The 72,089-nt window shown below is 41.4% G+C and overlaps 1 long non-coding RNA gene across 2 annotated transcripts; it reads left to right on the top strand.

The window, feature by feature from the left end:
- Nucleotides 1-45,820: 45,820 nt before the first annotated feature.
- Nucleotides 45,821-63,822, top strand: LOC111756553 (uncharacterized). Of its 2 annotated transcripts, XR_010040681.1 has the most exons (4): nt 45,821-46,439; nt 48,233-53,252; nt 53,614-53,729; nt 55,896-63,822. It is a non-coding gene; the product is annotated as an uncharacterized LOC111756553 (long non-coding RNA). The 2 variants fall into 2 exon arrangements; XR_002790986.2 differs by having other exon boundaries at nt 45,821-53,252.
- The last annotated feature ends 8,267 nt before the right edge of the window (nt 63,823-72,089 follow it).

Genomic DNA, 72,089 nt, shown 5'->3' with positions numbered 1-72,089 from the left:
CATACTCCAGAATGACAACTGCCTAGGGAATTTGTTCCAGAGGAATCAGCTCACCATACTCAACCATCCAGGCATTCTAAGATCTGTGCAAACACCAACAAAATGCAAAAGGGCCAGGATATTGTCCCAGTTGGCAGCAGACCTTGGCATCTGCCATGTGGTGCTTATTTTACAATTGGGGAGAAAGCAAACAGCAAACAGTTGTGGGGTCAGGAAGGCTTCCACCCAGATTTCAGAAGGCCTGGGAGACCAGGCCCTGTGACCCCGCGAGAGCAGTGAGTGAAGCTGTGAGAGTGAAACTGAAAGTTCAGTGGAGACTCAAGGATGCTGGAAAAGCCAAGAATGTGGACCATCTGAACAAAATCAATCCAAAAGAGACGACATGAAATGTTCAGCCACCATTGCAAGAAATGCCTAAGGGTGAGAGTCACGGAAGCCCTTTGGAGGTCACATTTTGCCACAGATTTCCCTAGGCGCTGGACATGGATCAGTGGGATTTAATGTTTCCTTGATAGATTTCTGCTGTGAGAATGCAAGTTGAAGCTTTGCCTAGATAACTTGACAATTTAGTAAGATCCTGTCTCAAAATAGAAACTAAAAGATGGGCTTGAGATGTAGGTCAATGTAAAGGCCCTGGATTCAGTCTCTGGACTCTCTCTATATACAATACTGTATATATATATTTTTTTCATACATAAATATATATACTTCATATATAAATATATATATTCTCTATATATACCTCCATATATAATGCCTATATATAAAAGCATATATAATACTCAATATTATCTATGCATATATAATATTGATTTAAAATCACAAAGTAAATCTAAGATTTGGTAACACTCAAAACAATAATCACTGCCTTGTGAATCAGTGCCATACATAGGCTACTGGGAGAAAAACTATACACCAACATTTTTCCATGAGTCAGTGCCATTCACAGACTACAGGGGAGGAGAACAAAAAGTCACCAAGAAGCAAACTCTCCCTGAAAATTGGCACCATGCATGGGCCATGGGGAGAGCCAGATCCAGCCCCTTCCAGCACACTGACTGGAAAATAAGAAGAGCCAACTCCCCTCACCTTAAGCAACCAGCTGATCCCGAGAAATACAAGCTGCAATGATGGCTATTGAGTTGGAAAACAATTTAATGCTTGTAGTGTTCAGTGTTTCACTGACTTTTCAGGTCTAAGTCCAGTGGTCTGATCATCTACTCTGAGGATGGTAATATGCATTGTAACATCTTTGGGGGATCTCCTTCTGAAGATGGTGGCCATTGTTGATTCCCTATTGTCTTGTTTTGAAGTCCTGTATCATTTTCATTGTTTTGTTGGGTTGAGCTTTGTTCTCTGTTTTTTGTTTGATTTTATTGTATCTGATAGCATGGGAAGCTATTTCAAAGATAACAAGATATAATTATTATCTTAGCCACCGTAGATTTACTATTATCTTGTCTTGAAGTCTTGTATCACATTCAGTGTTTTGTTTTTATTGCTTCTATGCTGTTCTGTTTTGTTTTTTACTATGTCTGAAGGTATCTGCAGCTATTTTGAAGAGACTAGGAGGCACTCTGGTAACCATTGTTGATTTCCTATTGTTTTGAAGTCTTGTGTCACTTACACTGGTTTGTTTTGATTGGCATTGCTGTTTTGTTTTGCTTGGTTTTATTTGCTTTAAAATAAAAATTAAAAAATTTTAAAAACAATAATTACTGAGCACTTCTTATGTTTCAAGAACTATTATAAGGACAAGGGATTCAATGGTGAGAAAAATTAAGTCCCTGTCTCATTAAATTTACACTGTTATGGAGCATAAATACATGGTAGGAATTCAGTGCACTGAAACTTGTGATCCTCTTGCATCCTTTCTTGTGTAGCTGGAATTAGAGGCATGTGCTACCATACCTAGGAAATTGTTGTTTTAACAAAGCGTAACCTCTGTCCCATTGGACTTACTACTACTCTGGAACTCGCATTTTTCTGAGATTTTAGAAATCCTAATATAAATGAGGGAAGACAGCCATGAGTTCGGGGTGCTAAAATAAGAATCTTGAGTCAGACAAAGGAAGGTGAGAAAGGTTTCCAGAGATGACTTTTTAATTTAAAAAAAAACCTTTATTTTGCAGCACACATGAATACAAACTGACCAACTTATCACAAGAATTTAACAGAGTGCTAGGGGCACATCTCAGTGGCTCAGTGTAAGCTTAGCTTACACAAGGCCCTGGAGTCTATCTCCAGAGTCAGAAAAAGTTTAATTTTAGAACAAATGACAACGGCAGATCCAATAATTTGTAGGCACAGTTTGAGGCTAGTTAATATAGGGACAGCAACTCACAGTAGCACCATTAGCCTAGCAAAATTATAGAATTTCAGAGTGGCATATTCAACAGATCTTTCCTGTACTCCTATTGTACGCTAGTCACTGCACTGGGAACATGGGATATAAACCTGTGCAAGGGTAGAATATAGCTATCAATAAGAATATATAAAAATACATATCTTGATTTCTGGCTGTCTACTCTCTCCTTAACACATGATTTTTCAAAAGCCCATTCAACTGACTTTTCTTCCAAGAAACCTTTTCTATATCTCAAGTTAAATCACTATAGTATGCTCTCAAAGAACCCAGCATATATTTGTATTAAGGCATTTCTCTTGAAAGATGAAATTATCTTTTGATTATCTGCCTTTGCCTTCAGACAGGGCACTCCCTGAAATGCAAGTCATCCTTGTAAGTGCAAACAGAAGGGACAAATGCTCTCCTAAGTGAATAATGAGTTGAAGGAGTAAGTCACTCTGTGCTTCCCGCCGCTGCACCACTGGCTTCCTTCTACCCCCAGAGGAAAATCCTACCTGTGCAAGACTTCAGAATCAATGCTTGTAATGTTTTATTGTCATGTGTGCATCAGTGGGGCTACACCCAGGGCCTTTACACTGAGCTACATGTCCAGCATCCCCTATCCCTTTTTCATTATGAGACAGGGTCTCACTAAGATGTTAAATTGCCCAAACTGGGCTTGAACTTCTGATCCCCCTGTCTCAGCCTCCCAGGGTACTGGAATTGCAGGCAGTCTTTGCTTTTTTGCAAAAGGGCCCTTAGCATGTACTGAAGAGCTTAAGTGTGATCTATAATCCTACATTAGTGTAATGCAAGGGGAACTTTGACCTCCACTCCCTTGTGAAGTCTTATAATCATTCCTAAACTCCACCTGCTGATTTATCTGATGTTATTTATTGTCATAATTTCTGTGCAGCTGCCATGAGTAACTAACTTGGCACAGACCAGGTGATGAGGCAGAGGGGCTCTCCTGCATTTCCTTCTTTCATCTATGTTTTCTGGAAAAAAAGCATATTTTGGTTTTATAATGGAAACACAGTTCACCTTATATACAAAACATGAATCCCCAGGCTATGCCAGTTTTTATTCCCTTTACACAATTTTTGCTACAAAATGACTAAAAAGCTGCGATATAGCCCAGTGGCACAGCACCTTCCTGGTAAGTGTGAGGCTCTGAGTTCAATTCCCAGTAACAACAACAACAAAAAAGAAAATACTAAAAAGCTCCATTCATTTTATATTAAGTATATATCTAAAATGACAGAGAATGATATTGTGATGGCAAGCAAAAACACTGAAACTAAACCCAGGATTTGGGGGCAGATTTATTTATGTTGACAGACTAATTGGGATCATTCCCAGAATATCAGGCTCTAATCTCTGGTGGTCTAGGGCTTACGTGGGATAAGCAAGCAGGAAGTAGAGAAACAGAATGACTTGTGAATCAGGAACTGGTTTATACAATGTGTGTCACAGTGACCAGCTGTTTCTAAGAGACAGAAGCAACCAAATCTGGAGCAGGAACTATATTACCTGGGCAACTAACAAACCGAAATATACTGACTGAGAGGAGGGATGGCATTTCCTGCTACTTCCTCCCTATTTTAGTTTCCCCAGAAAATCTTTGCTGGGCATATTACGTGTTTTGTTTTTATGTGATCTTCTGAGACAAGGCCCAACTAAAATTTAAACGTGTCCTGTCAAGATAGTGAGGGAGATAATCTGATCTAGGAGAGTATTCAATGGATCTTGGATGCTCATCAAAGCTTAGTGAAGTGTTCAATTCATTGTTCTCTTGAGGCAACTGTCCATAGAGAAACAGCTAACAGAGGAGCAGGGAAGCAAGGACTGGGATAAGCAGCCTGAAAAGACACCAAAATCAGGGGGAACAGGTATGGCGCAATCCTGTGAACAGTGTTCTCAAACTTCAGTTATGCGTGTGTTGTCTCTTCAGAGTGAGCATCAAGGAGCTATCAGCAGAACTAAGGTTGGATTTCTGAGATTTGTAGAAGTACTTAATATGTGCCTGAGTTTTATGTGTGTGCAGGAATGTCAACATATATAGCTGGTCTTTTAACTGGTTACAAACTATATGTAGTTTTTATTTAATCTAGTTTTTGAGACCCATTGTCACTGCCAGTGATCAAGGAAAGGCCTTATTTAGGGGTGATTTCTTTACAACAGGACCCTACAGACTTTCATTGTTGGTGCTAGGTTTATAAACATCAGTTTTCTGTGTAGATCATCCTTTCAGGAGAGTTTTAGCCAAAATAGTTTTGTCCAAGGTGACCATAGTATATCTAGCCTGTCAGACTTTATTTCTAATAGAGCTACTTCCATCCATAAACAAGCATCTGTCAAGGGATTCATTTTTTAGAACAGTGCATCGCAGAACAGCATGTGGATGTGGCACCTGGACAGTTAGGTCTTATTCTAAGTTGAGACAATCCTTAGAGATCTAAGCCAAGTATTTGCACAGGCAGGCCATGCGCTGACAGTCTGAGTACGCATTAGTATTTTTGTGGACTCAGATTTTATAGATGCCAACAGTTCTAAGAAATTTGTGGGTTTTTTTGTAATCACTTTCTTCCAAATAATGTAGCAGGAATTTTGTGCCTTTTTAGCAGGCAGCTTAGAAGTGTCATTAATCGGAAATGCTTATTTCTTTCTTTCTTTGAAATTTACATTGAATGTTTATTTTTTAAAATTTTTAAAATTTTATTTTAAAGAGAATTAAAAACTCAGTAAGGTAAAACAAAACAACAGTGAGAACAATATTGAACTTCAAAAATAAGACAGAAAGAAATCTCCCATAGTTGCTATATCAAATATTGTTATCCTCTAAATAGAGTCTCAGAATAGAAGCTTTAGGCCTACAATGTCAATCAAACAACGCAAGTATTAAGTTGGTTTTCTTTTCTTTCTAACTTCAGTTGCTATCATCTCAGTCTGTATTCCTCTGAGTCGGTTGTTTACTGGGAGTGAGAGTATGGGGGAGCACTGGTCTTATCTCCTGGCCCACACACTGACTGGCTCATGAGAGGCTTAGCTTCTTGATTCTCCTGGCCTGCATGGATGCCTTTGACTCATGGAACAGAATTGCTTTTTAAAGGGAACAAGTTTTGAATCTCTGGGAGATTAAGTCCAGATCAGTTGTGAAGAGGAGCTGGCTGACAGGAACCAGTTGGAGGCAAAAGAAGCATTCTTGTGTCCAAGGAGGTGTTATAGAAGGCTATAGGTGGCAGGAGACTGGGGTAGCATATACAGAGGGCAATCATGGTGGTATTGACAGCTTGGAGATCTTGGCCTGAATTTATGGGCAGGAGAGGAGTACTGTTTGATGCAAGTGGGGGTTGTCTTGGGACAGAGCTCAGTCCCCAAAAGGGCATAATTGATAGCAAGCTTTGAGAATGAAAATGAGTCTCTCAAAATTAAAATGTTATGATTATTGGGCATTTCATGCTTATGTTGACCCTATCCTTCTTCCTGGGGTACAATCAGATTCAATATCAAGTTTAAGACTGTGGACCCAAGGGTGAGGGAGACTGGTTATGTCCCAGGAGAGGTACATGGCACCCAAGCATGTACAGAAATTTGTATTTGTTAAAGGGCCCATCATCTCACAGGATCTGTTTTGGTAGAATTTCTTTTCAGTAGGGGTTCCAGTGGGTAATTTCAGTAACTTTAGACTGGTTTATTTACTTCATGCCTCCCTCTTTGAGGTCTGCTGGAAGAATAATGTGGCACTGACTTAAGGCTTCATGGCTCTCTGTTGTTATTACAGCCCAAGTTTGGATGCACTCAGAGGAAGACTATGTTCACTCAAGCCTCAGGATCAGTCACAGTTATGGGAACTTTTGACTTTAACCAGACTTGGACCCCATCTAAAATGTGACATTCTTCAGTATTAAACAGTCTGAAGAAGTGGGTACACAGGTGTGGAGCCAAGGTGGGAAAGTTCATTCCTTATGACAATTGAGTCCAAGTGAGCTGGCTTTTTACCTCAGGATTTTCCCAGTTAAAGGGATTTAAAGGACCAACTTACAAGCAGAGGAAGACTTCTTTTCTGCATTATTGACAGCGCAGAGATGTTGCCCAAGGTGATTAACATTCTATCAAGCTAATGTGTGGCTGGATGCCTATTTGTGCTTCCTGTAGCATCTGACAGCAACAGAGGTAGTGGTGAGATGGTATGGTTAATGTGCAGGCCCAGAGGTGAATCTTTAGTCTATACCTTTGGGTAGAGAGATTTTAGAACTTTAGGATTGCAGTTGTCTGTCTCAGGCTAAGGCAGGCATCATTTTCATCTCAGGGGACAGTCAAAGTTGAACATGCAGGGTTAAAAAAGAGCAAGACTGTCTAGCTCCATGCAAAGGAGATGTCAAATTCTGTAAATATGTACCTGAAAGAAGGGGTGAGAGGCAAGAGATCAAGTTGCCTTAATGACTGTAATTTTTTGACAAAGGGAACATTTGAAGGCAGAGAGTTCTGTGACTACCAGGAAAGTCACAGGTTTGTCTTCAATTTTGGCAATGACCATGGGATCCCAGGAGCTCAGTTTGATACAGCTCAATCTGTCCTATCTATTCAGGCCTGAGAAGGTGCAATTCATTTTTCAAGTATGATGGCCCAATTTTCTTCAGTCAAAATGTGAAACTCAGAAGGAATTGCTGACAGTCATCTATCTGGCCAGGATAGATATGTCTCCTGGGGGCTTCTGTGGCTTAACGAAAGTAATGTACTGGAACTGGTACAGCTGGAAGTAGACAAACTGGGAGTGGGGAGTGAAACTATAGGTATTAGCAACAACTTTGGCAGCTGATGAGGGTACTGAAGCAGAATTCTCAGGAAGATTGTGTCTCTTTTTATTTTTCCTTTGGGATGTATGGAGTGGTTTGGTTTCATTTATAACTCTGTAAAAACTTTTTCCTGCAGTCAAGGACTGTGAGTTTTTATATCCCTGTGGTATACATTGTGTACCCTTAAATGATGGCACAACAGACAAAGGATGGGTGCCCCTCAGAGAGAGACCATTTAGATGCCTGCCTGGCTGTGCCCCTCTCATGGGGACTTAGGCATGTCTTAACTAAGGAGGATGTGAGGCCTCTGTTGTGCCATATATCATCACCATGGAACTGCAGTTGAGGGCACATTCAGTCACCACAAGCAGTGCTTCCAACCCTTGGTGCACAGATGAAGCAGCCTATTATTTACACTGTCTATTTCACTCAATCCACATTCATTCAATAGGCATTCAGTGGTTAAATATTCCAACCCACCTTCCCTTGAAGGTGGCCTCAACTAATAAGAGTTGTTCAAGCTCTTTTTCTGCTTAAACTTGGGCAGGGATGACAGACTGACTAACTAGGTGCCCCAGGGGTCTTATTGAAATCAGGCAGGTAAGCAGGCAGACAGAGAAATTGCATCCTCTTCCTTTTAGGGTACAATGTGAGCCACTTGAGTGTGATGCCGAAAATCCTCCTACAGATCTCAAAGGAGACTTGAGAAATTTCAAAGGCACACTTCTCATCAGGATCTAGAGAGATCTGTGCTCCATCTTCAAGGACTATGACCTCTGACCAAAGAAGTTAGCACAGTCAGCATTCTTGGCCAATGCACCAGATGTTACAGCTAGCAGAAACACTGAAATGACATCCAGGATTTGGAGGCAGATTTATTTATGTCAGTGGGTACTAATCTGAATCCCTCCTGAAATATCAGATCCTGATCTCTTGTGGTCTAGGGCTTACATGGGATAAGCAACCAGGAAGTATAGAGGCAGAATGGCTGGTCAGTTGAGGAGCGTTTTATACAATGTACATCATAGTGATCAGCTATGTATCACAGTGACCAGCTGTTTCTAAGAGACAAGAGAAATAAAATTTGGAGCAGAAACTATTTCCTGGGCAACTAACAAACTGAATTATACTGGCTGTGTGGTGGGAGGAGTTATTTTCTGTTACAGTAACTCAATAGAATACAGTTGTAAGAATCTACTTATGACGAGGAAGAGATAATTCAGTTTACTTTATGAAGATTTTTTTCATTCAAATGACAAAGAAAAAAATTATTTTTCAGCTATGCAGAAAGCATGGCACCCCAGGGGCCCAGCTCCATAGTAGTGATGATCAGGCTGCTCTGGAGAAACAGCACCACTGCATGACTGCACCTTCAAAGCCCACACTAGCTTTTCTGTGAAGTACTTTTAGAGAGTGTCTTTTTACACTTGAATGCTTGGTACCCTAGCAAACACTCTAGAAGGCATTCTGAAGAGAAAACTTTAGAACATAAATATAAGAATCTGATATGCCACACTATATTCTGCTTAGTAATTCTTTTCCTCTTATTTATCTGCATAAACATTCAGATAATGCCAGGCATATGCTTGTAATTCAATCACTCTTGGAGGCTGAGGCAGGAGGATTGCAAGTTGGAACCTAGCCTGAAAAATTCAGCAATTTAGTGAGATGTTATTTCAAAATACTTAAAGTTTTGAGGGACACAGCTCAGTGCAAAAGTACCAGACTCAATCCCCCATACTGAAACAAACAAGATAAAACAAACAAAGGATTAACTTGTAACAATGTTGTAAGAGGGATTATCCTGGAAATCTGAGGTTCTTAGGAAGGTAATGATTTGACAAAGGTCACATAGTATGTGTGCTGGGTGTTTTACAAGGTCAGCAGATAGATATTTGATATCTACTCTGACCTAGTTACAGAGATGGATGCTGACAAATAATGAACTCCAGAAACAATTCTAATACAGGAGGATGATTGCTGGGATGATATGTTCTGAAGGCCGCTGTAGCACAATAGTGTACATATTGCCTGGACTACTGTGGCTGGGAATGTAATAAAGAAGGAAAGAGACGTGAATTGAGTGGTCTTGAAGATCTACCAGCATGTATAAGGGTATAAAAAAGAAAAGATTAGTATTAAGAGATTAGAGAATTGGTAACTCCTCATGAGACTATACTGAACAAATAGATGCAGAATTCTGTGTCCAATGCTTGGAAGATCTGGGGCATTCATTATACTGGACAGAAAGTTCTCTGGTCACTGCTGTGAGCAATATGCATCTCTTTAAAACCAGCAGCAAATCCTTTAAGATGCTTTCATGTATCCTTATTAGCAAAACCAGATACTTTTAATCTTCATTATTGTTCCTCTTTCTGATTCTCCATCTCAGGAAATAGCAACCAAACTCTCTGATCATCTTCTCTAATGGAGCCCCCAGGTATTCCTGTCTCCTACTTTCAAGCATCTAGAGAAAATGACAGATGTTCTATCAGTGCTTTGTTTCTTTTGTGTTAATCTCCTCTACTAGCCATATATTATGAAGTCAGGAATCAGGCTTTTTTAGAAAATGAGGGAGAGTCCAGGTCATGAAGGAAATAGCAATTGAGGAGTGTTCAAAGGATTTTTTTTATTAAGAATGATGAAATTAGACTTGCACTTCAGAAAGGTCACTGTCACTGCAAAGTGGAAAATGGGGTGGACTTGCAGTTCAGGGAACAGATCAAGACACATTAATAAGAAAAGGAGGGCAGCTAGGTGTGATGGCACATGCCTATAATTCCAGCACTTGGGAGGCTAAGGCACGAGGATCACTATGAGTTTGGGGACAGCCTGAACTGCATAGTAAGACTCTGTCTCAAAAATCTGAGAGAGAGAGGAAATCCAAGCACAACACCTGTGATGTAGACACAGGTGCCAGGGATGAATGAGAAGCAGCAGTAGACATGGGTATGAGGATCAAGAATCAACAAGCCTTGCTGATTAACAGGTTATGAGGGAAAGCTTTGGGTTTCTTCATCAGAATCAGTGAATTGGGTAATATCTGCTGAAATGGGGATGGAAAAATACCTGTTTAGGAATAGGCTGAATGCATTTTTAAGATACTAAGTTTGGGTTGCTTGCCTATCATATTCAAGTAAAGTCCTGTAGAGCTCGAGGACTTCAGAGTCCAGATAGGAAGGGAATCCAGAAGTATTTGCGGAATCAGAGCACTATGGACAGCACAAAGGGTCCTGAAATGACTAGTCAGATGGAACTGAAAAGTGGCCTGATGTCAGTTATGGAGGGAGAAGGCTGCAGGGGCCAGTCCCACACCCTGCAGAAGAATTATTTTTTATAAGAAAACTAAATTTTGCTGACAGCCAAACAATACTACCTTGAGAAATATGTTTTCTTATCTGAAAGGAAATAGTTATAAAATAACATGGGCTCCTATTATTTGTCTTGTCAGGCATTGTTTAAAGAAACACATTAAATGCATTTTAATCAGTGTTACCAAGAGGATAATGAAAGGAACATAATAATTTACTTAAAAATGATCATTTTTTGCTTTATAATGATATCAGTTGGTTTGCTGTCATAAAAGGAACACGTTCTTCAGAGAACTGGGATTTGATTTTTAGCACATTCAAAAGAGAATAAGTTAATGTATTGTTTCATGGACAACTGGAGAAGGCACAAGTCTGGTCTGAGACAAAGGACTGCATGCATAGCATAAGTTTCCACATGTTTATAAACACACCCTGGCCCTCAAATCCCACATGGGCAACACCACAGGCCAAAATGAATGGGGCATGCACAGTGGGTTTGCTTCTCAGTTAAGAAGCCTTAGGTTTAAGGAACGCAATGACTTTATAGGAAGCAATAAAAATCTAAGTGGCAAGCTCAGCCATTATGGTACCAACCCTGAGAAGTGACCTGTTTTCTGGGTATAACCAGCAAGGTAAATAGGATCTCAAAAGTCCAAGGAATGTTATCTCCCACTGTATTGCTAATATAGGGAATGTAATTAACATCAATAAAAACAGTTTACTTCCTACTTCTATTGCCTAGAGACTGAAAGTATTTAATTTTGTCCTATAAACTGGATCCAGAGTTGAGCCAGGTTTAAAGGTTGCTACTGGAGTCAAATTTGAAATTCAGGTGATATTTTTAAACTGTGACAGAGCTGTTTTAGGACAGGAGAAGTTCTGCCTATGCTTTCAAAAGCCTGCCTACTTTGGATTATTTCTTCAGGGTGGGGCACTGAGCAGCCCATTCTCCATTTCCCAAATGCTCATGGATTATCCTTTAGAAGTCTCAATGACAGTGAGGTCTCTGGGTAATTTCTGTGCAGAGACTGCTAACAATGTCCACTTTTAAGCTCTTTCCCCTTCCCAATTGCACTGTTTAATTTGAATAAGTCACAAAAATGAGTTCATAATTGATCTCCCACAGGAGAACATATCTCCTCAATTTTGAGCTGAGAGCACTGTTCCTTAGGCTACATCACATTTCCAGTCTCCTTACATTGCTGAATTACGTATTCATTACGAATCCTTGTACCACTTGATGTATTAAATATATCAGGAGTTGCTATTAGACCGAGAATGAGAGTGGGTACCTCCTGCCCTCGAAACCAAATCTTGGAAAATTTTAGGCACATGTATCTTGTATGAATAGCAGATTGATGTGTGGAAATAAGCCATACACCACACACCATCCACCATACAGTATGATGAGAGTTAATTGTGTTATGTGATTTGTGTGTGTATTTCTTGTTCACCTTCTCATGTTACTTTTACAGAAACAGATTTAAGGATCACTATGAGTTTCAGATCAGCGTGGGCTACATAATAACTTCAAGGTCAGCCTGGACCAAATAGTGAGAACTGTCTCAAAAATAAAAAATAAAACAACCAGGGGTGGAACCCAGAATTGCTCCACCACTAAACTACATCCTCAGTCTTTTTTAGTGTTAATTCTGAAACAAGTTCTTACTAAATTGTCCTAGCTGAGCTTGAACTTACAATCCTCTTGCTTCAGCCTCTGGAGTAACTGGAATTATAGACATGCATCACCATGCTTAGTTGTGTTTATATTTTTAAAAATAACCCCTATATGCTATATTGCCATTCAAAATTAAACCTATAGAATAAAGAATTGATTGCTTGATCTGAATAGAATATATGGAAGGAAGCTACATTATTATATTTATTTACCTTGAAATTGTCAACAAAGTTGCACTCGTGACTTGAAAACTATAGTGGAAAACTAGTAAATAGAAATTATAGTAGAAAACATCATTTGATCTCCTGATAATATTTTTCACCTCAGTGTTAGGGAATCAAACCCAGGACCTGTGCATCCCAGACCAGTGTGATACCACTGATTTGCACTCCCAGGCCTGATAAACTCTTAGAAAGAAAGACAATGTTAAGATTAAACTGGTTAAACCTGAGAAAATAATGACTCTGTTATATTCTTTGCTTCTTATCTAGAGGAAAAAGAGGACTCAGGTGACAATTCTGTCCAGCTATTTGCTCTCAGCGTTAAGGCTAGTGAGTGTTGGAACAAAATCATGTAGTGAAAGAGTCCTCGAAATGGCAGAAATTTAGGTAAACAGCAATCAGTTAAGGCAGCTTCCAGGCCTTTCCTCTTTTTTTTTTTTTTTTTTAAATAAAAAAAACAATTTAAAGAAATACAGATTTCAAAGCAAGTCCACTGGAGATCTACCTTATCTAACTGTCTCTAGCTTCTTACAAATAGTTGTCCCTAACTTCACCCACTTTCTATACATATTGCATATTATAGAACTAATCAAATCATTACAGGATGATGGAGTCTTTTTAGGTCCTCAAGTTCCAAATTAGGGAAGACAATACCAACTACCATCGCATCTCTCATTCTCTTTGTGATAGCCGTCCCCATCTCTGCATATGCTGAAGTTGAGCTGAAGAAACCAGTCCAGAGTCATTTTAATCAGCAAGCAATAGATTGCTAGAATTTATATTATAATGCTACAAAATAAGCCTCGGATTTTTCAGGTTTCTTCCTCAGAGTATTTGTTCCTATCCTCTCTGTATTATAGGGAAAACCAAGTCATAACAAGACAACGAAACAATTTCCTAGATAAACATGCAATGGATAGGACTTATAAAACTATAATATAAATGATCTTCCGTAGCTACTATGTTTTCTCTTGTTATTTTCAATAGATTTGTCGACAACACTGGCTTATTATAGTTAAACATACTATCACCTATTTTTATAAAAACTTATCTTTGACTGCATTGTAGTATTTGAGAGCTGTTACTGATTCATATCAGTATGGATATCCTTTACATCTTGTCATGCTCAGAGTAGTTTCCTCTACTTTTAGGGTTGAATTAACACGTATACCGATTTCAAATAGGATCAGTCAAGGCCAACCAATAGTCTTATGATTCAGATACAATTAAGATCAGTCATAGTAAGACAATGTAAGTAATACAGAATTTCAGCCTAAGTCAATAGGAAAGTAAGGATAGTTGCCGTGGTATAACCTGCTATTTTTGGTTCTAGAGGTCTGTGTCCTCAAATCTGATATGAGTGGACAGACCAGAACAAATTTAATTCAATCTAAATATGTCACTAGGACTACTGTGTCTTTTAAATCGTTATACACCATTAGCAATGACCTCTGCTTTTTTTTTTAATATAGTTTCAGAGCTGTCTCTACTAAAGACTAGCTTACCGTCTCTGCCTCATGTCTGCTACTCCACTTTTCTGCTATAATTTGTCCACCTTATTCCCTCATTCCATGGTCTTCCCCGTTCACTGAGGCTTCTCTGCCACTGTAGCTGTAATCCTGATATCTCTTCCTCTCTTTCTCTGTAATGTCCTTCAGCGCTCTCTGTAGGGTTGGATTGGTGGCCACGAACTCCCACAGTTCCTCCTTGTCTTGAAAGTATCTTATTTCTTCATTAATTTTTAGAGAGAGTTTTGACGGATATATGAACTTAGGTTGCATATTTTTTTCCTTCAGGACTTGGAATATTTCTCCCCACTCCCTTCTTTTTTTTTTTTTTTTTTTCAGTGTAAGGTTACATATAATACAGAACTACAAAAAAAAGCATAACAGTAAGAAATCACCTGTTAATAGATTACATATTATCATCTTGGAAATAGTTGCTCAAATCACAGTATCAAAGAATACAAAGTAGACATTCAAACAGAGAGACTACAAACAGCTGTGTTCAATGATCCAAAAACATTAATATAGTCAGCTATTCAACATCCCTATACACACTTGCTGTTATATCCGTTAGAGCTCTTTTTTCCCCTTCCTCTCTTTTTACAACAAAATTTACACATTTTAGATTTTATTACTCCTTAGTTCTTATTACTTTTTGGGGGGGGGAGAATAAAGTCAAATATGGCAGAACAAAGCTGTCAGTGAAAACCAAGGATAGACTTAGCACATGATGTAGAACAGAGTATACGGTTATTAACAATAGTTATCAACGTTGTCTCTTGTTTCCTTAAAAAGATTTGTCTATCTCATTAGATATTATAAAGTTGGACAAAACAGTAGAGAACAAGACCAATAAAACTTAGACATTGTAAACATTACAGGACTTCCAAAGGAGACAATAGTCAAACCAGAATGGGCATCTTAGTGAACCTTACGGCCTTCAAAGTAGTTGCCTATACCCTCAGACCTGATACTATCCCACAGAATGGAACAGAGTCTAATCAGTCAAAACAAGATCGTGGGAGCATTACAGGACTTCAAAACAAGTTAATAGGAAATCGAAAAGAGTTACTATTATATATCCTAATTTTTTAAATTTTTCCCTTAATTAAAATAAACATAAGAAATAACTAAATAATTTTTTTAAAGAATAATAGTTACCATAGTGTCTGTCTTTTTCCTTGAGATATTTGGATAAAACTTCATATACTATAGCTTCAAATATTTCCATATCAAGAAGCCCGGAATAAAGCCTTTCTAATTAATAAGTGAAAATTTTATAAGGCTTCAAGGCCACATAATGGGGAATAATGATTGCCACATATTTTCATATATTTGAATCATTACTTACATTAGGGAAACTATTCGGTATTCATACATGCGAGATTGATTTATTTCACTTATGAGTATGGTCTCAAGCTGCGCCCATTTATTGATAAATATCTCAATGTGATCCTTCTTTATAGCTGAATAATATTCCATTGTATAGAAATACCACAACTTTTTTATCCATTCCTCAGTTGATGGACACTTGGGTTGTTTCCAAGATCTGGCGATTACAAATTGTGCTGCTATAAACATAGGTGCACATAAATCACTGTGGTATGATGCTTTCAGTTCTTCTGGGAATATGACTAGAAGTGGAATAGCTGGAATAAATGGGATTTCCAATCCCAACTTTTTGAGAAACCTCCAGACAGACCTCCACAAAGGCTGTACCAGTCTACACTCCCACCAACAGTGCAGGAGAGTTCCTTTTTCCCCACATCCTCTCCAGCATTTGTTGTTGTTGGTTTTCTTGATCCTGGCCATTCTTTCAGGAGTGAGATGGAATCTCAGTGTGGTTTTAATTTGCATTTCTCTGATGACCAATGATGATGAGCATGTTTTCATATATTTATTTGCCATTTGCATTTCTTCACCTGAGAATTGCGTATTCATCTCAGATGCCCATTTTTGGATTGGATCTTTGAATTTTGGAGGTCTGAGTTTTTTTAATTCTTTATATGTTTTAGACAAGAGTCCCTTGTCTGAGAGAGAGTTCACTAAAATCTTTTCCCAGTTTGTGGGTTTTCTTTTCACTATGCTGGAGATTTCTTTTGACATGCAGAAACTTTTTAATAAGATGTGGTCCCAGTTATTGATTCTGGGAAGTGTTTCCCGTGCGGTTTGAGTCCTGTTCATGAATTCTCTACCTACTCCTATGTCTCCAAGGTTTCTACCCACTTTGCCTTCCAATAGATTTAGTGTTTCTGTTTTAATATTCAGATCTTTGACCCATTTAGATTTTAATTTAGTACATGGTGAAAGACATGGGTCTAGCTTTAGTTTTCGGCAAATGGAGAGCCAGTTTTTCCAGCACCATTTATTGTTGGGAGCCGCAGCCCCGAGCCCGGTCGCCTCACTTGGCGGACGTGAGGCCTGTAGTAAAGAGTAAAGCCTGAGGTAGATTACCCCTCCCATCGAGCACGTTAGTTTCCTGCTTACCGCGTAAGCAACCCGCTCAACAATATAGTCTGCCTGGCAACTGATGATGTTAGCCAATCAGCTTGCCTTGCTTACTTTAACATGATTGGACACTGTATCCGTATATATACTGGTGCCACCCCTGGGGGGGAAGAAGAAGCCCAAAAGTAGAAGCCCAAAAGGAGCCGCGGGGAGCGAACCAAAGGAGGCTTCGGCTGGGAGCGATCCCAGGGCAGGCTGTACGGAGAAGGAAAATAAAAAAAAAGGTTGTCCACTGCCAGACTTTGTCGTGTGTCCTTCCTGCTGGCCGGGAGCGACATCGACATTTGGTGGCCCGTACGGGGACTGATCACCCCCGAGACATGACAGCGGACAACGCTCCAGTACAGAGCTGCGAGACAGGTGAGTTGGGGATAAGCCTGGGCTCTGGGTGGCACGCACCTACAGGGCTTTTAGACTCCCCTCAGGCTCACGCGTAAGTGGCGGATTCCTTGGGCCTCACGCGGTGAGTAACATATTAAAAAATGGGAAACATGCTAGGGAGTAACATTAAGAGCGAGGGTGGTTGTGGAGAAAGCTCTCAAGAGCTTACAAAAGTACGCAGGGTATTTGAGCAGGCCCAGTCAGGGAGCTCCCGAGAGGGGCCCGTCAAGGGGAACAAAGATGCTAAGGAGAAGGACGGGGCTCTAGCCTCGGAGTCGTCTCACTCCGAGGACGAGGGAAAGTTGAATGGCAAGGAGGCCAAAGAGACCAGCTGTCAGGAGCCTAAGTCGCTCGATAAGGAGTCGCAGGGTTCTTTCCCAGCGTTGCGCCGCGAATTGCGCTCCGCTCAACTTGGTCTGCGGAGGAGTAGAGAGCTCCTGAGCGCTCCCCGGCGCGAGAGGGAGGCGAAGCCTTCCGCCCCACCTTGGGGGCTGTTCCCGGAGGCGATCCCTCGCCGCGAGGCGGCTGCCCGGGAGCTCCCTTCCCCTTCGCCAGAACAGGAAGTGATGCACGGGCCCCCATTTTCCGCCCAATCACGGCCGCCGTCTTATGCTCCGCCGCCGGCGGGTCGGTATTTTTACAGGCGGCTATGGCAGGGGGGACGTTTGTCTCATGAGGTACATCCACCACCTGGGATAGATAGTGGCCCCTACGGGATATTTCCTGTACAAGTAGCTATGGGCCAGGGACGTAATGCATGGGAGCCTTTTGAGATAAAGCAGATTAGAGAACTTAAAAATGCAGTTACAACCTTTGGGCCGACTGCGCCTTACACCATTGCCATGCTGGAGAACCTGTCTTCTGGGCCCCTCACCCCCGCGGACTGGATTCAGCTGGCAAAGGCGTGTCTGCCCTCGGGTAGTTACCTGGATTGGCGAGCCTGGTACGCAGAGTTCTCTGCAGAGCAGGCTGAGAGAAACGCCAGTCGGGGAAACCGGGGGTGGAACAAGGAAATGCTTATGGGAGAAGGTCGGCACGCTGATGATCAGACTCAGTTCCCCGGCGCTGTCTATGAACAAATCAATGCCATAGGGCTCCGCGCCTGAAAGCAGGTAAGTGGTGCCGGAACAGCCTCCTTGTGTCTTTCAAAAATAATTCAGGGTACCACAGAGCCATTTGTTGACTTTGTGGCCCGAATGCAAGATGCTGCCGATAAGATATTTTCTGATCCGGGAGTGGCTCGATCGCTGGTAAGGCAGCTGATTTTTGAGCAATGTACAAAGGAGTGCAAGGCAGCGATAGCTCCTCATAAGAACAAGGACCTCAACGCCTGGATTAGGATATGCAGAGAGATAGGGGGGCCGCTCTCCAACTCGGGAGTGGCTGCTCTCCTGGCCGCGGCTGTACAGCAGAGGGGACCTCGCGGGTTAGAAGGGGAATGTAAGGCTAAAGGGTGTTTTGCCTGCGGGGAGCCAGGACACATTAAACGTCATTGCCCAAACAATGCAGATGCTAGGCCTCGCCCTAGGAATGAAGAACCATATGTTTGTGGGTGATGCAAGAGGGGATCACACAAAGCTGAGGAGTGTAGGTCGGTCTTTGATGCTCAGGGCAACCGTATTTGTGGACGAGATGCTAGAGAGCCAAAAAACGGCCAGAGGGGGCCCCCTTCACAGGCGGGCCCCCGCCCCAGAGACAGGACAGCTCAGGATGGCAGCCTTCAACAAGGGCCACCCCTGGGTCAGCAGGTGTGGACCTCAGTGTCGCCTCCAGACTTATATTAGTGCCTGATATGGGTGTTCAAGTGGTTGAAACCACCTTTAAGGGACCATTACCCGAAAATTCCGTGGGTCTGGTGATCGGGAGATCCTCCACGGCCCTTCGGGGTCTCATAGTAGTCCCGGGGGTCATAGACTCAGACTACACAGGACACATTAAAATTATGGTTCAATCTCTTGTGGGTACTATGGTAATCAATAAAGGAGACAAGATAGCGCAGCTCTTGCTGCTCCCCAGTCTCCACAAGAGATTCCCCTCAAAGCAGAAAATTAGAGAAAGTCAAGGTTTCGGTTCCTCAGGGGAAGTCTTCGAGGGACTCCATATAATACTTGATAAAAGGCCCATGCTCTCACTTAAGGTCAATGGCAAGAATATAACAGGGCTCCTAGACACAGGAGCTGACCGTTCCATTATCTCCAGAAAGGATTGGCCCTCCAACTGGCCCACCAACACTGCAGATAACACGCTGCAGGGCCTGGGGATGGTGTCAGCTCCTCAGGTTAGTGCTTCAACCCTGCTCTGGTGTGATGAGGAGGGTCATCAGGGCCATTTCCAACCATTTGTGTTGCAGTTGCCAGTGTCTCTATGGGGAAGGGACATCCTCACTCAGATGGATGTCACGCTTACGTCAAACTGCTCCCCCCAGGCTAAGGATGTACTCAGGAACCAGGGATATACCCCCGGCAAAGGCTTGGGCAATGCCCTACAGGGTCGGACATCCCCAATACCAGTAGAGAACAAAAAAGGTAGGCAAGGGCTGGGTTTTTCTTAGGGGCCGCTGAAGAAGCTCTCCTACCCACTTCGATCAAAATCACCTAGAGGTCAAATGATCCGGTTTGGGTACCTCAGTGGCCCCTGCCTAAGGAGAAGCTATTAGCCTTGTCAGAAATAGTCAGTACACAACTTAGATTAGGACACATTAAGCCGTCAACCTCCCCATGGAACACCCCCATTTTTATAATTAAGAAAAAGTCTGGCAAGTGGAGGCTGCTCCATGATCTAAGGGCGGTCAACGCGCAGATGCAGTCCCTGGGGGCGGTCCAGAGGGGGCTGCCAGCTCTCTCAGCCATCCCTCAGTCCTGGCCAGTTTATGTTATAGATCTTAGAGACTGTTTCTTCTCAATCCCCCTGCATCCAGAGGACACTCATAGGTTCGCCTTTACTTTACCCACCATTAACCAAGAAAGCCCTGATCTCAGATACGAGTGGATAACGCTGCCCCAAGGTATGGCCAACAGTCCCACTTTAATTAGATCCACTTCCACAGTGGCTGGGCTGTTCCTGTCTATCCAGACATTGCTTCAGAACAGACACCATAAGGTCTTCACCACCCACATAAGAGCACATACATCCCTGCCAGGGCCCATGGCACAGGGGAATGCGGCTGCTGATACTGCCACTCGCCCGTTATGGATTTTTACCTTACTAACACCAATCGAGCGAGCCCGTGCCTTCCATGATAAGTTTCATGTCAATGCCAGGACACTAGCAAACCATTTCCATGTTTCCAGAGCAGATGCACGAGATATCGTGCGACTATGTGACTCCTGTGCCACATACAAACCTGCCATACCGATGGGAGTAAACCCTCGAGGTTTGATCCCTGGTGATGTTTGGCAGATGGACATCACACATATACAGGAGTTTGGGACTCTTAAATATGTTCATGTTTCCACAGACACCTGTTCTCACGTCATATTCGCAACAGCAGAAACAGGTAAAAAAGTGTCTAATGTGATCAATCATTGCCTGGCGGCTTGGGCCGCATGGGGCAAACCAAAAATATTAAAAACTGATAATGGACCAGCCTATATAGGCAAAGCCTTCAATGAGTTCTACAAAATGATGGAGGTTCAATTAAAACATGGTATCCCATATAATCCCCAAGGTCAAGAAATCATTGAGAGGGCTCATAGAAGCCTCAAAAAAATTTTACAAAAACAAAAAGGGGGAGTAGGCCAAGGCCTGGCCCCAAAGGCACGATTATCCATGGCACTATTCACACACAATTTTTTAAATTTAAATAATGATAATTGCTCCCCAGCCGTGGAGCACTGCAACCCTTCCCCCAACCATAAAGGGTGGGTGAAGTAGAAAGATGTCCTGACAGGACAATGGATGGGCCCGGATCCAGTGGTCAGCTGGAACCGAGGCGCGGTTTGTGTTTTCCCACAGGAATCGGGACGAGAACCACTGTGGGTACCGGAGAGACTGACACGGGCGACAAAGCCCTCGACTGAAGATCAGACCTGCCCTACCGGAGATCCATCACAGACCAACCAACAAGATAAATAGAGATAGCGGTAGCCCAAAATAGACAAAAAGATCCTCAGGCATATGCATGGCTCGCTTGCCTAGCCTACGACCGAGTCTAGGGACGGTGAGCTTCCCACACTCCTCCTCTAAAAAAATTATGACATAGCTGGGTAAGAGAGTCAATGACGGGTAAGAGCGTACTCCCCCGGTGCGACTCAACCTAAGCCAGGCCCTACCCCATCCTGCACGTAAGCCGCTGGACTGTTAGATGCTGCCCAGGTCTAAATTTCTCTCTGAGGGGATTTCTTTACAGAGAGAAAATAAATGCAAGCTTGTGTGCATCCAGGTTCCGTCCAGTTTGTGCCTGGCCCTAGAAAAAGGACGAGGGCCTCAGGGCCTTGGCAGACCATAGGACGGCCGACCAGGGTCTAAGCCAAGGACCTACGGTGGGCCTACACATAGGACATAAGCCTCTGCACCCAGTCCAGGAAGGGCTACGATGCGCACATTCATAAAAAATAAAAAAGGGGGAGATGTTGGGAGCCGCAGCCCCGAGCCCGGTCGCCTCACTTGGCGGACGTGAGGCCTGTAGTAAAGAATAAAGCCTGAGGTAGATTACCCCTCCCATCGAGCACGTTAGTTTCCTGCTTACCGCGTAAGCAACCCACTCAACAATATAGTCTGCCTGGCAACTGATGATGTTAGCCAATCAGCTTGCCTTGCTTACTTTAACATGACTGGACACTGTATCCGTATATATACTGGTGCCACCCCTGGGGGGGAAGAAGAAGCCCAAAAGTAGAAGCCCAAAAGGAGCCGCGGGGAGCGAACCAAAGGAGGCTTCGGCTGGGAGCGATCCCAGGGCAGGCTGTACGGGGAAGGAAAATAAAAAAAAGGGTTGTCCACTGCCAGACTTTGTCGTGTGTCCTTCCTGCCGGCCGGGAGCGACATCGACAATTTATTAAAGAGACTGTCGTTCTTCCAGTGAACCTGCTTGGCTTCTTTATCAAAGATAAGGTGGTTGAGTGTGTTTGTAGTTGTGGTTGTATCTTCTAATCTATTCCATTGATCTTCGCCTCTGTTTTGATTCCAATACCATGTTGATTTTACTACTGTTGCTTTGTAGTATAATTTCAAGTCAGGGATTGTGATGCCTCCTGCTTTGCCTTTGCTGCTTAGAATTGCCTTTGCGATTCTAGGTCTCTTCTGGTTCCAGATGAAATTTAGGAGTGATTTCTCTAGATCTATAAGGTATGTTGATGGTATTTCTATTGGGATTGCATTGAATCTGTATAAGAGTTTTGGGAGAATGGCCATCTTCACAATGTTTGTTCTTCCTATCCATGAGCAAGGGATGTCTTTCCATTTTCTGAGATCATCTTCAATTTCCTTTTTCAGTGTATTATAGTTTTCACTGTATAAGTCTTTCACTTCTTTCGTAAGAGTAATTCCTAAATATTTCATTTTTTTGCTTGCTAATGTGAATAGTCCAGTTTCTCTTATTTCCCTCTCTGTAATTTTGTTGTTCGTGTATAGGAATGCTATTGATTTCTGAGTATTGATTTTGTATCCAGCCACATTACTGAATTTATTTATTGTATCTAAGAGTATTTCAATGGAGTTTAGGGGGTCTTCTATGTAGAGTATCATGTCATCTGCAAACAATGATAACTTAACTTCTTCTTTTCCTATCTTTACCCCTTTTATTTCTCTTTCTTGCCTAATTGCTCTGGCTAGTACTTCCAGTACTATATTAAATAGGAGTGGTGATAAAGGACATCCTTGTCTTGTGCCTGATTTTAAAGTAAAGGCTTTCAATTTTTGGCCATTTAGAATGATGCTGGCTGTTGGTTTGTCATAAATGGCCTTTATTATATTGAGGTAAAGACCATCTATTCCAATTTTCTGTAGAGTTTTTATCATGAATAAATGTTGGACCTTATCGAAGGCTTTTTCTGCATCTATAGAAATGATCATGTGATTCTTATTTTTGGCTTTATTGATATGGTGGATTACATTTATTGATTTGCGTATGTTGAACCATCCTTGCATTCCTGGGATGAATCCCACTTGGTCATGGTGTATAATCTTCTTGATGATTTGCTGGATCCTATTTGCCAATATTTTATTGAGGATTTTTGCATCTGTGTTCATTAGGGAGATCGGTCTATAGTTCTCTTTTTTAGTTGGGTCTTTCTCAGGTTTTGGTACTAGAGTAATATTTGCTTCCAGGAACGACTTAGGAAGGATTGCTTCCCTTTCAATTTCATTGAACAGTTTGAGGAGTGTCAGCATTAGGTCTTCTTTGTATTTCTTGTAGAATTCTGCAGTGAATCCATCTGGGCCTGGGCTCTTCTTGGTGGGTAAGGACTTAATTACATTTTCAATTTCAGTAACAGAGATTGGGTTATTCAACAGTTTTACATCCTCTTGATCTAGCTTTGGCACTTCATATGCTTCTAAGAATCTGTCTATTTCTTCTGTGTTATCAAACTTTTGAGAGTAGAGGTTTTCGAAGTAGGTGTTGATGATCTTCTGTATTTCTATTGGGTCTGTAGTGATTTCTCCTTTTTCATTTCTTATTGCATGAATTTGAGCTTTTTCTTCCCTTTTTTTAATAAGGTTGACTAGGGGCTTATCGATTTTATTTATTCTTTCAAAGAACCAACTCTTTGATTTGTTGATTCTTTGGATTGTTTTCTTAGTCTCTATTGCATTGATTTCTGCTCTGATTTTTATAATTTCCTCTCTTCTTTTGGCTTTGGGCTTGACTTGCTCTTCTTTTTCTAGCTGTTTGAGGTGTAGCATCAAGTTATTTATTTGTATTCGTTCTGTTTTCCTGATGTGGGAACTCAGTGCAATAAATTTTCCTCTCAGGACGGCTTTCATTGCATCCCACAGGTTCCGGTAAGTTGTATCTGTATTTTCATTTTCTTTTAGGTATTGTTTGATTTCTTCTTTAATTTCCTCTGTGACCCACTGATTACTCAAGAGTGTGTTATTCAGTTTCCATGTGTTTGTGGGATTTTTGCAGTATCTTTTATCATTAATTTCTAATTTCAGAGCGCTATGATCCGATAACATTCAAGGGATGAATTCAGCTCTTTTGCACTTGTTTAAATATGTTCTGTGAGCTAATATATGGTCTATTTTAGAAAATGATCCATGTACTGCTGAGAAGAATGTGTATTCTGATGTTGTTGGGTGGAACATCCTGTATATGTCTATCAAACCCATTTGTTCACAGGTATGATTCAGTTCTATTATTTCTTTGCTCATTTTCTGTCTGGTTGATCTGTCCCTTGGTGTCAATGGCGTATTAAGGTCTCCTGTTACAATTGTGTTACTGATAATTTGAGTTTTCATTTCTGTTAATAATTGTTTTATATAACTTGGTGCTCTGGAGTTTGGTGCGTATATATTTAAGATAGTTATCTCTTCCTCTTGGAGTTTTCCCCTTACAAGTATGTAGTGACCTTCTTTGTCCTTTATGGTCATTGTTGGTTTAAAGTTCACGTTGTCTGCAAACAGAATGGCTACTCCTGCCTTTTTCTGGATTCCTGCTGCATGAAGAATTGTTTTCCATCCTTTGACTTTCAGTCTGTGAGTATCCTTCTGGGTTAGATGGGTTTCCTGTAAACAGCATATGGTTGGATTTTGTTTCTTGATCCATTCTGCTAGTCTGTTTCTTTTGATTGGTGCATTGAGACCATTTACATTAATGGTTATTACTGTTAAATGCTGGTTAATTGTAGGAATGTTATCTCTCTGCTGTTGCATCTTTATCTTTCTGTTCTGTTTAATTATTTGCTTTGCTTAGTGGTTTTTTCCTTTGTGTATCTAAACTGTCTTTCAATATTTTTTGCAGGGTCGGTTTGGTGTTCATGAAGTTCTTCAGCTGTTCTTTGTCATGGAAGTATCGTATTGCACCATCTATTTTGAATGATAGTTTTGCACGATATATCAGTCTTGGTTGGAAATCATTTTGCTTTAGGATCTGGAATATTTCACTCCATGCTCTTCTTGACTTTATCGTTTGTGCTGAGAAGTCTGCTGTGATTCTGATAGGTTTTCCTTTATAAGTGATCTGTCTTTTCTCTCTGACAGCTTTTAGTAATCTATTCTTGTGTTGGATTTCTGGGATGGTGATTATTATATGTCTGGGTGTAGTTTTATTTTGGTTATGAGTGTTTGGAGTTCTATATGCTTCACTGATCTTGATGTCAGTTTCTGATCTCATGCTTGGGAAATTTTCAGCTATTACTTCTCTAAATATCCGCTTGACATCCTTTATGTTGTCTCCCTCTCTTTCATTAATCCCTATCATTCTTATGTTATTCTTCTTTGCATCGTCTTGCAGTTGTTGAATTGTTGTTTCCTGATTCCTTGTTATTTTCAAAAGATCTTTCCTTTCCTGTTCACTAGCTGCAATCATGTCTTCAAGGTCTGAAATTCTATCTTCACTTTCATTAAGGCGGTTTTTACAACTTTCAGTGGAGTTTTTTATTTCCTGTATATCTCTGTGCATCTGCATTATGTATTCTGTTTGTTTCTTATATTGCTCGTCTAGGGATTCTATCTTTTTGTTTAGTTCCTCCAATTTTTTATCTGTGTTTTCTTTAGATATATTTAGAATCTCTTTCATTTCTTTTATCATTTCTTCTTTTATCTGGGAGATTATTTCGAGTTTGAATTTCTTTAAAGCTTCCTGGAGTTGTTTGTCAACTTCAGTAGCTATTATGTCCGATATATGAGGTGGATGGGATATATTTTCTTCTATATACATTGCTCCTAGGGTTTCCTGAGATGGGCTGGAGGTTTGAGGTTGTAATTTGGTCTTTCGTTTTGTCATTTTGTATATTTCTGTGTTTCAAGTGTTATTTGAAAGCTTCCTCAGGATCTGTTGAAAATCCCCTTCTGTGCTTGGAGCTACTGAGCCTCTGACACCGCACTACCCCAAGCCATTGGGCCTGCAGAACCAGTGTCCCTCCTCTGCCTGCTCAGAACTCCGCAGTTCCAGACAAGCTGGGCCTCAGGGACACTGTGCGCCCACCTGCCCCTTGGAAGATCCACAGCTCTTCAATTGCAGCCAGGTTAGGGTGCTCTCCACAGGCCACAGTGCCTCAGGAGCCTGTGATCCCTCCCTGCTTGCAGAGATATCCACAGTCCTCTAGGCAAAGGAAGGGACTTCTGCAGGCACTCCAGATCCGCCCAGCTCCTCCTCTGCAGGCAGATGGCTAGGCGCGGCTGGGCTCGGGGGTTAGTGTAGGCCCGCCCATCCGTCAGGAGCTCAGCAGACTTCCAAGTGTAGCCGGGGGGGGGGGATGGGGAGGCAGCTGTAGTGGCCTCTAACCCACTGTTCCACTTCTCTGCACCCAGAAGCCTGGGGGGTCCGGAACAGTCTGAGATTTGGGCAGACTGTGCTGGGCACTCACCACAGGCTGAGGTGCCTCAGGAAGCTGCGATGCCTCTCTGCTTGCAGAAGTATTCAGTCCTTCAGACAAAGGAACGGGCTTCTGCAGGGACTCCGGATCTGCCCAGCTCCTCCTCTGCAGGAGATGGCGCCACTCCCTTCTTGACTTAAGAGTTTGTGATGATAAGTCTGCGGTTATTTTGATAGATTTCCCGTTATAGGTAACCTACATCCTTTCTCTGGCTGCTTTTAATATTCTGTTTTTTTGGTGGATTTCTGGGATCTCGATTATTATATGCCTAGGCGTAGATCTGTTTTGGTTGTAGGTAGCTGGCGTTCTGTATGCTTCTTTTATCTGGATATCATTTCTTTTTGCTATACGTGGGAAATTTTGCTTTAATATCTCTGTGAATATTTTTTGTATTTCATTTTTGGATGTTCCTGCTTCCTCACTCACATTCTTTATCCTTAGGTTATGTATCTTTTTATCATCTTCCAGTTTTAGAATTGCTTCTTTCTGGTTCCTTGTTATTTTTAAGAGGCTTTTTCTTTCACGTTCATAAGCCCTAAATCTCTCTTCAAGTTTCAGAAGGTTGTCTTTAGTTTCTGTCAAGGCATTTTGCCAATATTCAATGGAGTTCTGAGTTTCCTGATATTCTCTTTGGATCTGTTTCATGTATTCTAAGTTATGCTTAAATTCTTCTTCAGATGCTTCTCTTTCTTTTCTGATTTCCTCAGTTCTTCCATCTGTGTTCTCTTGGTCGGGGCTTGTCATTTCTTTAATTAATCTCTTTATATCTTGCCTCACTTGGATCAGGAGTACATCTTTAAATTCCTCTATGAGATCATGTAAGTACTTTTTAATTTCGGCTGATGCTGTGTCGAGTAGAGGATGGTTACTGTGCTTGTTCTCTTCAGTGTTTAGTTCTCTTGGGTTTAATTTCTCCTGTTGAACAGCTGGAGGTTTTTTTTTATTTTTATCTCTTGTCATGTTTCTGGTTTCTTTCAGACTGTCCTGGAGTTCTCTGGCCCTCTCCGAATTCCTTAGGGCCTTTCAGAAGGGTGCTGGCTTGAGTTTTTGCTGTCCTCCCCAATTTGCTGTTATCTGGGGAAGGCTGGGATGTAGGAGCGGTACAGTCTAGACTCTAGCCTCTGTGTCAGTTAGTTCATAAATTAGGCTGTACTTTCTGGTTGTCACTGAGTTGTGACTATTTTGTATCTGCTTATTGGGCCCCAAGCAGAGGCTTGGTTTAGCCCCAGTAGCTCCTGCCAGTTCTCTTTGAATCAGAAGCAGCTGAGTAATGGCACAGGATTCTGCCCAGCCGTTCTCTTCCAAACCTCTCTGTGATAGGTGCACCAGAAAAGCAGATCTGCCCAAAACAAAGATGGCTCCCACTAAGTTCTCTGTGTGGAGCTGAAGCCAACAAGTAATCAGGCTCTGCCAGGACTTAAGATGTCTTCCACCAGCCCTCCCTACAGGGGGACCTGGTGATGTCACTAAGCTGCGATTTCTGCCGCCAGGCTAATATGTCTGCACCAGATTCTGTGTTATTGATTTCCCCGTGGTGGCGGGCCAGCTGTTCTCTGGTCAAACCCAGCAGCGGCGGGGTTTTCTGTACTCACCAGGGTCCGGTGCAAGTCCTCGTTCCGGGACCGCCGCACACCAAGCTGTCCACTTTTCCCCCACTGGCGGCTCAGCGCTGACCGGTCAGATTTCTGTGCACCGTTTAGATTTGAATCGCCAGAGCTTTGTACATCCGCTCTGGTGCAGCGGTGCAGAACTGGCTGCTACTTGGAGTCTCGATCTGGGTCTCAGTTTCCCGTGGTCTCCAAAAGCAACTCAGCTTTTCGTGCTGGGTCCATGAGTCTGTTTGTTGATTTAAGGGCGTGGGATTTGTAGCCTCCGGTCTCAGCACGACTTTAAATCCTCCAGCTGTACTGTCTTGGTTAATAAGAATCGCTATCGATTTGTCTGGTCCTCTCCATGCTGTCTTTTTTTATCTTTGAGTTTGAATTCTCTGGAGAGATTCTTCGCTCGATCCCCTAGCTCGCCGCCATTTTCCAATCTCCCCAGGCCTTTCCTCTTGTAGCACGACAGGATGAGGGCCCAGGCTAAGCCTCAGCACCAGGCCACATAAGGCACATCAAGACCAAGCTTGAGGGGATTTTGTGTTTTAGGCACTATTGTTCTCAAATTGTAGAAAGAAAACCAAGTTTAATAACTAGATGAGTAGCATTTTCATTAAGTTAAATAAGTGATTCTAACCTGAGTCTATTAAATAACAAACTTATGCTTTTCAGGGCAGAAAAGTTTGGTAAAAGTTTGGAAAAAGCTATTCACAGCTTGGGTATCTGGCTGAGATCACATTTGAAGATACACTCTTGCTGATTTAAAAAATAAAAGGGAGAGAGGAAGGGAAAGGAGGGAACACAGAGAGGATGAAAGAGGGAGAGGAAAGAAACAAGAAAGATAAAAGAAGAAAATCTGCCTACAATTCTCAGATATTTTAGGCTGAATTAAATAAGACCAAGTGTTAATATATTTATTATTAAAAATTTGTAACAGTGGTTCTCAAATACTCTCACAGTTTGATAATCGGCTTGATATTTCTTAATCGCACCCTCAAATATTAGGTTGAATAGATCTGGAGTTAAACACAGGAATTTGAAGTTTTAGCAGGAAAAATTGGAGGCAGTTGGTTAAAGAACAGCATTTTGAAAAACTGAGCAAAGATATTTTTGAGGAAAAAAATGTAAATGAGAAGTGTCTGAAGTAGCTCAGTCTTACCTGTATCTCCATAAATGTTACCCTATTTCAAAAACCCTTCATGAATAATGCAGCCAACTGACTTGTTTTAAATCATGTTTTGAAGTTGGAAAGAATAGTTATTGCCAGGGGAAGAGGAAAGTAAGTCTGAGGACTTAGTACTTGCCTTTACCCAAGGGCCTATTAAACAGAGACTCACAGAGAGGAAAGGGAAAGCATATTCCAAAGAAAACATGACTCATAGAAAGTGAACAGAAACAAAAGAATAGAGAGATTATCCTTCTGAAGGACACTGAGTTCTTAGGATCTCAGAAGTATTGTGATTATTTATAACTTGTAAGTCACCACCTGTCTTAGTTACTTTTTGCTCATCACTGAGACAAACTACCTGATGCCCAAAGTTGGAAAAGGAAAGGTTTATTTCTTATGGTTTTTGGAAGTTTCAGTCCATACTCAGTTGGCTCCAAGGCAGGGTGGCATGGCGGGGCCACAGTTCATGGCAGCTTCAAACAGCAAGGCAGAAACCAGCAAGAAAGACACATCTTCTTCCTGCCATTACATTGTATGCTGGCTCCACCCCTACGTAGGTGTAGCACTGACAACATCAATCCAAGTGCTAGACAATGAACCAATCACAAATGCACAATGCAGGTGCATGAGGCCTGGGGGTCACTGACATAAACCATGACATTTCATCCCTGGCCTCCAGGACTCATCACATCCTTTATACAAAAATCATTTAGTTCATCTCCAAGAGTTGTCAAAGTCCTAATAGTTTCAGCATTGCTGAAAAGTCCAAGTCTCCTCCAAGATCTATGGCAAACTCTTAACTGTAAACCCCTGTACAAAAAAATGAAAGAAGGTTAAACAGTTCTGAAATGCAAAGGCACAAGATAAACATTATCATTCCAAAGGTTACAAACAGGGGAATATAAAACATTGGAAACAAAGCAAGTCCAACATCCAGCAGGGTGAACATTAAGTCCTAGAGTTTCATGTTCAGCATTTGAGGCAATCTGTTTGTAAGCTCCAAAAGGCTTGGGTGATTCCACCCCCAAGGCATTTCCAGGGATTTCAGCTCCCACAGCTTCTCTCTTAAACCCTCTCTGTTCACTTTTTGCAGCTTTCCTTGGATGATCCACGTTTCTTGCTTTTCCAAACTTCTGGGATCTCCATTGCACCTTTGGTTTCACCTTTACATCTTTACAAATTGTCCTCTCAGGGGCACACTGCTTGGCCTCCCAGGCCCTTTGCAATTGAGGTGGAAGCTGTCAGAATTGGTGCATTTTCCTTGCACCTAAAATCAGCACCACGTGGACACCACCAAGGTTTGCTGCCAGCTAGAGCAGTAGCCAGGCTTTTCTCTCTCTTGGCTGTAGGGGTCCAGTACCTGATAGCTGGGCTCTGTTTACCTGATTGGGAGGAAAAGCTTCTCTTTGTTGCTACCATTCTGAAACCTCATGTGGTTGCCACCATTCTGAAACCTCATGTGGCTGCAGCCATTCTGGAACCTCATATGGCTTCTGTCACCATTTTGGAGCATGGTGCTCTGAAGCTTTCTCCTCTGAGCAAATTCTTCCACGTTTGCAGTTTTGAGGCTGCAAAGGATGGAAATCCACTGCCTCCTGGGATGCCCCTGATCATCTTTCTTATCTCTCTGCTTCTTCTCAGCAATCAAAGTCTCGGTTCTATCTTTATAATCCAGAGCTTTACTGGAATTTTCCTTCTGTCCAAACTCATAGCATTTTAAATTATCCCGCTGGCCCTTTGCTCTTGATTTGCAGCATATATCTGGCTAAAAGCCCCCAACAATAGCCATACCACAGCCTCAACATTTGACTGCCTTGATATTTCCTTTGCCAGATTAACTAGTCCATTGCCCTTAATCTTAGTCTCAGGCATAGTCTCTGGGCATGAACAAAATGCAGACAAACTTTCTGCCAAGCCATAACATACATTGTGGGGAGTCCAACAGCCAATGCAGTCCTTCTTTACAGCAGAAACCTCCCAAGACTGGCCTTTACTATCAGGATTTCTATCAGCCTTATGGTCTCCTGAGCTCTGATCAGAATCTCCTCTACAGAACAGCCTAAGCTACTCCAGTTCTATGCATCCAGGCGATATGTCCGAACCGTTCCAAACTCTGCCCACAAACCATTTCCAAAGCCTCTCGAAAAACATGGTCAGGTATAGTCACAGCAATGACTCCATTCTTGGTACCAAATTATGTATTAGTTACTTTTTACTCATCACTGAGACAAACTACCTGATGCCAAAAGTTGGGAAAGGAAAGGTATATTTCTTACAGTTTTTGGAGGTTTCAGTCCATACTCATTTGGCTCCAACTGGCATGGCGGGGCCACAGTTCATGGCAACTGCAAACAGCAAGGCAGAAACCAGCAAGAGAAAGAGACACACCTTCTTCCTGCCATTACAGTATATGCTGGCTCCACCCCTAGGTAGATGTAGCACTGACACCATCAATCCAAGTGCTAGACAATGAACCAGCCACAAACCCACAATGCAAGTGCATGAGGCCTGGGGCCTCTGACATAAACCATGACATCACCTGACCTCCAGTTACAGGCCCATCCCTTTCATTAAAGAAAGCAAGATGCTCTGAGAATCCTTCTTCTTGTACTCACCATTGTAAGCTCACCTCTTAAAATTTTGAAGACAAGAATTTGAATTCAGAAACCCACAAGGATTGGCTTAGTAGTGCCCAGATCTTTATTTCAGGAAGAATTAGATGCTGTAATCTGTAGGCTGGGAGAGCCAAGCTATGGTTTTTATAGGGCATTGATAAACATATAACCCACATGAAATTTATTACCTTGATGGTGACAAGGGGGAGATGATTGTAGTTTAAACGCTCCCCCCAGCCATCCATGCTGGGGACAGAACTTGATGACTGTTGATTTTGCTTCCCCCTCTTGTCTTTCTCCCAGGAGACACAGAAATCACAAAGGCAATGATTGAACAGATTACTGATTGTACGTTGATTGCAAAAGTTTTTTCAGTTCCACATCAGGGTGGGAAGGCAGTATCTTTTAGTCAAAAGCCTGAGACAGACCCATATTAAGAGTGAAGGTCAGCCCCAATCTGTCTGCGTGGTGTATTCCAGGCAGGCTTCACTGGGAAACTATGTTTGGTTTAGATGACCAGTGATCTGTGTGGGTTGCCAGGACATTTCCCTTAGATTCTACTAACCCATATGGATGTGTAGGCCATGAGTGTTTTCTAAATGTGGCTGTTTCCACTCAGTGTTTTGTGCAAGAGTTTTCCCATGCCTACATATTACCTGCCCAGAGATTCTTAATTTTCTGGGCATCCCAAAACTATCTCTCCACAGAGACTTCTGAAATAGCTTCCTACATACCTCCCATCTAAAGAAAAGAATTGTTATTGCCATTTTGGGAGGGACAGTTGTACATCTGTACCAAAACAATTTCTTTTTCCTCTTCTTTTTCTTTTCTTTGTCTCCACCTTGAAACTTTGTGTGAGGCTGAGTTTAAAGGCAACAAAATAATTCATCTGGCAGAAGAACTTTGAAGGTAGTCCAGTGTTCAGAATGTGGCTGGTTTCTTTTAGGTATATTTACATGAGAATCACAAAAATCCTACCTAGAAAAAGCAAAATTGTTAAAAAAAATCATTTGTGAAGGCCAAGGAAAATGTGGTTGCTGATGAGATAAGATACCATCTCAGGAGACACCCTGCTGTGTGTGCCTACATGTACACACACATACACACACACACACACACACTTCTGCAGGTTCAAGGGCCTGAAAGTGTAAGCTCCTTTGAAAGATTTTGCTTTGAGTAGAGTTCCAATGCACCTGGTTCATTCAGGGATTCCTAGGGAACTACACCACCCCCTACCCTCTTCATCCACCCAGAAACTCAAAAACGATTGCAGCTATAGTCCATGTGTTGTGTGACAGCGTCAAAGTTCTTATTAGAACTCTGAGAGAGAGAAAGAGAGATGTGTGAAGCTGTAAGAGTTCAGCCAGATGCCTAATTATATTGGAGACCCTTGGAAGTTGAAGTTTCCAGAATTTGGAATGTCTGTAAAGGAAATCTTCAGGCAATGAGGAGTGACAGCCCAAAAGAAAGGTCATTTAGGTTTCATAGTAGTGGGACTGCCCAAGACCTATAAAATTAGCATCATGCTACCACATGTCCAGGTACTGGACAGAGAGGGCTATAGGACTTGGAGTTCTGAGTTTCGGTTTTGTTATAGTGCAATTCCTTTGTATCTCCCTTTTCCTCACTTTAAGAATGGAAATAATTAGCCTGTGATACTGTATTTGGAGGATTATATAACTTTAAAAAAATTGCAGAGATTTAGAGCCAAAAGTTGCCTTGAGTCATAGACTTAGAGACTTTAAGTCAATACTGGAACTCTCGAGACTTTGGAGAAGGAATTAGCATATTTTGGTTGAGGTGAGATAATTACATGATTTTAATTGAAATTCTAGCCTTTTATTGTATCTTCAGAGATTCAGTACAGTTTAGGCAAATATATTTGCGTGTCAAGTTGCCAAGGAATGGGCTTATGATGGTTAATCTTGATTGTCAAGTCAATTGGCTTGAAAGACACCTATGAGACTAGTAAAGCACACTTTTGGGTGTGTATAAGTGGGTCATGAGGGCAGGATCTTGGGCATTCTAGCTAGTTGCTGGACTGTTTTTCTTGGGCTTTCCCCCCGCCCTCTGCTTCCTGGATGCCATGAGTTGAGGAGCTTTCCTTTCTATGTTCTTTTGTCATGATGGTTCTGACATGGAGCTAGATGACTATGGACTTAAACTTCTGAAACTGTGAGTCAAAATAAATTGAATAAATCCATTCAATTGTGGGTGGCATATATTTCATTCCAGTAACAACAATCTAATTAATACTATGAAAAGTACTTTTAAAATGGAAATGAAAAGATAGGGGGCAAAGGTTAACAAATCAGATTACGTCAATTTTTATAACTTCTGAATGACATAAAATACCACAAAGAAAATTGAAGACTGAAGTAGTCCAATCAAGGATCAGTGTCCAGATTGTGGAAATAACTCCTCTTTATGGAAAGAGCATGGGAAATTCAATAAAAGTTCATACAAGGAAATACCATGACTATAAATTATGAAATCATGGAAAGGAAAAAAGAAAAGAGACATTATATCTCTTCTCCTGACTGAAAGACACAGGGAGAGAGAATAGGACCAGAGACAAGATATTTACTTCACATCCTATTGACAATGATTAAAATTCCAGTCTTGAGTTAAAAGAAAATTTGAAAGGTGTTTAGAATTTAAAATATAAATGCTCTTTGACTTAATAACTCCATATCTTATCTACCTCCAAAGAAAACTCACAAATACGTACACAAGGCATATAAGAATGTTCGTTGTGAACATTGCTTGTTATAGCAAAGAAATGAAAAGAATCTGGTTAAACATTATTATGGCAGAAGATTAGCTAAATATAGTGTAGTTTTTACATATTATAAGATGTTAGACAACAGAGATCCAAGACAGTGGCCAGCAAGAGACTGATGAAGTAGCTACCTGGAAGAGATCTGCAGATGTGAATCAAAAAAAGATTTTAACATCTAAGCTGATGAAGTCAATTCATTGATGCGGGAAAGGATTATTCTCCACAGGATAAGAGGGACTTCAGAATTGAAATAAACGCAAAGAAGATCGCAATTAAAACTAAGATCTGTCACCCAAACACAAGTGAAAAGAGAAGGTCTTCCTGTTAGTGATTAAAGCTGAGAACTGCATGGTAAAGATGAGCCAATGCATACCAGTTGTAACCATTAATATAGATGGCCTCAATTCACCAATAAAAGGAAATGCAGGGAGAGTGTATCAAGAAACAAAATTCATTAATATTCAATATACAAGAAACATACTAACTGTTGTAGTCAGGGATTGTGTGGAAAACAGAATCAAGACATGGAATTATAATGTTATTTTATGATGGTCACTCAGAGTTAACACAAAGTGCAGGAAATCTATCCACAACACCAAAGACATGGACTATTCAACCAAGGGTCTGAATCCAACAGCAATGTCCTGTATGAGTCCAAATGAAGACCCAAAGCTCATGACAATGCCTCCCACGAGTCCAACTGGAGGTCTAGAGCCCACAAGAAGGACTCATGCCAGTCTCTTTTATGGATCCACACTGGGAAGGACCAAAGGTCAGTGGTGGAAGCTAGAAAGTCTGTGCCACCAGGGTGAAGGAGCTGTGCTAATAGATTGAGGGTTTTATGCTGGAGCTGAGAATTCACACTCAAACCAAAGACTAGGGCTGCCCTGAAAAGTACCGCAGTCATCCTCAGCAACACGGAGGCCCTGAGCTCCTCTGATGATAAGCACAATCAAGGACATGCCAGGAAGCCAGTGTGAGGAGTTCTTCCTGGAGATTAAGCAGCACATAACCTCCTCTCCAAAGCCAGGAAGCAATGCTCAATGTAAGGACCAAAACTTCTCCAGGAGAAACAACGGCTCAAACAGTGACATGTAGGAGAATCCACAATGCTTCAATGCCTCAATGCCTTCTCCATGTCTCTATTTATGCTGGCAACTTTCCTCAGGTGGAACATCTATGCTCAGCACCATGCTGATTTATTTCTGCTGGTGTTAAGCTGACCACCAGTTTTCAATTCATAACACTAACTCACAAGGAAATTCATAGACTGAAAGCCAAAGGAGAGAAAACAATGTTCCATGCAACAGGAAACTTGAATAAATAAGGGCTAGCTTACTCATCAGCTTCAGAATAGATAAGCAAGATATGGTATTTTCATACAATGGAAAGCTATTCAGCTTTAGAAAAAAAGGATTAATCTCTTAGGCAGGTAAATGAATGCAACTTAAGATCACGCTCATGGGTGAATATTGTGTTGTCTCCTAGAATAAAAACATGAAGGAGCTAGTGTGATCCAAAATGTATAATAGATATTATGAAAATGAAGGGGAGGAAACAACTAAAAAGGGAAGGTGGTAGCCATTGTCAATTTCGTATTATTTTGTTTTGAATTCCTGTATTGTTTTCATAGTTTTGTTAGGTTTGATTTTATGCTGTCTTGTTCTGTTTCATTTTACTATGTCTGACTGTATGGACAGCTGTTTTGAAAATAACAAAATGTATTGCAGTAACCATTTCTCATTTCCTATTATCTTGTTTTGAACTTTTGTAACACTTTCATTCTTTTTTTTTTTTTGATTGGCTTCATTCTGTTTTGTTTGATTTTATCTGATGGTGTGGACTTCTATGTTAAAGAAAACAAGAGACATTATGGTACCCATTTTTGGTTTCCTACCATCTTGTTTTGAAGTCTATATCACTTTCATTGTTCTGTTCTGATTAACTTTACTCTGTTTTGTTTGGTTCAGTTTTATTCTCTTAAAAAAATTAAAAAGCGGAGAACTGGAAACCAGTGGCTAAGGAAGGCCAGTCAAGAAATCCAGTCCCTCATAGCACTGGCAAAGGACCTCCAGTTCAAGCATTGTCTCTAAGCTGACCACTCTAAGGACCTTAAAGCATTCTGTGAGAATGTTGAAGAGTTTATAAAGAAATATGAGGAAAAGCAACACGTGGACTAAAATCTGCTACAAATTATGAGCCCCACAGTGCTTCCAAGCACTCCACGGAGCAGAACTCCAGAAGACTGAGACCTGCCACTTGATGGAGTTTGCTTGTGGCAGTTACTTTCTAATTTTTGTAATCAAAAGTGATCTAGATAACCTTTAAAAAGAAGATTAAAACGTTTTTAGAAATCCTAGACAACAAAAAGAATGGGGGAAAGAAAACTAAAAACAAAGCAAAAAGAAATGGCTAAAATTCAATTAGGTACCATATGTATGTGGTCAAATGTAGACATTTGGAAACATAATGTAGTTTCAAAAGTAACTGTGTCATATATAAAAACAAGCAGAAATGTGAAAGAAGTGTTTGATAATGTGTAGACAGCTGCAAAGAATTTAAACTCACTTTATCTTTTCTAAGAATTTTTAATAAAATACATCCTTAATGTTAGCATAAGAAAATTGAAGAAAAGTGGAGAGCAAACCACAAGAATGAAGCAAAAATGCAAACAGTTCAGAAAACAGTATCTCAGTTTTCACTTTCCTGCTTTCCTCTTCCTGAAGGAAGTAAACTATCAACAACAGTGAGCAATAACTACCACCAGGTGGCGCCTGCCAGCTTCACATTTGGGCAGGATACTGGCGGTGCCCAGGAATTATTTCTCTGGGAGAATAGTATAGAGCCACAGTGGTGAATCTTTTAGAGACCGAGAGCCAAACAGCAGCCCCCAACTCATTTATTGCGAAGTGTCAACCTTGCAATTAAACCTGAATACTGAGGTTTTAAAGAAAAACAACTCTATAGTAACATGTTTTGTCTTAAAAGAAAAAAATGCAATAACATGTGAGCCGTAAGTTTGCCACCACTGGTATAAAAATTCTTGCAAAGGGGCTGGGGATTTAGCTCAGCGGCATAAGTGCCTGCCTTGCAAGCAGACAGTCGTGAGTTCAATCCCTGGTACCGATAAAAAAGAAAAAGACAAAAAAAAAAATTCTTGCAAAGTACAGTTTTAAGCATTTGTCATTTATCCCTGTTGGCATTAAGAAACCTTTTTCTATTTTGTAGGTAAACAGTTATCTCTTTTTTCCATGTCCACTGCCATTAAAATACATATTTATTATAATTATATTCCACAAATTTAACAAAACACTATGAACTTCATTAGGTATTATTTCCTAAACTTTAAGTCACGAGCGTCGTATGGCACAGTACCTGTCAAATACCATTAGAAGCCATTATTACCCAGTTGATAAATTCCCCAGCCCAGTCTGGCAGCTTCCGCTACATCTCTCAGCTAATACCACCCCTTGTCCCAGCTGGTGGATGTGAGGAGAGAAAGACTGGTATTACTTCCACTAGAGAAAGCCATGTATAGCTTCTTCAAGTGCTGCTCTGAGGTTATTTTGAATCCTCTTGTGACAGAGATGCAGTTTCAATGGAGATGCTACTGCTCCAAGTTGCAAACATCACATCATTGTGTTTCTTTTTCAGATATCCAAGAGATGTGAATTGGTGTGAGCTCTGGGTATGATGGAGTGGCCTGGAGATACAAGGTCCCCTCCTGGAGAAGCACAAATGATCACAACTATTAAAATACAGGTATCAAGACACTAACTGATGTTCTCATTTGTATTTCCTTTTTCTTCCCCGACTCCTCCCAACACACACACACACACACACACACACACACACACACACACACCCTCCATTCAAAAAGATAGGCCAATTTAAGTCAATTTCCCCAGGAGAACAACAGGCGAAACCTATCTTCTGGTTTCTGATTAAAGCCCATACTTACCAAGGAAATTATGTTAGATGCCTCTGAGAGTAAAGATGGCTATAGAGGAAGTGTCTTTGTGTCTAAAATCATGATTAAAAGACCTTTTCAATGAGGAGGGCTAGGAAACCATTGGTTACTAGAGTCTGAAGGGATAGAATGATCATAGACATAGGTAGCCATAGCCTCCCAGAGGCCGCACAGCCCTAGGACATTGGGTGGGTCCTCAAAACAAGGCTCATGAACTATGCTCTCTGGGTAGAGTTATTTGAAGATCTGGGACAGAGGACAAGGTGATAGGACTCCAGAGAGATGTCAGGGACCTGAGACCACGGAGAAGGCAGCTGGCAGCAGTGTCTCTGCAGGAGCATCAGTTAATTATTAACAAAGGCATAAAGGAGGCAGAGAGCTACTATGTCATCCAAAAGGGCTAATGTGGCCTTTGTGGGTAAAGTGGGAATAAACCTAAAATATATTGGGGTTGGGTTTCTACAGTTCCCAAGGAAAGGCAGCAATGGTGGTGGTTGTAAGGCTCCAAGCAGAAATTCATTTAAATCTAAATGAAGCTCTTTCTCTTTTCAATATATGAGGACTGAGATTCCTCCTGAAAGAAAGTTATACCTTATTTTCTTAGGGTTTCATAGGACTACCAAATTATGGGGACCCTCCTGGAACATGCATGCTTATTCTGTCGTGAAATGGCCACATATTTTGGGTACACACATTGTTGTCTGAATGAGATCCTGGAAAACTAGTTATAAAAGTACACAAAACACTTGATTTAAAATTACTATAAAAGTAACAAAAGACACTGGCCACTGGAATAAAGAAATTGAATGAAGAATGAACATACAAGCCTACAATTAAATGAGTGTACGTCTACTTAAATTTCTGTATCTGTGTCTTTTAGAGTGTCTCCCTACTTACCTTTTTAGATAAAACCTTCCACTTTTTAAAAAACTAATCCCTTTGCTGAGGTCATCCTAATATCTACTTCCTCCCAAAACACTATTAAGCTCTAGATACAAACCTAGACCTGCCTGTCAGTCTCACTCAAGACACATCCTATGGACACTAGAATCAGTATTTCCAAACAATAATTCATTTAATGTTTTCCATGGAAGAATAAAAATTTTAAATAATGGTGCACTGAGAAAATAATGCTAAGCTTATTATATTGTCAAGCAAGAAGCTCACACCAAGTTTGCAGAGGAAGATAAAGTACTTGCAAAGAGAGAGTCACACTGATATACTAACTAAAGATCCAATAGAAGCATCTGTCTCTTTCATAGTTCAATGGTCTTCCCAGGGCAAAATACTGTAGTGTTATTATCTCCTCGGCAAGTGTAAGTGGATAATTTTCCTTTGGCAATTTTTTTTTGGTCACTAAAATCAATGATGTTTTTTGTCACTTCTCAGCCTTTTGGCTGAGATCAAGTACAATGATGGTTTTCAGATATTGTGTATCTGTAGAATAGATTCCCAAAATAAGATTTCTAGGCCAAGAGGTATGTGTGATTGTGATTTTATTAGAAATTGTCAGAATGTCTTTCAAATTATAGTGATTCAGTCACTGTCAGAAATCCGTAAGCATTTCTTTTCTTCCCTAGCCAGTTCTCTAAGCATGTTGATGTTTTTCTTCTTAAAGTTATAAAACTTTAATCATCTATGTGAAAAATGGTTTTATTTTTGTGCTAATATACATTGATTAGTGAGATTACATTTCTTTTCATATATTTATTAGTTATGTATGTTTCTTCTTGTATCAATTGCCTATTCATGCCTTTGCCCATTTTTCCATTAGTCCATTTTTAAGTCAATGTGTAGGCATTCTTTGTAAAGTAGCTACCCTAACCTATATGTTACACGAGTTGAAGCATTTCATGTACTCTCTCTTTTGCTATGTTTTAATTTTCTTTCTGGTAGCTTTCTAAGCCTCCTAAGTATCTGGGTCTACAGATGTGCCATTACACCCAGCTTGTAGTAACTTTTATCAATGCATTAAAATAACAGTACAAAAATTTTTAAGTAGTGCGATATATTAGTATTTTACTTTAGGCGACCTGGATTTTCTCGCGTGTGTGTGTGTGTGTGTGTGTGTGTGTGTGTGTGTGTGTATGTGTGTGTGTGTGTGTGTGTGTGTGTGTGTGTGTTTAATGTGGAACTCAAACCCAGGGCTGTCTCCATCAGCTCATCAGCTGAGTTATACTCACAGGTCTCTGGTTCTTGTCTTCTTAAGAACTATTCATCTCTATTCTAGTACCTAAGTAAAGCATCCTCCTCATATGTGATCTTCATCACTTTTGGGGGATATTTGCTTTCTTGCTGGGACATTGGAAGATGTTAATTTCCCTCTTGTAAACCAACAGTCCTTCTGATCCTTGGAGACTCAGCAGTTGACTGGAACCTCCTGCCTAACTGCAGCGGCATACTGGTAACGACATGCCGAACAGAAGCCATGCAGCTGTGCCCAGACTATGGTGAAAGGAGGTGTTAGAGGGAAGTCATGGGGAGACAGGAGTGGAGCTGGGGAAGTGGCCGGATGCTGCACGGAATCACATCTTACAGAGGAACCAGAGTGGAATAAAGTGAGTACTAAGGGCCCGCTTCTGGGAGGGCCTGGGGCGTCAGTGCATATTGTACCAGAGTATCCAACTCATTTGACTCCAAATTATAAATGTCAGGGAAAGGAAGGAAAGATTGAAGAGTTCCATTTCCAGGTGTAGGAGTTAATAAACCCTTTCCTTGCTAGCACCACATGTGAAGGTTCAGACTTTTCCTACACTTCTAAGTGCATGCAATAGAAGGGGTGCATCTGCCTATTTCCACCCCCACCCTCACCACACCATGGGCTTCTTTCCCAGCTGTTCATGTTGGGCTCAACACTCTGCCAAACGGCGATGTACTCTCAGCAGGAGATGCCCTGTAGGCAGTCTCTTCCGGAAAAAACTTGATGGACACTGACTGGCCCTTACATAGTCTGAGACCAAGCTGTGGATAAGCAGGCCAAGCTTTGCATTTCTTCCTGGCTGGCTGCACGTGACACTGGGCTTACCCCAGGAACAGATGTTGTCTGGGGGATGTATAAGCAGAGCACTGGGAAAAGAGTCTATAAGCCACTGTCACTGGTTTGGTTCTTCACTTTTCCAGCATGAATACTGGCTCCCACCTCTGTTTTCTGAAAGACTCAAACTTTCTTCTGTGCTGTGGAGTAATATATTTCTTCTTGGAATGTTTGACTCTGTCTTACTGTGTCATTTCTTTTGACCTATAGATAACTTTAGAATATACAGAGAGACACCTAGCATTAGAAGAGAGGAAAATTCTAAAATTTTCTGCATAATAAAACAGTTTACTTTGAGTAAACATCGCAACTTCACAGAGAGCCAGGACTCAGAGCTAAAGAGAACATAAAGAATCTTCAAGAGACTTAGCGGGGGCAGATTAAACACCGTGTGTCAGCGTGTAGGAGCAGGTCTCCTAGAGATGAGTGTCATGAAATTTGTTTGTTCTCTCCTCAGTCTAGTAAGAGAGACAGGTAAATTTAGTAAGAGAGAGGGAGAGGAGCAGCCCAGGATGAGCTCAGGGAAAGGAAATGTAGAATGACAGCCTTGGTCTGACACCTCCAGGTTGTAACCCACAAATAGAGGCTTCGGGGCTGGAAATGGCAGACCAGACAAAAGAGTCAAGATGAAGGAGTAACAGTGTTGACTGGAGAGTCTCCTCTGATGAATTTTCTTCAGAACTAAGAATGGCAGATAGTGTTATTCTGTATACTGGGTTCATTCATGGTTTCACAAACATTGAAGAATGAAGTCATAAACCAAAGGAGGAGGTCAGGAGGACTTCTTATTTTAAATAATAAGAAGAACAGCTTTTGGGATTTTAGAGGGATCCCGAGAAGGTTACCATGTGTTCCTTCCATCTAGTGTCACATGTAGGGAAGAAGGGCTTAGGAATTGTGCAGTCATTAATGGTCACCTATCATCGTGGCTCTGTGATGTTAAAAAAAAATAACCAACTGGAATTCAGGCTCTCTAACCTAGTTTTTTTTTAAACGTAGTGTTTACAGTAAATTGCAATGTAGAGCCTTGATTTCAAATATTACTTACAGTATACCTCTAACAAAAGTAGTCGCATGGAATTTTTTAATGACCCCAATAGAAGCAAAAATTTGTAAAAACCAAATAAGAAAATAAGAACTCAAATGTATAGAGACAGAGGCAGAGTTGGTACCAAGGAAACTCTGAGGTGACCATATAAACTTCATGGAACTATATCAAACAATCCCCCAATCACCTACTGGATGCTGAACCTTATGATAGGAACTAGAAACATAAAATATCATTGCATCTAACTTTTAGCCCAGTGCCTTGATCCTGATATGGGGTGAATTGTGTCTTTTTCTTGCTTTTCTCTCAAATATTTTCTAACCATCTTTCAAAACTCAGTACAACTGACTTTCATTTTTCAATAAAAAAGTTTATTAGTACATTTTTTATAGTACATGATTACATTCATCATGGCAAGTTCACACATGTACATAACATGTTTTATTTTTTTAATTCCCTTCTCCCTAACTTACTTTCTTGATTAAATTACCCAACAATTAAAACAAAAGTTTTCTCTTTTCTTTTTGCATCTAGAGCTTTAAAAAAAACTCATACGGTTTGTGTTTTGTGCTTTATGCATTTCTATTTTTGTCATCCTCTGTAGACTGAAAAGAAACATTTCATGTCATTTCAATTTATTATCGTGTGCACATTAACTCATGACTGAGTTGTGAAGTGGATTTTAGCCAGTCTATTTTAAAAACAAAGCAGAAAAGAACAAAATTCATCAAAATGAGCCACATATTTCAAGGATAAATAATGTTGCATGAAGTTTGTTTCTGTTACATACTTGAGTCACAAGGAACCTCTTCTTACTGAGGGTCATTTCTAGAAAGCTAATTGAACACGGGGGGCTTCATTATTTGGGGTAGGCTCAAAGAAGAAAGCTAGAACTAGAGATTCTGAAGCTTTCAGAGTGTAGATGTATTTAATCTATACAGAGAAAGCAGTGGGTTTTACACATTGGTAATTAAATAAGAAGATACAGGAACAGCATGTTCTGTAGTGTGCAGGCAGGGGTCCGCACAATACTTCTGCAAAGACAGCAAATGTTTTTATGTCTTGTGGACTCTCAGTGATAGCAATCCAACTGGAAGCCCCAAAGCAGGCTCAGGCCACACATGAAAGAATCAGTGTGACTGACATTCAATAAAATTTGAATTTCATGTCATTTTCATATGTCATGAAATACAATTCTTCCAAGCTTTTCAACAGTTTGAGAATACAAAAGCTGTTCTTAGCTTATGGGGTTTTACTTAGATGGGATTTCTCTATGTTTTGCAGGCTGATCTTGAATTCCTGGGTTAAATGATCCCCCTGTGATGGCCTTTGGAGTTAGGTCTACAAGCATGTGCCCATGTGCCACCAGGCCTGGCACCTCATGTATTAATAGAAGAATTAGAGTCTAGTAAGGCCAAGAAATCAATCAACGATTGCCATCACAAAGTCAGTTTATTAGAGTTCCCAAAAGGGTGCTGTGAAAGACAACTTTGTTATTGGTCCAGAGAAGAGGGAGAAACAAAGGATTAGAGGCTTTATTGTGGTCTCTGTAGGACGAAATAGGCAATGCAGGGTAATCAGGACTTGCACCATAAAGCTCAACAGGATCCCTGGACTCTAGGTTGTAGGAGTTGTCATTCATTTTTTGACATCTAACCCTGGAGTAATTGGGGGAGGTAGATAGAATCCTGAAGTAAAGGAAGCGGTTGGGACTGTGGACTGTGGTGGTTGGTTTGTATTTGAAAACTCAGGTTCATGGGTGTTTATTGCCCTTAGGAACTGGCTATCATGGGAAAGGAAGTTCCTCCAAGGTCAGCGAGGCCCCAGATAGCAAAGCAACAGGATACAGAACAGAAAGATGTGGCTGAAGAGCTTGCATTGCATGAAGATAGGTTGTGGTCAAGATTTGGCCCTTGTGCTTTACATTTGTCAATTTATGGGTTAAAAGAACAAAGATAATGTCATAGTCAGGGGTTGTGAGGAGAACTATTAAAATCAAGACATGGAATTTATAATATTGTTTATGATGGTCACCCAGAGTTAACATAAGAAAATGCAGGAAATGTATCCACAACACTAAGGACATAGAATATTTAGCCAAGGGCCTGAATCCCACAGCAATGCCCCACGTGAGTCCAGATGAAGTCCTTCAGCTCATGACAGTGCCTCCCACGAGTCCAACTGGAGATCTAGAGCCCACGAGAAGGACTCACACCAGTCTCTTTTACAGATCTGCGTTGTGAGGGCCCAAAAGTGAGCGATAAAAGCTAGAAAGTCCATGCCAGCAGGATGAAGGAACTGTGCTGGTAGGTTGAGGTTCTACACTGGAGCCGAGAAGTCATGCTCATAATAAAGACCAGGGCTGTCCTGAAAAGCACCATCCTCAGCAACACAGAGGCTCCGAGCTCCTCCAATAATAAACAAAACAGTTGAGTACATGCCAGGAAGCCTGTAACGAGTTCATCCTGGAGACCAATTGGCACAGGTCTTCCCCTCTGGAGCCAGGGAGCAATGCTCAATGTAAGGCCCAGAGCTTCTCCAGGAGAATCAACAGCTCAAACAGCAACTCATAGGAGAACCCACAGTGCCTCAACACCTCCATGCCTCAAAGCCGCCCTTCTCCATGTCTCTATTTATGCTGGCAACTTTCCTCAGGTAGAACCTCTATGCTCAGCACCATGCTGATTTAATTTCACTGGCATTAGGTTGATCACCAGTTGTTAATCCATAACAGATATTGACAAATATGAAAGCATTATTGTTGTGGAAAATAAGAGTATCTCATAAACCTTTTTATATTTTTTTCTTTTTTTGCAGTGTTGGGGATCAAACCCTGGGGCGCCTCATGATTGTATGAGCTGAGCAAACACCTCCGCCACCACTAAGCATCTTGATCCTTGTCAATAAAAACTGAGCAGAGGAGCTAATTTATAATAATAATAATAATAATAATAATAATAATAATAATAAAAGAATTGAATCCATTTAAACTTAAAGAAACTCTTCCCCCCACTTGGCATGTGCATTGAATTCCTTCTGCTCCAATAGTTCCTGGAACATAAATATCTCCTAACTTGCTCTTTCCATATCTTTACTGAGAAGGGTAATAGCCAGAACAGAACATGGAATTCTCAAAGTAGTTAGTGTCAACCTGATTATATCTCCCCAAGCCCTCTAGTAAAGCATTAGTGTGATTTCTGTGTTCTCATCATTTTACCAAAGCCTAATTAAAGTTTCTGGAGCCCGTAATCTAATTACACTGTGGTGAATTCCCAGAGGGCAAGGCTGGTGTTTTTCTTTCTCAAGTTACTTCTTTGGCTCAAATCCTTTCCCTGCTGATCATGGCAATTAGGAGGAGACCCCAAGCTCTGTTCAGGGCCCTCTTCCTTCCCCCTCCTGGTGCCTGGTGCCTGCTATTCCAGTTTTATCTTTGGTCTTTTTGTGGACAGATGTGTCAGGCTTTTTACTGGCGGTTCCTTTTGTGGTTAAGAAGATCCACTGCTCCCTAATTTACTCCTCAGCCCTGAGCTCTTACTTTTCCTTCTAAACTGGCTTCCTGCACGTTTCCTTTTTCATAGCTGCATGAGCTCTTCCTTCGTAGTACTTTGCACAGTTTGTATCTGTACAGAGTCTTCACCTTTTGTTTTTTCCTACAATACTGAGCATTGGACCTTGGGCTTTACAATGGGCTACATCACCAGCCCTTTAAAAGCTTGTTTTTACAATTTTGAGACAGGATTATTGCCCAGGCTGGGTGCAAACTCTCAGTCCCCCTGCCTCACACTTCCACAGTGTAAAGAGTACAGACGTGCACCACCACAGCCAGCTGTCACCACCTTTTTATGCTGCTTTCTTCCATTAGATGCTGAGCCCTTGAGAGCTGAGGCCCTGAACAAAGCAACCACTCGACAGATATTCATTGAATAGGCGAATGAATGGATGGGCACAATCAAATGAACCCTACCTCGAGGCACAAGGAAGAGCCTGGAGAGAAGGTGAGAGCTGATCATTGCACTGGGAGTACCGGCCCCCCAATATTTCCACGGATTTTAACTTCACAGTCATACGTGAGTGCGTTTTGAAGGACGATTCACCAGAGGAAAATGCTTCATATAGATTCTGTGAGAGAATTTTCACCATGTCCAGGACTAGAGGGAATCAGAGAGATTTAAAGTATTGTAAGGATGATTGATCATAGCTGTGCATGTAAGGGGGGGCAGGACCCCTTGGTGATGTGCCTCAGGGATGCTAGAAGGAAAGGTGAGGTGCACAGCCCTGGTTAGTGTAGTTGGGCTAAAATCTTGATGGACAATTCAGACGTTTTCTAGCTTCAGCCTTCTTGTCACTACCACTGGAACCTCCCTGGTGGCTTTATGGGCAGGCTTACCTGTCCATTCCTTTCACTGGATGTTATAAGTGAATGAGGAGCATTTACATTGGTTGGTGGGTCTGAGGTTTCCCTTTTTCTGTTTTAATTTTTACCCTTGCTCATCTCATGATGGAAACCTCACATGCAGGCCATGGACCCACGGTCAGTACCCTGTGCTCTCGGTCACACATTCTTCTGTACATAGATGCCATGTTGTGCAGGACATGTGGGCTTGCAAGCCATGGCACTGGGGCTTATATATTTTGCTTTGTGACCACAGGCCCCTCATTTAGCATCAGTTGGCCTCAGTTTATCCACTTGGAAAATATGGCAACAGTAGCATCTCCCCTAAATGTTATGAAACTTTAATGAGCACAAGTATACCAGATATTCAGAATGGTTATGTACATCATAGAGCTGTAAAAGTGAATGCCAGATATCATTACCACTTATATATGTAATTAATATCTAAAAAAGGCAAAACACAATGAGTTTACTGAGTGTGAAATGAGGAAAAACTTTACTTACACTGTTTTGTTTGTTTATAATAAAGTTTAGAAAGCTTTCCATTGAAACGAAAACAATTTTGTAACTTAAAACAGTTCTCTGCAGGAGGATGAAGACAGCCCAGTCCTCCAAATCATGCGTAGGATACTGGAGACAAGAGCTTTGCTGATTAGTCTGCCTACAATAGGGACCTCTGGGAAGGACTGGTGGCTCAAAAGCCATCATATTCTTTCTTGGTGTAAGAAAACAAAAACACATGCACACAAGTCCTCTCGACTGCTTGTGCAAAGTAACTCTTAAATGGATGTTCTTTCTCACTAGTGAATAGCCCGAAACGTGGACTGGAGGCAGAAAGTGTGGTTTGGACTCCTTATAGCTTTTCCAGGGATGAGCATATCCCTCATTTTAATACTGAGGACACTGAGGGACAATGATGTGTCCCAGATCATGCATCCACATGTTGGGTCATTAATTTATTCATTGTGTTAAATAAACCTGAGGACAAGGAGCTCAGGACCAGCTAGGCTGGGAGTGCCCAGCAATAGTAAAGTTATGTGCTGTCCGCCACAAGGCCCTAGAACCAGTCCAGCACCAAACCATTACAGTACTGCACAGTGATGGCTGACGGGCAGGGGTCACAGTGGGCTGGGACACTGGCATTGCTATTTTACAAACCCCAAAAGTGGAACAAATTGAACTAAGTCTCAAAACAGGAGTAGTATTTTTCCAGATGACAAAAAGTGGCGAGTCTAGTCTTCTTGATCAAAATTGTAATTAAGGAAGGGTGACCTATGATTAACTAAAAGATATACATATCTTAATCTCATGTAGTTTGAATAAGCTTGAATTTAAAAATTTACTCCTTTTTCATCTACAATTTAAGTTTATTATTTAAAAACTTGAAAATTTCAGGATGAAGAAAAATAACCAGCGCATTCACCTACACATTTCCCACCCCTTTTTCTCTGCATTAAAATAACAAGTACGTATGAACCTGAGGCCATAGACATTCTCTTGCACCACTGCGTACGCACCTTTGCCATCAGCTGCGAGGTTGGCCAAGTGTTAAATCACGCAGTTTCTCCCCACTTCATTTGGCTCAGGCTCCGTATATGGACATTTAAGCCATTGACTGAACAGCTCTGAAGCTACGCCAAGCTAAGCTGAAGAATGTGACTGAGGTAGAGGCGACTGGGGACAAATCAAGTAACAAATATTCAGTGATCCATCCCTTTCTTTCCTGTCAGATATTTGCCTTAGATTCAGCTGCAATTTTTGAAAGCTAATGAAGCTTGGGTATTTTGAAAAAAAAAAAAAAACAAATATGCAGAAGTATTCTTCCGGAGCTTTGCACAGTAGTAATGAGTTCTGTACAGTGGCTTCTAGGGGCAGGTGGAGATGGGGAACATTTACTTTATCCCCCTGAGCGTAAGCCCATGTGGGAGTAAACTCTGAAACGCAATACAACCTTGAAGAAATATTTTCTCAGAATTAAATTACAAAGGTCTAAACCTATGCCTGTATAGTGTACTTTACAAAGCCCTCTGAGTGCTAACAGACATGTAAGTACAGAAAAGTCCTGGCAGTGTGATCTTGAAATCAACATATCATGATTGCAATTTTTCTCTTGTCCTCTTTTCTCCATCCTTTCTTAGTTTTTGAGTGCCAGCTTTGTACTAGGTGCTTTTCAGGCACTCAGGGGGATGTAATAGATGTATGTCAACCTTACTTGTGAGGACCCTATTCACAGTCCTGTGGGATTGGAAGCTGTAGACACATTTTCACTCGTGCATGGGTGAATGCACTGCACATAGGCCTTAGAGAAGCTTACCTGTGTCTAGAGAGGGCAAAGAAACTCACAGAGCAGCTGAGGGTTGCAGTGGACTTCACTAGGAAAATGAGGGAGGAAGGCTTGGACAAATGCATGGAAGGGGCTTCATAAGTGCTTTATGTATAGGGAGACATACTGTGTTCCTGAAGACTCAGAGATACTGGAGATGGAGCTCAGGGAGGGGAGAACGGGGCCTCATACTGTCTGGTAGAGGACTTAGATTTTTCTCCCATACACAATGAGGAGCTGCCAAAAAATTCTTTATGGAGGAAACAATGATTGGTTGTAGTGTTTCCTGTTCCTTGCAATAAAGGTTACATTACCCTGGAACAGTCTTTCCAAACCCACTTTGCTTTCCATATAGTTAACTTTCATTCATCCTTCAAGTCTCAGCTGGAATATCACATCTTCCAAGGGTATTTACTTACCTTTGCTGGGTAGGCAAATTTGGATACACTTCCTACACTCTCCCAGACTGTACAGAACCCTTAATCCTTTACCATGTGGCACTGTGACAATTTGTATAACTCATGTGCTTTGTGGGATGTGACTGTCTGCTTTGATTTTTCCACCCCAGTTACTAGCACACAGCCTGTGCTGGGAAGATGCTTGTTTGCTTTCAAGTCCCTTCGGCTTCTCTGCTCTGCACCCCAAAGCCCCACCTTTGGATTGCTCTTCTTAGAATCCCTTGCCAACTGGCTTCCTGATAGTTTTGGCCAGTGGGAAACACCATGGGAAGAACTAGTGGGAAAAGACAAGGATATTTCTTTCTCTCTCTCTCCTTTGAGCAGCATCCCTGATGGCGACCATGTCCTCTCCAAGGTCTTATCTTCTGTGCATCCCTGTCTCCAAGGTTTTAGTTCCTGCCCAGTGGCCACTGCCTCTGGCTCTGACAACATCACATCCTTCTCGTGCCCCTTTAACTTTTGGGATAATAACCTCCTGCTCTTATTTCTTGGTTGCTTTCTTTTCCCTTGCTTGGCTTGTCAGCTTTTCCTACACCATTAGAACTAGCTCTCTGCATTCATTTCCCCAGCACAGGCCCCCTTTTGACTTCAACTTATGTACACAGTTCTCAGTAGAACAGGATGCTTGGTACATGTGTGTGGGTCAATGCACGAGGAAAAAGCTGAGCAAAATGCATAGCAATGCATACCTGTAATTCCAGCTACTCAGAAGGCCGAGACAGGAGAATCACAAGTTGGCAGGAGGATCTAGATAGACAGATAGAGAGAGAGATAGATAGATAGATAGATAGATAGATAGATAGATAGACAGACAGATAGATACATAGATACATAGATAGATAGAGAAAGTGAATGTGATGGATTGACAACTATCGATCAACTTGTAACACTCAGCTGAACTGAATCAGCATGCTACTGGGTGTGGAGAGCCCTCCTGAGGATTGTTGCCAACCACATATAAAGGAGAATTGGAGAAGAAGAAGTTGATGCTACTAGTTCTGGAAGAGCTTGTCATGCTGGCTTTCCAGATAGAACTTGAATGTTCTCATCTCATCATTTGTGGAGCTCAGCACCTCAATGTGGCTGAGGATGAGTGTAGTACTTTTTGGGGAGCACTGGTCCTTATTTGGAGCTTTGCTCTCAGGCTCCAGAAGGAAAGATGGTGTGCTGTGCAGGCTCTAGCAGAAGCTTGTCCTGCTGGCTTCCTGATATGCATTTGGTTGAGCTCATCTTCAGAGGAGCTTGAGACTTTGTTGTCACTGAGGATGGCTGTGGTACTTGTCTGGGGAGCTCTGGTCCTAACTTTGAGCATCACTTCCTGGCTCCAGTGCAGATCCTTTAGCCTACTGGCACAGACTTTCTAGCTTCTACTGCTGACTGTTGTGCCTTCCCAGCACAGATCTGCACACTTGAGGCATTATTGTGAGCTCTAGGCCTCCAGTTGGACTCTTGGGGGGCATTCTCATGGGCTCTAGGTCTTCAGCTGAACTCATGTAGGACATTGCCATAGGATCATACCCCCAGCTGAATTCTGTGGGTCTTTAGTGTGTGGACAGATTTCCTGAAATTGTACATTTTTGTATTTGACTCTTTGTGTAACTATTATAAAAATAATTCTGGATGGAAGCTAAGGCCATGCCTGTAAGCTGGCCAGAGCACAGGCTGGGGAGAGAACAGCCCCTTTCTCTACCCTGTAAGCAACCAACTGATTGGGAGGAACTGTATTGTTTGATAGATTTTGCAAGCGTAAAGTCAAGCAACTGTCTAGAAGACACCAATATGCAACGTCCCAAGTGTTATAGATTCCCTACTGTCCTAACACTGTTTTCATTTGTTTTATTGATGCTTTATTCCCTTTAACATAGAATTTTTTTAAAAACTCTATGAATTATGTGTCCTGCATGAAGTTGTTTTCCTTGCAGATCCTCACTGTAACAGTATAGATACACTTCAGTGGTGGAGCGCTCTTAAGTTCTATCTCCAATATTGGGGCAAATTTTTCAATCCTATCCTTTCCTCCTACCTGGAGCAGGTGGCCAAAAGAAGACTGCTTTCCAGGAGGGGCCACAGATCAGTTTCTCCTTTGCTCAGCTCATATTTCCCCAGCTTGTTCAGAAGGTTGACAAGATTATTAGGAGGAAAGGCAGCCCTTCCTTTTGTGGGCAGGTGACTGAAGTGGACTCTCACTGTGGCGCATCTGTGGGTTTTTCTGAGGCCCCTTCCCTGCCCCTCTGCCCACAGTTCGTGAGATGCGGGCAGGGCCTTCTGTCCCTTTGGATTTCTCCGCCTCAAGCCCTTGGTTTGATGATGGCCCAGGCTGCACCAATCTTCATCCTACACACACACACACACACACACACACACACACACACACACACCACTCTCAGGCAGGGCTGGCCACTGCTCCCACTTGGCTTTTCCACCTCTTTGTGGTCCTGGAAACATACATGCTTGCTCTGAGGAACAGTGGGAGTACTGCCCAATTCCAGGACAGCCTGTTCCCTGGCCTTTGTGTCTTTGCGTGAATCAGTATTGTTCCTTCACGCCCCGCCCCACAGAGCAAGGTGAGCACAGCAGGCAGCCCCTGGGAGTGTGGGGACCTCAGTAATGTCCTTCCTCAAGATATCACTGCAAATCTTTCCCCTTTCAGAGAGACCCTTCCATGGTCTCAGGAAGGGACAGTACTCAGGGTCACAGAACCCTTCCTCAGAGTTTCCTGTGACAGTTCTGCAGACTGTGGGCTCTCACGTTCTCCCATTCCTGTGCTTCAGTAGAGGTGGAGACCGGGAAAGTGGCCAACAAGTCTGTCATAGGGCTGGAGTGAAAACTGACCGAGGGATCAGGTTAGAGATTTTAACCCCCTCCCTGGCTCACTGGTGCACTCCCACCGCACCTGTTATTTGGGTCGGAACCTGAAAACCTACCGGGGCCTGAAGACCCCAAGTGCTCAAGCAGTCTTTCCTCCATCCGATTTTCAGTCATCAATCAGCCTGCCAGTGAAGATACTGACCAGGACTCAATTCAGCAGAGTAAGAAAGTGCTAAGTGAATACGTGGGGTGCAAACGTGGGCGTGTGTGTCTCGTTTTTCCAACTGCATGGCAAGCAACCTCCGTCTACCCTGTTCTAGCCCAAACTGCTTCTCTTTCTGTCCTCACCTGCCCAGAAGGGTCAGGGTTTCAGCCAGGTGCGCCCACGAAGCGCGAGGCGAGCTGCCCAGAACTGCCGCACGGTGGCGCCGTTGGACGCCCCTCGGCCCCCACAAAGCAGCTTTTGTCCGCCTTGGGCACAGTCGCTGAAGCTTTGGGAGGGAAGATGACCCCATTCCCTCAGTGGTAACCTCAGCCAGGAGTGACTCCCACTGGAGCTCACGAGGCTGCACTCAGCTGATTCTGCACCCGGTTTCCTTTCACAGCTGCTGTCCAGGTGCCAGCTGGTCCCTGGAGCCTCAGGGCAGCGCGGGCTGCTGGGATTCTTTGTTTCAACTTCAGGCACAATAGAGTCCTGTTATCACCTCCCCTTCCTGGACCACGGGGCTAGCTGCTTGCCTTCCATCTAGGCTTCTGAGAACGAGGGTCTGGGGACTCTCTGGGAGACTCGAGGACCATCCCGTCCCTCCATCCTTGCTAATGACAAGTTAGTTTTCTGTCCTGCTCTTCAGATCTTTCGCATGTTTCTCACCAGAGAACAGGATTGCAAATTTAAGTTTCAGTCTTCCGTGTCATCTTACCTCATAGAGAGTAAGGAATGTGTCTAACGTGCTTTTAGATTCGGTAGCGTTGACCTTGGGAGCAGACCTGTGGGAGCACATTTGAGGTGCAGTAGCTACTTGACCTTGCTGGCTGTTTAAGGAAGTGACTTTGGATTCCAAGGGCCTGTTCATGCATGACAATTAGTTGGCAAAGCACAAGGGGTAGACTTAGCCAGGGTGCCCTAGTGGGGAACCCAGTGGTTTTTTTTGTTTGTTTGTTTTTGTTTTTTTTTTTTTTTTTTGCAGGATGGCAGTCACAGAGAGTCCTGGGGATGAAGCCACAACCCGCCCACGTTGAGGAGAAGCCAGGCAGTGAAGGGAGTCTGAGGCTTCCAGGATGAGATAATAAAATGGCAATCTGGGTAAGATTAGCTTCCATCTGAACATGGGCTCGATGCAGCACATTTGTGTGTTATTGCTAATCGTCATGACCATATTATTTAGTAAACAGTATCACACCCATTTAACAGGTGAGACAAATGTGGCTCAGAGAGGTTAAGTAACCAGTCCAGTAGCACACAGAGAGTTGTTAGTGGAATTAGAAATTTAAGATCTTTAGATTCTAAAACTCACCGTCTTCCCATGATTATATGTTGCCTTTTGAAAATGATGCTGGCATTAGAAGATGATGAAATGAAGGGAACTGAGAGTAAATCTTGCCGTAGTGCATGGTTCTTTGGGAATCAAGTTTAGGCAAATGATAACTTTTTCTGTGTTTGTCATGAAAACCATTCTGAAATAAAGCCCCTAGGGAAGAGAGAATCAGTGGGTAGGAGCAAGAAACACAGAGTGAACTCGAGCATTTCCACTTGGCAGGGGTGAAGCTTTTGTTACTTTGGGGTGCTCTCCCCCACCTCTAGGCCTCCTCCACAGCACCATGCCTGGAGTTGCCTGCCCCTGCAGCCTCACTCTATCTGGGGAAAGTCCGCAGAGCGGAGCTGCCTCCTCTGAAAAAAGGTTTCCTTCCTGGTATGCGGGCCTCAGGAGGGTTGGCACCCTCTTCTGTGTCCTTTGTTCTTACCCAGGCATCAGTGCAGCAGGAATTGTCTGTAGAGGGCTGTTCTGCCACAGTGCTGGGAGGGGAATTCTTCATTCAGGTCGAAGTCTGATACCAGGGATGATTAGAAACCCAGTTGTTCAACAACAAGGAGAAAAGAGGGGGTCTGCAGAACCTCCCCACCAAAGGGAGCACGGTCAGGGGGTGAAGTTGGATGGTGCTCGTGGGGCAGGAACCTGGACAAGGTCGTGGGGCAACACTGCTGAGTCCAGCCCGAAGAGGTGGCATCCAGCACAGGCAGCTCCTGGGTGATGCCGGTAAGCAGGGATGCTCGGTGAAGGAATGGATGGATGATGGTAAACAGCCTTTGTTAAAACAAACCAGAGGCTATGTTGGTGACTCAAAGTTAGTTACCACTGTCTGGTTGAAGTTATGATCCTCTTAAGAATTCATCATGCCCCTGGAACTTTCAACGCTGTTTCCCAAATGATTTGCCCATCGGTTGACCAGAGATGACCAGTTGGGTTGGGAAACCACACGACTAGCCTGTGTTAGTAGGCGCAGTGGTGGTTCTCTGCAGAACTGGAAACAACTGAGCCCTACCTAGGGCTACAGCATGGCTCAGTTCCTTATTGGAGGGACCAGCCCCTACCCTTGGCAATGAGCCTAATTGTGCCCAGTACCCCCTTGTTTATCTAAGTGGGTGTTGGGAGTTCCCTTGGTTAAGCCTCCAGGTCTTCCCTTCTTCCAGATTTAATGAGCTCATTTATTTTATTTTTCTTTTTCACTTAGCAAGTTTTAGGGCCAGTTAATGAGTAGTGGGGTTCTTTACAAGAGCCAAGTTGGGCCGCAGTGCAGAAAATTCTCTTGCCATTTCCTGCTCTGAAGTCCCCAGTGTCTCTCCAAGTTCCTCCCCGACTCTGGCAACTCCCCTCCTTAGCGCTGTTTCCCGTATGTGGGTTCCCAGTTTCTGGACTGGAGCTTTAAGTTTTCATTTTTCCCTCCCTTCACAAGTCACAGAAGGAGCTGCGGCAGGATCGGAGAAAGAGATCCATTTTAAATGCAGGGTTTCCCGAGTTTAGTCTGAGGCTCTCGTGGGATTTGAGGTGGGGGAGGCTGGTTGGGAATTCCAGGGAGACTTGCCAGGGGCGGTTTAAACCTCCTTTGTGTCTGTGGCTGTAAGGAGCTGCCAGGACTGAGCAGCAGTGCAAGGAGACTTGGAAGCCTTGCTCTGGTGGTTGATGCTTGGTAACCTTGAGCTTAAAGACAATGAGAAAGAATGCAGCGTCCACATGACAAAGACAGGAATGTACAGCAACTCAGGGCTGGCTTGGTTCCTAGAAGGTCCTCTGGGTCCTGATTCAGTGGCTGCTTGCTGAATCCCACACAGGGGGCAGCTCAGCACCAGGAGTCTCCTGTGTACCTGGCTGTCATGCATCCTGTTTTGCTTTGAGGCAGGCAGACACTGAGCCACGTGGGCACTGGGGCATCAGGAGGAAAGATCTGACATAGTCCTAATGAATGTCCACAGCTCATCTCCACACACTTCAAGGATTCCTGTGCAGTGGAGGAAGACGGACAACAAGGGAGGAACAGGAGGCCAAGTCACGGAAACCTCTGTGTGTCACGCTTCTTTTGCAAACCACTTGTTTCCTGCCTAACCGCTGAAGCTTGAGCGCAGAGCTGTCTATCAGGAAGGCAAAGCTCTCGGGCCTGCTTCTGCGTTGGGGCCAGGCCGGGAGGGGTAATGGGGAGCCTGAGTTGCTTGTTAGATCTAAGCCAAAGCTCTTCTGAGGGCAAGGTCCTTGTAGCTGCAAACCCATTTCAGAGCATAGTGAATCTCAGCAAAGACTAGACAGGGGGCTCAGGTCAGGGAGGCAGCCCACCTTCATCTGTGTTGGGATTCTGTATTTATTATTATTATTATTGTTGTTGTTGTTGTTGTTGTTGTTTATTTCCCAGGGCTGCTGTACAAAGTACCACTGAGTACCACTAAGACAGGAAGTTCAAGATATCTGTATGTTGGTTCTTTCTGAGGCCTATGAGAGAGATTTCTCCATGCTCTAGCTCCACAAGATACCTGTGGTATCCTCTGGCTTTTAGAAACCCCACCTCCACGTCTGCCTTCATTCTCATTTGGTGTCTTCCTTATGTGTCTGTCTCTGTGTCCAAATCTACCCTGTTTATAATAACGCTTTTCACATCGGATGAGGGCCCACTGGAACTGATTTCATCTCAAATGACCCTATTTCCAAATAAGGTCACATTCTAAGGTACTAGCAGTTAGATTTCATTATATGTTTTTTAAGGGGTCACAGTGCAGCCCATAGCACCATAATTCTGATTTTATTTTCCTCTGGTGACCATCGACAGTACCTATGGGGAAGAAGTCAGAGCAACTCAAGGAGGGCCAGGCATACTCTTGGGGAGAACTAAGGGGTGGTCAGGAAGCGGGGAGACTGTGGGAGGGTTTGTGCTAGACAGCAGCCCAGCATGTGGATGTCTCATAGAGCACCTGCAGACATGCAGAGGGGACAGTGAGCAGTGCAGTGCTGGTTGTCCCCCACATCTGTGCTCAGGACTGGCAGGGACACGAAGAGAAAGAAAGCTCCGGGCGGGCAGCTATACCTCACAGCTGTACCACTGAGGATCTGTGGAGAAGCAATCCTTGGACTTCAGACAGAAACGGGGAGAGAACCGTAATCAGGAGCCCAAGTTCTGGGGGACTTTGGGATAGGAGATAGGAAGAGAAGTGGGATCCTGTGCAAATGGGGTTCCTGAGATGACTGGGCAATCATTCAGGCAGACATCCAGGATTAGCTAAGATAGTTCATCACTTCCTCTCTGAAACGCAAGATTAATTTAATTAAAAAGCATCATTACAGTTGGTTTGTACAAAAAGTAAGTAGGGGACATTTGCCTTACTAAATATTAAATTTCAGACGAAACAATTGTCATAAAAAGGATGTGTTCTAGGCCAGTGATGAATGGTCCACTGAAGCACGGTATAATTCAGGAATAGACACGGTTTGTTTACATACATAAAATCTGAAAAAAATGACACTGCAACTCAGTGGGAAAGTTATGCTTGATTTAAAAAAAGAGATATTGACATAATTTGCTCTCCATTTGGGAAAAACAAGGAGGTAAATCACCTCTTACCATAAACAAAAATAAATCCCAAATGGGTTTGGGTTAAAGGTCTAACTAAAACTACATAATACATATATAAAATGTCTGAGGGGAGTCTAGTGGAAAGTTTGTATAATTTTGTTATGGAGGGGATATTTTTAATAGTGGAGGAATTCTCAAAAAGCATAAAGGAGGAAAAAACAGGAGACATGTTTCCACATATTTCTTAAAATTATAAGGAAAATACCATGAACAAAAGACAAAGTATAGGCTAAAATAAATATTTGCAAATAATGATAATTTGAATTTGACCTTTCCTATGTGTATTACTTGTATTTCTTTCCTGATTATTTTGGCTAATATTTCGAGCACAATGTTGGGCAGACACCGTGATATCAGACATCTTTATCTTATTTCTGATTTTAGAGAGAAAGTTTTCAGCCTTTTCTCATTTAATAAAATATTAGCAGAAGGTTGTCATAAATGGATTTTATCAGGTTGAGTTAAAGTGCATCTATAATTATTTTTAGTTTTTTTAAAACTAATGAATAGATGTTGGATTTGCAGAAACACAGTCCTCTACTTAGAAAACACAAAAATTCTATCAAAATATTCCTGAAATTAATAACCCAATTCAGTAGTATAGCAGAATACATAATCAGCATACCCAAAATCAATAGCTTTCTGTACACCAATAATGAACTCACTGAGAAAAGAAATGAGACAATACTATTCCCGATAGTATTGAGTAAATTAAAGGCTTATGAACTAATCTAATTAATGAATTGAAAGACCTTTACAATGAAAATTACAGTTCTCTGAAAAAGATTAAAGAAAATTTTGGAAAACAGAAAGTTATCCCATCCCTAGGTAAGCAAAATGACTATAGTCAAAATGGCCATATTTCCAAAACCAACACACATGTTCAATGGAATCCCAATCAAAATCCCAGCGGCATTTCTCACAGAACTGGAGGAAACAATCCTAAAATTCATGTGGAACAAGGAGAACCCCACTGCAGCAAAAGCAATCCTGATCAACAAGAATGAAGCAGAAGTCTTCATAATCTCAGACTTCAAGTAATATTACAGAGCCATAGTGATACAAACAGCATGGTACTAGCACAAAAATAAGCATATGGATCAGTGGAACAAAATAGAGAATGCAGAAATGATCACAGACGTAATAAGCTGTCTGATCTTTGACAAAGGGGTCAGAAATATACACTAGAGAAAGCATAGCCTATTTAATAAATGGTGCTGGGAAAACAGGCTATCCACACACAGAAGATTGAATCCAGATCCATATATCTCACTATATATTAAGCTAAAATAAAAATGGATCAAAGACCTTAATGTTGAAACAGAAACAATCTACTGGCAGATAAAGTGGGTAACATTCTTGAAGGTGTAAAGTTATGTCTTCAGAACCCCAGTGATAAGAAATAGCTCATAGAACCAATCAGTGGAGTCATATCAAATACAAAATCTTCTACACAGCAAAGAAAACTAACACAGTGAAGAGACAACCTACAGAATGGGGAAAAATTGCCAGCTCATCGTTGGACAGAGGACTGATATCTAAAATACAGGAAGAGTTAAAAAGATTACCCCTCAATAAAAGACCTCCATCAAAAAATAGGCAACTGGAAAGAATAGACACCTTTGTATTCTTCTCAGAAGGATACAAATCATCAGAAAATACACAGAAAAATGTCAGACATCTCTGGCTATTAGAGAAAGGCAAGTCAGGAAAACATTCAGATTTCATCCTACTTCAGAAAGACTCTCTATCATCAAGAAATCAAATAATGCAAAATGCTGGTGAGAATGCAGGGCAAGGGAATACTTTTATATTGTTGGTGGAAATGTGAACTAGTGCGACCATTATGGAATTCAGCATAGAGATTCTCAAAACGACTACTAAAAGTAGAAATTTCCTTTGGCCCAGATATTTTTGTACCTTTCCCAAAGAGTTAAAGACTTCTTACTATAGTGGTATATGCATTACCATGTTTATAGCAGCACAATTCATAACATAAATCTTGTAAGTGGCCTATATTTCCATCAACAGTTGAATAGATAGTGAAAATGTGGTATTAATACACAGTGGAATACTACTAGACCATAAACATGATTAAACTTGAGTCGTCTGTAAGAAAATGGATATCCCTTGAGATCAAAATGTTAAGTGAAATAAATCAGACACAAAAACTTAAAATGTCAAATTTCACGAGAAACCAAAACTATAAATAAAAAGCATAATAAAAGAAAGATAATAGGAAATAGGGTGATAGATCTTTTGCAAATGGGAAAGGAACCAAGAGATATAACAAGGGGGAAAATTAAGATGTGTTATGTACATGTACCAATTCTCCACAAAGAATGCATTCATTGTATACTGCATCATGTACTAATAGAAAAATGGGGAAAAGCAAATAATTCTTGCAAAAATTAAATACAAATATTTGCAGCACCTACAAGGGATGTTATCCTTAATACAGAAAATGCTCATATAAATTGGTAGCAATGGCAAAGAATAGAGACATAAGAAAATATACAGTCAATTCACAGAGGAGGAAAGGAAGATTTAAGTAGAAAGCAGATTTGCCAGAGACAGTAAGATTTAATTCTTTATTCACCAAATTTGCAAAAACTAAAAAGATCCATTCACAAAGATCATGGATCAGACTGAGCGCAGAAGAATGAATGAATACTAAACCTTGCTGGTGGACGTGAGAACTGTATATCCTCCTGGGAGGAATAATCTATCAATGTCTCTTACAATTCAAAATCCATGCTCATTAGCTCAGCAACTGCATTTTGGGCAGTCATTTCAGTGAGTACAAAAGCCTCACGCTTGGCAGTATATTCATGAGAGTGTTTGGAGAAGCGTTGTTTGTTGTGACAAAACCTTAGGCAACACAGGCTTATCTATTAACAATCAAAAGGTTCAAGAAACACAGCCTCCACACTGTGGGATGTGACAGCACCAGCCCTAGCAAAAACAAACAAGTTAGCTATCAAGACGTTCACATGGAGATGCTAATATATTAAGTAAAAAAAATTTTTTTTTTTGTCTTTTTGAGACAGAGTCTCATTAATACAGGTCAGGCTGGATTTGAGTTCACTTTGTAGCTCAGGCTGGTCTCGAACTTGCAGTGATCCTCCTGCCTCAGTCTCCCAACTGTTGGGATTACAGGCATGCACCACCATGCCTGGCATTAAGTATAAATATTAAGTACAAAAACCAAGTTATGGAAAAATATGTATGCTGTTGATTTTTGTAAATAAGTAGAACAACCAAAAAAGTTTAGTTCAACAGTATGAATTGCTTCAAGATGCAGAAGTGAGAGGCAGTGATTTCTAGCTTCTTCCATGTATATTTGTTGTTTTGCTTATCATAACAATTTTTAAAACAGAAGGCAATTGGATAAAGGCAACATTAATAGGGGAAAAAATGACAAAGTAACTACACCATGCCTGGGGACTCACTAAGCCCTCCAAATAAACTCCACTCACTGGGTGACTTTCCATGTGGTGTATGTGAGGATCGATAGCTGCTTTGTTCTCCAGCTCGCAGGACCAGGAGGTTCTTGACACCAGGCTGCCCTGCCCAGTCACCTTGACCTCAGTTCCCATGGGCATCTCCAGGGCTGAGCAAACCAGCCTGGCCCCCCAGCTCTTCCCACAGCATCCTGTCCCTGTCTCCCTGAGAGGCACCAGTAGCCTCCTCTATAACCAGAGTTTTCTCTAGTTATAGCCTCCAAGGAACCCTAAATTCCAAGAGGCAGGCATAGTGGTTCTTATTATGTCCCCAGCGCCTTGTCTGGCTCATTGTAGGTGCTAAATACAATAAACATTTGTTACATGAATAAACAAGAAGTAAAGGACTGAATGCCAAACATTAGTGATACAAAGAAAACATCATCTGTGCCCTCGAAATGGGGCGGTGGAGAGGCAGGCATGTCAACAGCCCAGTTATAACACAAACACATAATTAATGTTGCGAGACAGTAGGAACTTAAGCTGCTCAAAACTGCCTGGGGAAAGTCTGGAAGGGTTCACAAGAGAGGAAGCTTTTAATCAAAGTCATGAAGAATGAATAGACATTCACCAGCAAAAGAAAGGCACGGAGTGATGTTTCCAAAACACAGGCTGCCTCTGCAAGGGCACAGTAGCATGAAAGAGTGTGACACACTCTGCAAACCTCAAGAGAGTTAGCACTTCTGGAGCATGAAGTTCAAGGTTAGGGAAAGGAGTATACAAAAGATAGTCAGGGGAGGTAACCAGGGGTGGTTACTCTGAAACCAAATCATTTGCAAAAGTCCTGCAGGGAGTTGCCTGGGGGTGCGGTGGGGGCTTGTATGGAAGAGGGACGCTGAGGTAACTTTTGAGCAGCCTTGTGCCATGAGGGATTTGCATGGGAACAGGAGATGACATCAGATAGAAGAGAGTGGGCAGGAGCGTTAAAGAAAGAGGGTTACTAGCATCTGCTGTTGAAGAACCAGGGCAGAGACGGTGTGGCCAGTGGAGAAGAGATGGGTGACGCACAAGGAGGTCAGGTTGCTGTGGGGGTGCTGTATGTCCTGGGGGAGGAGGAGAGGGGTGGTCAGAATGGCCCTACAATTTCCAGTTGGCTGACTTGTTTCATTACAGTAACAACAACAAAAAAAATACTGAAAGGGAAGTTAGTATGAGAAAAATGAAAACAGTGAACTTGGTTTGGACTCTGCTGAATATAATCACTTTCTACAGCTACCAGAACAAAATTCACAAACTGAATGCTTTAAAACAAGAAAAAATTTATTTTCCCATGGTTTTGGTGGCCAGGAATCAAGATGCTACCAGAGCCATACTTGGTGTGTACCCTAGAGGGGAGAGTCCACCCCTTTCTGTTTGCCTCTTCCTAGTTGTTGTTGGTGGGTAAAATATTTGGGGGATTCCTTGACTTGCAGCTGTGTCTTGCCAGCCTCTCTCCACTGTCACATGTGCTCCCCTCGATGTCTATCTTTATGTGGCACTGGTTTTCCTCTTCTTATAGGACAGTCATAGTAGATCACAGCTCACCCTAAGGGTTCTTAACTACCTCTGCAAAAATCTGATTTTCAAAGAAGATTAGCTTCACAGGTATTAGAGGTTAAACTTCAACAACTTTTTAAAAGGCAGACATAACTCTTAACTGAAGTTTTCATCTGAAAGGCCCTGGGCCCTTGGGTAGAGATGAGCAGAAGGCTCTGGAACAGGTAGGCTAAGCCTCAGGGCAGAGATCTTGGCTGCTTCCCCTTATTAGGACCTGCAGACAGAGACACAGCAAGAAGGTGAGTAGTCCAAGAGGAGAAGCCTTGCGGAAGAGGCAGAGCGTGTGTGTCCACGAGGGACCTGCACACACAGCCACAGCCAAGCTGCCTGCATCCTTCCTTTCCTGAGAGCTCACCTCCACCAAAGTGCCCAGGCTTTGGTAGTTTGCTACCTGATTCTTTCACGTCTGAATTCCTCCCCTTCTATTCCACACTGCTTTTCTTTCTTATGCAGGAAGCAGTGGAGCCCTATGGGCATCTCCTGAAGGAGTCAGCAGGGTTATTATTACAAGACGTCATCACTGGGGCAGCCGCCTGCCTGAACTCAGCGCTACAGTACTGCATTGAAAAGCAAACAAGGCCCGCTTGTTTGTGTTTTGAGTTTCTCCAGACGCAAGCTGGCAGTTTTGTAATAACACTGAGAAACAGCACTTCAGTGCATCAGCAAAATACCCCGTATGGCCACTCCAGTGTTATCCACAGTGGACACAGTTTCTCCTAAATTGCACCCCGAAAGATGCTACCCGGCTTGCTTTCAGGTGTCAGAGAAAGGTGCTGATGCTAAAAAGTGGGGCTAAAGGTACAGGCAGCTGGGTGTAGGTCAGCCAAAGGCCCCTGTGTCCTTGAAAGGTGTGCCTTTTAAAGTAGGATAGAATGGTGGAATAGACTGTCCGTGAGAGCGAATGCTTAGCTGCCTTGTTCACACATGTAGCTCCCACATCCAGTAGAATCATAGTAGACACAAGACAAATCTCCCCAAGGTATACATCGCCTAGGATATGAGACATTCATCGATAGTGGAGCCATCAAAAATGGAAAGGCATCATGATGCGCTGCTTACAGTAATGCAGCCTCCTTTCCCTGTGAGCTTGTGGTCTGTGGCCAGACTTACTGTGAACGGCAGTCCTGAGCCTTTTCTTGCTGTAGCAAGATCCATCCTCTGAACCTCTGGAAAACCCTGGAAAAACAATGGCCAGATTGACCATTGCATTATGACTTAATAAACATTGTGGCTAATGTTTATCAAGTGCCTGTTATGGAGTGGACTCTGTGCTCACTACTTTATGTGCCTTATCTCATGTAATGCTTGCAACAATTCTATGAAGGAGGTACTGTTTATTTTACCATTTTGAAAGCAGAAAAATAAAATTTAAAAAGGTGAAATCACTCTGCCCAAGCCCTCATAGTTAGAATGCAGTGCCAGGAGACTTTGGAATCAGACTGGCTGCATCTAGAGCCCACTCTTGAACCCTTCATTGTACTTGTGAGGTTTGCTCATCTCTCTTTGACGTTTCTTGTTGTGTGCTTAGTATAGGAGTTATTGCCCCAGAGAGACAGGGCAAGAATGATGCAGATGGTTAAGAAACCCTCAGGGCAGCTGCTGTCAGATTCTAGGAATGCTTTGGCTTTACAGAGAAAACCAGCAGTGAGTTTAGAGAAACCTGAGTTCTCAGAGCCCGTGCTGCCCCATGAGCTCTGTCTGTCTGGTTTGCTGAGTTCAGCTGTCACCACAAGCAGCCTGCAAAGGACTGAAGTCCTTGAGCAAATTATTCATCAGAACCAGTGGTTGTTAGCCTTTCAGGATTAGCAGCAACCTCAGAGATAATCCAATTTCACTCTTTGATTTCACAGAGGCCTAATGGGCAGAGGAGGGATATGGCGGATTAAGTTTGGCTACAGTTCTTTAATTCATCTGCTACGGAGAGGTGGGAGCTCTGTCCCCCTGCTCTGAATGAGGACAGGTTCTGTAAGTGCGTGCCTAGACTTAGTGACACTGTGCGGGCTTCTGGCCTCAGTCTTGTTTTTATTTCCCATCCTTGTAAATGTCTTCACCATTAAACAAAAAGCCTCAGAGCCACTCTTGATTTCTCCCATTTTTATTTATGTGCGCCAATATTAAAGCATCAAGACCTGTTTACCTGGCCTTCTATAAAAATCTCTGTATTGCTAGTTCAGGCCAAGCTGTATGTTTCTCTCTCTCTCTCTCTCTCTCTCTCTCTCTCTGTTTATCTCAGACTCTGTCTGTCTGCCTTCTTCCTTCTATGGAAAAACAACACTGATCTTTCTCAAATGTATATAGTAATATGTATTTACTTATGAACGGCCACCTATTACACTTGATTTTCAAAATGATTTGCGTACCGGCCCAGATCCATCCCTGCCTCTATGCTCTAATCATTCTCAAATTTCTTTGGCTCTGAGAAATTCCTAACTGTACTCTTGCTTCCTAGTTTTCTGGTCTCAGTCTCTAAGGGACTAGCTGCTTCTCCTTTCTGCTCCAGGAGCATAGATTCTTGGCACCCGACTTCCCTACTGTGAGGGAGCCTAAGTAGCTACAAAGAGACAGGAGTGAGGTGGAGCTGAGGCCCTCATTTCAAGGCGTTTGCTGACACCATTTTGGAGCTAACTGGATCCTTCATTTCCATTCAAAACCCGCTGTTGGAACAAGAACATGTGGAACAAGAACAGCTCCTACTACAAATGCTGGTTTACAAGCAAATAAAACACTTGTTGCTATGTTGAGCCACTAAGTTTTGGGACGGTTTACTATACCGTAGTAATCAGAACTAGAAGCAAACAGGCAGTGCTATGGGCCACCAGTCATTCAACAGTCTCAGTGGTCTGTGAATTTGGGGAGGCTGATGGATGGGGACTGTTAGTGACTGAATGTCTTCAGCACCCCGCCAAATCTGATGATCGTGTGAATCCTTAGGCTGTGAGAAGCCCAGCTTTCCTTTCTCTTTCCTTTCTTTCTTCTCTCGAAGATGGGGCTATTCTACACAAGTGTCAATAATTTGCTCTAATGACTCATAGAACACAGGTCAGTGATATACTGGCATTATATTTATTACAAAGGATACAGTGAATGGATAAATGAGATGCTTACATTGCAAGGAAAGTATTCTGAATGCAGGAGCCTCTGTCCTTATGGAATCAGGGTGCACCAATGTCTCAACACAAAATATTTGCCAATTTAGAAGATCTGTGAATTCCACAATTTAGGTGGTTTTCTTTAGCTTTTTTTTTTTTTTTTTCTTATAGTGCTGAGATACAACCCAGGACCCCACTCCTGGTAGAAAAACGAGCACTGCACACTGAGCTATGTTCCCGGCCCTTAACATGTAGTGTTTTATGAATGGAGGTTTCATTACATATGAATAATTGACTAAAATTGCTGACCATTAGTGGCCAAACTCAATCTTCAATCCTTCTTTCCTGTATCAAGTCCAAAGGTAGGACTGGAAATTCTGACTCCCTATTCACATGGTCGGTTCCTCCAGCTCCCATCTGACGTTCCTGAGAGGCCTAATAAAAACCACTCCTTTAACACACACTCATCGGGGGCTTGTTATGAGAAGCAAAAGACACTCATTCCTGAGATTTAGGAGATATTAGGACACGGAATGTATTCTAGTGTAGTATGGCTGATCTGGTCAGAGATGGTAGGCTTTTCATTCTCCAGCCTCCTAGCTCTTCTGTGTCCTCTGGTTTAAAAGCATGCTCCTTTGCCAATGTGCATTTTTCTACTTTAGGTACTTAACTAACCACAAACTTGTACCCCCTTTCTTGCATGAATGAACATATTTCCCTTCAGTAACTTTGTTAGAGACCTATCGGTATTTTCAGAGCAATCAGTAAATATTGAGAACATGATATTATTAGTAATGTGATAGTAAGTTTTATATGTCTATGACATGGAACTTTGATAATCATGAATGTTAAGGCATCAACTAAAAAGAAATTTGAAACACTTTGTGGAATACTGCCTTTTAAACATATTGTCATTAACACATTTCACAATTTTTATGAAAAGTCAGTGGTATTAATAATCTGCTGTGAAGTAAGCATGGTTATCCTACACTCAGCAAAGGAGTGATATATATTCATGCCTCACATAATAACATTTCTCTCAAAAAATAGACTGCTTATACAATGGTCATCCTCTAAGATTATAACAGAACTGAAAATTACTCCCATAAATTGATAATCATAGCTCAATGAGTTACTCATATGTTTGTGGCAATGTAAACAAACCTACAATGCTGTGGGCAATATACAGGTATAACACATACAACTATGCATAATACATAATACTTGGTAATAATAGATGGACCAAGCTACTGGTCCATCTATTTTCTATACTATAATTTTACATCATTATTTTAGATGGTGAACCTTCTACTTATTACAAAAAGTAGGATATAAATAAATAGGCCAAAATAAATAATGCTCCTATATATCAACAATGAACTTACCAATAAAGAAATTAGGAAAAGAATGACATTCAAATAGTTTCAAAAATTTAAATTTTTAGGAATTAATCTAGCAAAGGAAGTAAAAAACCTTTTGAAAAAAATTATGATATTCTGAAAAAAGAGATTGAAGAGGACACTAGAAAATGGAAAGATACCTCCTGTGGGTGGATGGGTAGAAACAATACTGTCAACTAATCAAAACACCAGAAGCATTCTTCAATGAATGAGAAAAAATAATCCTAAAATTTTTATGGAACCAGAAGACTCTGAATAGCTAATGCAATCCCAGGCAACAAGAGCAAAACAGGAGACATGATAATTCTGAATTTCAAATTACATTGCAAAGATGCACTGATAGAAACAGCATGTAAGTGGCCCAGACACACAGATTAGTGCAACAGAATAGAGGCTGCATGGCCAACCCCAGGCATGTTCGTTCATCTAATCATTGATAAAATGGGCAAAAACATATTCTGGAGAAAACACTGTCTCTTTAACAAGTAGTGCTGGGATAACTGGTTGTCCATATGCAGGAAAGTGAATCTGGATCTGTATTTCACACCCTCTGTTAAAATAAATTAAAAATGAATCAATGATCTAAATGTTAAAGTAGAAGCAATCTTTTTTTATTTTTTTATTTAAAGAGAACAAAACAGTAAAAGGGTACAAGTAATACAGAATTTCAAAAAAAATAAACAGTAAGAAATCACTAGTTAATAGATTACATATTGTCATCTTAGAAATAGTTGTTCAAATTATAAAATTAAAGCATACAAAGTGGACATTCAAACAGTGAGATTGCAAATAGTTTTGTTCAATGATCCAACAAAAACTTTGTAATATGATTTTCTATCTTACAGACTTAAATATACATGCAGTTATATCCTTTAGAGCACTTTCTTTTCCTCTCTTTTTTACAATAACAATTTCACATTTTGGGTTTTATTATTTCCACAGTTCTTATTACTTTTTTTGAAGAGAATAAAACCAAATGTGAAAAAACAAAACAGAGTCAGTTAGAACAGAAGGATGGACATAGTACATGTTGTGAAAACAGAATACAAGGTGATCAACAATGGTTATCATAATACCTCTTGCTATCTTAAAAAGAGTTGCCTATATCATCAAGTATAATAGAATTGAACAAAACATACAGAACAAAACCAATAAAACCTAAACATTGGAGACCTTACAGGACTTCAAAAGAAGATAATAGTCAAACCAGAATGAGCATCATAGTGAATCTTATTGCCTTCAAAGTAGTTGCCTATACCCTCAAATTTGATACTATCAAACAAAACAGAATAGAATAAAATCAGTTAAAACAAGATGGTGAGCGCAATACAGGGCTTCAAATCAAGTTAATAGGGAATCAAAAAAGTTACTATAGTATATCCTGCTAATTTTTTTTATTTTTTCCTTAATTAAAAAAATAATTTTTTTAAAAAAAGGGGGAGATTAAGATAAAAGAGTACATAACAACAAAACAACACAGATCAGAACAGAACAATTTAAGCAACATAGTGTTTCACTACCAGATAACCTGACATAATAGTAGTTACCATAGTGTCTCTTTCCTTAAAATATTTGAGTATAACTTCGTATACTACAGCATCAAACATATCAAGACCGTGTGAAACCATTCAAGAGAATGAAAGTATTACAGGATATTTAGAACTAGCTAACAGAAATTGAACAGTGGTTTCTATATTATCTCTTTGCCTATAAAATTTTTGTTTATACTATCACATATAATAAAATCCAATAAGACACAACATGATAAAGCCAATGGAGACAAAAGAACAAAAGCTTGGTGGGATTTCAAAACAAGATGATATTAAATCAGCACTAGCTATTATGATGTCTTATTTTCTTCAAAATAGCTGTTAATTTCATCACAGGCAGTAATATCAAACAGCCCAGAATAAAGCCATTCCAATTAATGAGTGAAAATTTTATAAGGCTTCAAAGCCACATAATGGGGAATCATGATTACCACATACTTTTATATATTTGAATCATTTCTTACACTAGGAAAACTACTTGGTATTTACACATGTGAGTTTGATTTATTTCACTGATGAGTATGGTCTGAAGCTGTGCCCATTTATTTATAAATATCTCAATGTGATCCTTCTTTATAGCTGAGTAGTACTCCATTGTATAAAAATACCACGGTTTTTTTATCCATTCCTCAGTTGATGGACACTTGGGTTGTTTCCAAGATCTGGCTATTACAAATTGTGCTGCTATAAACATAGGTGCACATATATCACTGTGGTATGATGTTTTCAGTTCTTCTGGGAATACACCTAGAAGTGGAATAGCTGGAACAAATGGGACTTCCAATCCCAGCTTTTTGAGGAATCTCCAGACTGACCTCCACAATGGTTGCACCAATCTATACTCCCACCACCAGTGCAGGAGAGTTCCTTTTTCCCCATAGCCTCTTCAGCATTTGTTGTTAGTGGTTTTCTTGATCCTGGCCATTCTTTCAAGGAGTGAGATGAAATTTCAGTGTGGTTTTAATTTGCATTTCTCTAATGACTAATGATGATGAACATTTTTTCCTGTATTTATTTGCCATTTGTATTTCTTCATCTAAGAAGTGTGTATTCATCTCAGAAGCCCATTTTTGGATTGGATCTTTGAAGTTTGGGGGTCTGATTTTTTTAAATTCTTTATATGTTTTAGACAGAAGTCCTTTGTCTGAGGGACAGTTCACTAAGATTTTTTTCCCAGTTTGTGGGTTTTCTTTTCACTATGCTGGAGATTTCTTTTGACATGCAGAAACTTTTTAATAAGAGGTGATCCCAGTTATTGATTCTGGGAAGTATTTCCCGTGCGGTTTGAGTCCTGTTCATGAGTTCTCTACCTACTCCTATGTCTTCAAGGTTTTTACCCAATTTGTCTTCCAATAGATTTAGTGTTTCTGTTTTAATATTCAGATCTTTGATCCATTTAGATTTTATTTTAGTACATGGTGATAGGCATGGGTCTAGTTTTAGTTTTCAAATCGAATAGGTACAACTTTTAATGACATAGACATAGGCAACAACTTTCTCAACAAAATCCCAATTGCATAAGAAATAATACCATGAATGAGCAAATGGGACTATATTACATTTAAAAACTTTTGCAAAGGAAGTAGCCAATAGAGTAAAGAGACAACCTACAGAATGGGAAAAAATTTTGCCTCAGATAGAGGAGTCATCTAGAATATTAAAAATATTACACTCATAAAAATAAAAGACCCAATTAATAATGTGCAATTTAAAGAGCAGAGATTTCTCCCAAGAAGTACAAATGGCCAGTAAGTACATGAATGCAAATCAAAACATTCAGATTCCAGCTTAGTCTATAAAGAAACTCAAAACAACAAAAGCTGTAAGGGTTGTAGGGGGAAAGGAACATTTCTATTTTGCTGGTGAGAATGTAGACTAGTACAATCACTATGCAAATCAGTATGGAGGTTCCTTAAAAACTAAAAATCAAAATTTTATTTGACCTAACTACATCTCTTTTGAGGCTGGGGATAGCACAGTGCCTGCCTAGCAAGTGTGAGGTCCTGAGCCCAGTTTCTGGTACAAACAAACAAAAAGCACACCTATATCTCTTCTGGATATTTTCCAAAAGAGTTAAAGACATCATATTACAGGGATACACACATATCCATGTTTACAGCAGCACAACTCAAAATAACTAAATCTTAGAAACAGTCTGCATGTCCAGCAACAGATAATAGATAAGGAAACTGTGTTACATAGACATAGTGGTGCATTATTCAGCCATAAAAAATCTTCAATTTGAGTCATTTGCAGGACAATGGATGCACCCTGAAACCATAATGCTAACTGAAATAAAGCAGACACAAAAGATTAAATATCACATTGTTTCCCTTGTACCAGAAACTCAAAGTATAAATAAAGAAGAAAATAAAATATAAATGCTAGGAAAAAGGAATGTAGACAGACCTTTTGGAGATGGGAAGAAGATCTAGAAAAGGGGAGAGGGGGAAGGGAGAGGAAGGACAGGGAAGGGGAAAAGATTAAGAAATGACACACATTGCACCAGCTCCTCCGATGAAAATATTGTGTTCCTCAAACCCACACTAATGAGAAGACAAACTTTAAAAACAGTTGTCTGCAAAACTGTCCCGGGGCGAGTGCCTTAGGAGGAACTCCAGAAGAAGGGATGGTTATTACAGGAAGCATCATTTCCGTGCATGTTACTGTCCCTGGAGACCTTCCAGGGGACCCCAGAAGTGAAACTAGGAATGACATTGGTAAGTTTGACTCAATGTAGACCAAAACATGTTTGTGTCTTAGTTTTTGTTTTAAAGTTTAAAATGCAAGAATAAAGCCTTAAAGATGGGTTATGCTATATAGGACAAATGTTTCATAAGCATAATGCCTCAGTTTGTGTAAATGCACTCTGGGATATTTGCACATGAGATGGCCTGACACCATTTTTCAGAATATATCCCCACCATCAAGCATTGTGTGACTATGTATGTAGCATGCACATATGTGTGGTTCTGTGGATGAAACCTCGGGCCTTGCCCACACTTGCCCACAACTGGGCTACATCCCCATCCTTGCATGATTATGTATTAAAGCTATTTTTAGAGATAATGTTTCTACCATATTTTAGTAGAAAAATTGAGACAACTAGTAATGAAAAGGAGGAAGTCCTGAATTATTTCCCAAGCCAGTATGAGAGGCTGGAGCCACAGAGCAACAACTTGTCACTGGTTATGTTCTCTTACTTCGAGGGGGCTAAGTTGTGGCTTTCATTGGTTTTTTTTTTCAAAAATAACCACTAATGATTCCAGTTTTAGCATCCCAAATGATAAGTCTCTCTATTTAGGGGATCATTAAATCCCTACTAGATTGATAGTTTAATTTGATTTCTGAATTTGAAACATTTTACCTTTCATATGTGTATACGTTCTATTCATAAATAATTTGCATATTGCAAAAATGATGAAATCCCTTTCTTCTCCAAGGTGAAACGTTGTTATAAATTGCATGTGGAT

Source organism: Cavia porcellus, unplaced genomic scaffold (genome assembly GCF_034190915.1).
Source record: "Cavia porcellus strain 051 isolate PalLab524CR breed Dunkin Hartley unplaced genomic scaffold, mCavPor4.1 scaffold_18, whole genome shotgun sequence".
In the NCBI taxonomy this organism is placed as follows: Eukaryota; Metazoa; Chordata; class Mammalia; order Rodentia; family Caviidae; genus Cavia; species Cavia porcellus.
Note: the sequence above shows the minus strand (reverse complement) of the source record. Positions and strands in the feature narration are given on the sequence as shown.